General features: G+C 32.0%; 7 protein-coding genes across 9 annotated transcripts; 3 read left to right on the top strand and 4 right to left on the bottom strand.

Moving 5' to 3' along the window:
* The first annotated feature begins 13,992 nt into the window (after positions 1–13,992).
* On the top strand, positions 13,993–17,585 carry LOC129877789 (O-fucosyltransferase 19-like). 2 transcript variants are annotated; one of them, XR_008763612.1, is made up of 9 exons: positions 13,993–14,684; positions 15,359–15,431; positions 15,533–15,603; positions 15,687–15,775; positions 15,850–15,982; positions 16,058–16,290; positions 16,364–16,840; positions 16,944–17,419; positions 17,512–17,585. XR_008763612.1 is itself a non-coding variant. In XM_055953323.1 (8 exons), exons 1-8 carry the CDS (start codon positions 14,088–14,090, stop codon positions 17,197–17,199), a joined length of 1,929 nt encoding a protein of 642 aa, XP_055809298.1. In that variant the 5' UTR covers positions 13,993–14,087; the 3' UTR covers positions 17,200–17,566. The 2 variants fall into 2 exon arrangements, 1 of the variants encoding a protein (XP_055809298.1); XM_055953323.1 differs by having other exon boundaries at positions 16,944–17,566.
* Positions 17,586–18,468: 883 nt separating this feature from the next.
* On the bottom strand, positions 18,469–19,441 carry LOC129876220 (heme-binding-like protein At3g10130, chloroplastic). The gene has a single exon (XM_055951588.1). It carries the CDS (start codon positions 19,197–19,199, stop codon positions 18,600–18,602), a length of 600 nt encoding a protein of 199 aa, XP_055807563.1. The 5' UTR covers positions 19,200–19,441; the 3' UTR covers positions 18,469–18,599.
* A 3,973-nt stretch (positions 19,442–23,414) lies between these two features.
* Positions 23,415–24,421, bottom strand: LOC129876513 (heme-binding-like protein At3g10130, chloroplastic). Its single transcript, XM_055951967.1, has one exon. The coding sequence runs from the start codon at positions 24,222–24,224 to the stop codon at positions 23,625–23,627; it is 600 nt and encodes a 199-aa protein (XP_055807942.1). The 5' UTR covers positions 24,225–24,421; the 3' UTR covers positions 23,415–23,624.
* A 5,380-nt stretch (positions 24,422–29,801) lies between these two features.
* LOC129875534 (tubulin beta-2 chain) lies at positions 29,802–31,710 on the top strand. Its single transcript, XM_055950841.1, has 3 exons — positions 29,802–30,415; positions 30,512–30,781; positions 30,880–31,710. Exons 1-3 carry the CDS (start codon positions 30,022–30,024, stop codon positions 31,554–31,556), a joined length of 1,341 nt encoding a protein of 446 aa, XP_055806816.1. The 5' UTR covers positions 29,802–30,021; the 3' UTR covers positions 31,557–31,710.
* Positions 31,711–36,748: 5,038 nt separating this feature from the next.
* Positions 36,749–38,316, top strand: LOC129875535 (uncharacterized). Its single transcript, XM_055950842.1, has 3 exons — positions 36,749–36,948; positions 37,447–37,773; positions 37,919–38,316. The coding sequence occupies exons 1-3, from the start codon at positions 36,876–36,878 to the stop codon at positions 38,077–38,079; spliced, it is 561 nt and encodes a 186-aa protein (XP_055806817.1). The 5' UTR covers positions 36,749–36,875; the 3' UTR covers positions 38,080–38,316.
* Positions 38,317–42,851: 4,535 nt separating this feature from the next.
* Positions 42,852–48,172, bottom strand: LOC129876971 (serine/threonine-protein kinase BSK5-like). Its single transcript, XM_055952444.1, has 10 exons — positions 47,724–48,172; positions 47,376–47,596; positions 46,937–47,072; positions 46,503–46,636; positions 46,316–46,421; positions 46,005–46,090; positions 45,678–45,866; positions 45,046–45,210; positions 43,640–43,753; positions 42,852–43,301 (listed from the first exon to the last, which is right to left on the bottom strand). The coding sequence occupies exons 1-10, from the start codon at positions 47,803–47,805 to the stop codon at positions 43,053–43,055; spliced, it is 1,482 nt and encodes a 493-aa protein (XP_055808419.1). The 5' UTR covers positions 47,806–48,172; the 3' UTR covers positions 42,852–43,052.
* Positions 48,173–64,865: 16,693 nt separating this feature from the next.
* LOC129877696 (phosphatidylinositol:ceramide inositolphosphotransferase 1-like) lies at positions 64,866–68,591 on the bottom strand. 2 transcript variants are annotated; one of them, XM_055953223.1, is made up of 12 exons: positions 68,035–68,591; positions 67,822–67,911; positions 67,471–67,557; positions 67,309–67,377; positions 66,871–66,951; positions 66,569–66,640; positions 66,412–66,472; positions 66,219–66,321; positions 65,806–65,901; positions 65,673–65,719; positions 65,443–65,552; positions 64,866–65,365 (listed from the first exon to the last, which is right to left on the bottom strand). In XM_055953223.1, exons 1-12 carry the CDS (start codon positions 68,065–68,067, stop codon positions 65,285–65,287), a joined length of 930 nt encoding a protein of 309 aa, XP_055809198.1. In that variant the 5' UTR covers positions 68,068–68,591; the 3' UTR covers positions 64,866–65,284. The 2 variants fall into 2 exon arrangements, with proteins under 2 accessions (XP_055809198.1, XP_055809199.1); XM_055953224.1 differs by lacking the exons at positions 67,309–67,377; positions 67,471–67,557 and having other exon boundaries at positions 68,035–68,590.
* Positions 68,592–72,089: the final 3,498 nt, after the last annotated feature.

Raw genomic sequence — 72,089 nt, 5'->3', positions numbered from 1 at the left:
GATATCCCTCTTATTTTTGTATAGAGGGATCATTACGCTCGACCTCCATTCCTCGGACATCGTTGTCATCTTAAAGATGACATTAAATAACTTAGTCAGCCATTCCAAACCTACCGAGCTCACGCTCTTCCAAAATTTCTCAAGAATCTAGTCAGGTCCGGTCGCTCTCCCCCGGTGCATCCTGTGCACAGCACCCTTAACCTCTTCGACCGTAATACTCCTGCAATGCCCAAAATCGTGAGGCCTCCCTGTATGATCCAAATCTCCCAACACAATCTCTCTGTCCCCTTCTTCATTCAAGAGTTTTTGGAAGTACGACTGTCATCTCTGTTTAATGGGGGTCTCCTCTATCAATATTTTTCCATACTCGTCCTTAATTCACTTCACTTGATTCACATTGCGTGCCCTTCTCTCCCATGCCCTAGCTAGCTTGAATAATTTTATATCCCCGTCTTTCTCTTCTAGTTCAGCATAAAGAAGTTCAAAAGCTGCCGTTTTTGTCTGAAACCGCCGACTTCGCCTCCTTCCTCGCTATCTTATAAAGTTCTCTATTTGTCCATTTCTCCACCTCATCCTTGCTTTCTATCAGGTTCACATACGTTATCTTCTTCTCTTCCACCTTTTCTTGCACTTCTCCAGTCCACCACCAGGCCCCTCGGTGCCGGCCATGGCTACTTGTCGAGACTTCCAACACTTTTCTTGCTACAATCCTAATATAACTAGCTGTCTTATCCCACATAATTTTCGCATCCCCACTACTATTCTAGGCCCCCATATCCTTTAATTTCTCCCCCATCTCCAAGGCGCTAACCGTGGTGAAACTCCCCCATCTGATCCTTGGTCGGTCATCCCCGACCCTCTTCTTCCTCGTCATATTGATCCCTAAATCCATCACTAAGAGCTTATGTCGGGTCGTAAGGTTATCAATCGAAATGACCTTACAGTCTTTGCACAGACCTTTATCATCCTTTCTAAGGAGTAAAAAATCTATCTAAGTCTTAGACACCGCACTCCGGAAGGTTACCAAGTGGTCCTCCTTTTTTGAAAAGCTCGAATTGGCTATCACCAACCCAAAAGCTCTTGCGAAATCCAAAAGTGCAACTCCTCCGCCATTTCTGTCCCCGAAGCCAAAGCTTCCATGCACATCATCATACCCTCCCGAAATAGACCCGATGTGCCCATTGAAATCCCCTCCTATGAAAAGCTTCTCAGTAGACGGTATGCCTCCCACTAACTCGTCCAAATCCTCCAAAACGTCTCTTATCCTCCTCGCTTAAGCCCGCTTGCGGCGCATAAGCACTAATAATGTTCAACGTGATCCCTTCAACGACAACCTTAATCGACATCATCCTATCATTGACTGTCCTAACCTCCACCACCTGATCTCTTAAATTACTGTCTACTAAAATGCCTACCCCATTCCTATACTTCGATCTACCAGAGAACCAAAGCTTATACCCATCTACCTCCTTAGCTTTAGAACCTACCAATTTGGTCTCTTGTACACAAACTATATTAATCTTCCTCTTCTTTAGAATCTTAGCTAGCTCTATGGATTTTTTCGTCAACGTTCCAATGTTCCAAGAACCTACTCTCAGACTAGACACTCCTTTAACCCACTTACCCCTCCTTACCCTCCTCCCCGTCCCCGTCCCTGAGCGAGAACATGACCCTAGTCTACCATCACTATCCAAAGCCACAAAAGAGTTTTTCTTTTAAATTTGAGGAAAATAGAAAAATGTTTAAAGAGTGTTATTCCACGACTTAAAGACAAGGATAATTGTTTTATTGTCTTTTTTTTAATTTAAATTTTGAAATTTAGCTTATATATAATTAACACGTGATGCTTATGACTTTGTATTAAAAAATGATTTGTCATATAGTAAGAGTTGGTCCTACTTAATTATTTGGGAAATGTCGTTTTGTGATGTGTTTCATTTTTTCATGTTTGCCTAATCGTCGTGCTCCCTTGACAGTATTTTTTTTAACAACATTAAAAAAATTGGCACCAAAATTTAAGTAGGGATTTGGCCATATATTATTTCTTTTTGATTTAGAATGTTTTTAATATTTTGAATTTACCCTTTTGCTTTTATCATTCAAATTCATAAGCTTAATGTGGTTATTCATAATCGCGTGAAGCAGGGAAAATAATTATTTAGTATAGAATAAGAATATAGATCAAAGATATAGAGAGTAGAATGTAGAGGTCATCTTATTCAAATGTGTTCAAGTGTATGTCACAATTATAAATAATAACCATATTTATAGCTAATTATAGGTTGAGAAATCACTGCAAAATTCATCATTTTAAATGTTATAATTAATAGATACATTCTTATTCAAAATGATTCATAAAACCTAGGAAATATTATACATGAATATGAGTATTTCATGTATCAAGTAAATGGACAATCCATTGTTCAATGAATTTATAACATTTTTTAATTAATCATAAATTTGTGTTTTTTTAGACAATATTGAAGTTTGTCGAAAAAGGAAAAAAAGAAAAAATGTTTATATATTAAAAAGGAAATAAAGAAAATTGCCTACTTTTATAATAAAATATTTTAAAACTTTAACTAAGCTACTCACATATTCATAATAGTAAATAACTTTTTATGCAAAATATCCAATATATTATCTTGCAAACACATACCAAAAAAGAAAAGAAAGTGCAAACACATGGATAACATCTTATTAACTAGAATTAAACTTTATCAATATAAATAATCGCAATAATATTACTTTCTGCTGTTAATGAGTCACTTGTCTACTCTGTTGATTTTTTTTGTGTATTGCTTTTAGATATTTTAAATAAAATCAATTAACATTTTTTTAATTTTTAACTTCAAAAATATAAATCGAGCATTAAAAAAATTAAGAAGAAACAGATAAATTTAGATCAATTATTAATTGGGTCTCCATTCTATCAAATGGGTATGTAAATTCAGATAAATCTTCAAAGCATATCATATATACTTGAGCAATATTAGTCATGAGATCCTTGAATCTACTGCGGGTTTATTTTACAAAATAGAGTGTATCCATATAAATATGCATAGGTTAAATCCATAAGAGCTTCTTTCAATGCCTTGACATCAAAAGCAAGAATTTATTCTCATAAATAGGTAGCTCTTGATTCATTTGAAACACACCCCACATCACACTCATATTCTAAGTCATTTGCAAAATATATTAGAAGAGTAGAGAATTGATAAAGCAATTCTCTATTTGGGATCTCTCTCCTTTCTTTGTTAATATAAAGACAGTTGTTCTCTGGTGGACGTAGCTTTAGGATCGTTCTGATCTGAACCACGTTAAATATTATTATTCTTTCTTGTTCTTTATATTTTTATATTTCCGCTAACAATTTTCTTTCAACACTCTAATATTTATTAGAGTTTAACTAGTGTGCTCTTTGAATAAATTAGATGTTTAATATTCTTATGCAAAAATACAAAATGAGTTGAAGCTTTAGGAAAGTAAATAGAAAGCTACACGAAAATACACCACTGAAGAATTTATCAAACGATTGTATGATGTATTAATCGCGTAGATCGATGCGAATTAATTCCACCCAAAATTAAGTGTAATAATCTTCCATTTAAAAAATTTCTCTTGAATATTACCTCCTTGCAAATTTGAGTTCTAAAATTAGATTTTTCGTATATCCAAATATTATGATGGGGTTGAAGGAGATTCAAATAGAGTTTAATCATTGCCCCGTAAAATTTGTAAAGGGCAAAAAAAACCTAACTATACAAATTAAGCACCTAAATAACCATTATATAACAATAGTTTTACTTTTCACCAACATAACAATAGATTTTTTACAAAACACAAAAAAATAGAATAAAAAAATGGAAATTTAAAATAAGAAAACTCATGATTCCACATTTAGTTAAATTATAATCCCTTAATTTTCTCCCTTCAGTTATTTACCTTCAGTTATAACCAAAGTCAAACTCTCTACCTCCTCTTTTTTGAAAGTCGTAAAACATTATGTCAATTTTAATTCAGCATGACGAAGGATGGGATGTAACAAGTATATATCATAATATAATGTTCGATTATGATAGTTTTAAAGTATTTTGTTGGTTTTGCTGATTGAAAATTAAAATAGAAAAAGCCACGACTTCACGATATATATACACTATGGAGACGAATCTTAGAAAGAATATGGTATTTTCTAACGAACAAGTCAGGTTGTATGTTTTTGGTTGGATTACGGTCTATATATTGATTTAAATTATGTATTGCTATCACATCGTACAAAGTCATTTTGGTTGAATTACGGTATATCTACGGTCGAAATTTGATATTTTATTATTATTATATTATGATTTATGTGATGGATATTTAGTGTTTGCTTTTTTGTCATGATATATATGATATAGATATTAACCATAAATTTTACAATTTATGTACACCATATATATATACTTAAAAATAATTAAATTTCTAGTTAGTTTTTGGTGTATGTTTTGGATTCATATGTGCTTAAACATTTGATATTATTTTTTTATTATTTTATAATGTATATGATGGATATTTGGTGTTTGGTATTTTAATCGATATTTAAACGACATGTATTAACCATAAAGTTCACAATGCATGTACTCCATACATATATACTTAAAATGGTTAAATTACTGGTTAGTTTGTGGTGTATAAGTTGGTGTAGTTCATATATTGTATACACCATATATATGTGCTTAAATGTTTGATATTTTTTTAATTATATTATGATTTATATATGAATATTTGGTGTTTGGTGTTTTTGTTGATTTATATACAACATATATTAATTATAAAGTTCACAATTCATGTACACCATACATATTTACTTGAAAATAGTTAAATTCCTGTTAATTTTTTGTGTATCTATTGGTATAGTTCATATGTTGTATATATTATTGAATTGTACACCAAAATGTCACAAAAATTTTAGATAATTTTGATACACCAATATGCTTTATGTATATTTGATTATATATTGATTAATATGTCTTTATAATGGTTAAATTGAACTGTGTATATGAATTTTGTGTACTAATTATATTAATAATATAAAAAAAAATAGTTTTGATTTATGATTTACCACTAATTTGTAATGTAACGCAGGAAGGTATGTGGATTTCAAGATTGGAGGAGTGATATTTGATGCAAACATCAAATACAAAGGCGTAATTGATACTATTGCTTCTCAATTAGGTGTGGATACAACCATATTTGAATTGGTACTCAAATATGCTGTGAGTGGTCAATCCCCGTCGATGATGATTCATAATAATAAATCATAATTTGTGTATATATTTTAGTATACTTATTTGATATATTGGTATTGCTTTGTAAAGCAACACCATAGATACAATACTTTGCAATTTAAATTTTTTATGAATGAATTTTTTATCAACACTGGTGATTTTTTCATATATGTTGATCTATTTATTTATTAATTTGATGATAATAATTGGTAGATAGTTGATGACATTATGGTGTAAGACATTATATAGTTGGAACATATAAAAAAATTAGTTTTACAATGCATGATTTTTAATTAGTGTCAAATTTAAATATTTGTTAGTGTAAGTTATCCATTGTATTTTAAAATAACTGTACACCAAACTTAACCCACAATATACACTATTTAATATACTCAACTTTTAAATTAAACTATAAAATAATGTTTTAAGTGCAATGATTTATAGTAGATATACAATTTAATTATATTTTGGTGTAATTTATTCATTATGATTAAAAGCGGACATTAATATTAATTATTTTCTTTTTATAACTAAAATATATAAAATTGAAGAGAGAGAGAGGGGTAAAAAGAAATTTGTTAAAAAAAATGAAACAAAAAAATTCCAAGCAATAAAAAAGATTTTTAAAAAAGGACATAATTAAAGAGAGACAGAGAAAAAAATTCAAACAATAAAAGATCTAAAAAGGACATAATTAAAGAGAGATTTTTTTCTTAAAAAGTAAGAAAGAGAAAAAAGGATGAAATTAAAGAGAGGGAGATATAATTTTTTTTTCAAAAATAAGAGAGAGAAACGTGTAAGATGTGGTTGAGAAGCCAAAAAATAATATAATAATTATTAATCCCACAAAATCAACATATAAACTCTAAAAAAAGGGAAAAAAATACGGATAAGTAAATTATATAATTAAATTTCTAAATTCAATTTATTTGATATTTTGTAATTAAAAATTTAGTTTTGTAAATAAAAGAGAGTCTCTCTCTATATATAAATAGCATATTCTTATAATTTTTTCCATGTAAATGAAAAACGCATGGGAGATGGAAAAAAGTCAAGAAACCAAAGAGATCAGCAACATATAGAAAGGGGAAGATAGAGAAAACGAAAGAGATTTGAGCGGAATACTGTCTGTAAATTTTGAAATAAAAAAATAAATATTAGAATCAACATAACCGGTTATTATCTGTCTATATTAAAAAGAAGAGTATTATGAATAAAGTGTTAAAAATATAATTAAATTATATATATATATATTTTTGGAAGCGGCTCCCCTCCTGATTTGAGACATGTGTCACTTATTAAATGTATGGCTTAGATTCTCATCTTCCAAACAGCCCCATAGAGAATAAAATCAGTACTTCTCTTCATTCACACACTCAGGCAATGACAAGTGTTAAATACTTAAACGAATAATTTAGTCTTAATTAACTTTATATGTTTGCTTGTGTGTTTATTTTTGAAAATCCTGTTTTCTTATAATATTTGAAAGTCAAATTAAAAATCAAACAAATGAAAAAGTTAATTAACAACTGTTAAATTGTTTGAGTATTTTCTATTGCTTCTGTTACACTTAAGAATTTTTAGCCCATTGCACTAAAAAAAAAAAGAGGTATAAATGAATCAAAGTATAAACGAAGGGATATTTTTTAATATTTCACATAATACAAAAGTATTTTTAACCCATTTCACTAATAATAAAGATATAAATAAATCAAAATATAAATATCGAATACTAAACAAAAACGAACCAAAAAAATTTATATCATAATACATATTATAAATTAAAGATATAATTATTCTTAATTCATTGACTGCTATAAAATCCCATGTTGTTTATGGTAGTCCATACACTTTGATACATGTTGACACTACTCCTGAAGGATATATTAATTAATTACTTTAATAATTGGACATTGGACATTTGTCCTTCTAGATCAATTAGTCAAGCATGAAATCCAACCCCCTAAAAATCAGTAGTGGCCAGTACTGAATAAGAATATACATATAGTATTCTTCATATTCCAATAAATACTGAAATAACAAGCGCCATATTTTCGAATGTATTTTCTTGTTTAAATATTATTTAAGTAACTGATCGATGGTCGACCACCACTATGGTCCATAAATAAGACGATCATACAACATTATGGATTGTTGTATTTTTAATTTATCATATTTATATGACTATATGTTTTTCGATTATTTCCCTGATCGTTGATCAAGTTTCTTAAAAATGAGAAAAATAATTTTTATAGTGAAATTAGGAAAAATAAATTAAACAAATGACATTTCTAATTTCACATTAATTGTGTTCTCCCACCCTCCAATCAGGGACGAATGGGACACGTGAATCTGTGATCTCTCCGTAAAACTAGTTGTTTTATGTATATATTTTTTTAAAATTTAGTATGATGTTGTGTTATTTACCTAGAGGACAAAGGACTTTGTTTTAGTGGTGCACCCAAATTTTAGAAATCTTAGGTTCGCCTCTATCTCCAACACACCTCATCTTCACCTCCGCTTCCATCTCCACCACCTCACTCCCCACCCCCACTTCTCATAATTTTGTCTAGATTATATACAAATACTTTTAAAATAATATTTTTTGCTTACTATTAAATACAAAAAAAGAAGTAAGAAATCTATTTTTTTAAAGAAAATATTTTCCATATCTATGAGATTTTTATAAGATATTAAATGGACAATGGAGATTGAGTCTTGTTTATTAGCCCAAAATTATAATATTTTCTATCTTTTTTTTATGTAATACAATGTTTTCTATATAAAACATCCATCAATGGGTCCGCTCTCTTTGAGTGTTGAGCTAAGAAGTAGGCCAAAATGTGAATAACAAAAGTCTCACATTAATTATTATTGAGATGAATGAATTTTTTATAAAATTTGAGCAATGCTTTTGGGGGTGTGCGTTAGACATAAAACCCAATACCTAATTTTACACAAAAAAATTTATGTGGCGTTTATATATATATATATATATATATATATATATATATATATATATATATTGTTATCTGGAGTACTTTTTGTACTTCAAATATCGACATCTTTTCTTTTGCTAATAATAAAAGTCTACTTAAAACTCATTACTTTAAGGTAATAGCAACATAAAAAAAAAAGTGGTTCAAAATTACGATTGAATTCGCGCTATGTTCATGCATTCATTATTTTTTTCTAGGAATAATATATAAACAGACATTTAATCTTGATTTCAATTAGTAAATAAATACTTTAATTTTAAAAATGCATATCTACACATGACCTCAGCTTGATCTTAATGGCAATTAATTAAACTCCAACTCGTCTACATTGTGTCTTGTGAACATTTAATGCTAACGTGACATATTAATTTTGAAAGTGTCTAAATAATCATTTTATAATTTGAAAAGTTCAACTGACATGGTTAAAACGAGTTAAGATGTTTAACTAGAAATGGATCTTGGGTTTTAATATGGGAATACATCATGCTACAAATAACTTTATGGAAGCATTGGCTTTGTTTCACGGATTAAAAATAGCTCTCCAAAGAAATTTATTGCCCCTTGTAATAGGAATTGATTGCAACGAACTGACAAATATGATGTCTAACAACTTTGGCTCGTACTAAAATTTGATTGATGATTGCAGATATCTATTGTATAAAGTAGAAGGAACATCAATCAAGCATATATATTGAGAATCTAATGGAGTTGGGGACCAGTTAGCCGAGAATATATGCGAGCTAGATATTTCTAGAAGCTTGATTTTGTACTCTAATCCCTCCGTATTTAGTATTTATGCTTTTGAAAGAGATAGAATGAGTGCTATGTTGCCTAGACTTGTCTCCATATGTAATAACTCTTTATTATGTTGAATGAAAAATCCTTATTACCAAAAAAAGGGGGGTTGAGGATACTCAAAGTTAGAATATTGAAGGAAAATAATTTTATTTATAAACTCAAAATTTCTTGAATTTTACTATAAGATCTCTCTCTTGATCTTTCTATTTTGTATTTTCTATATTTTGTTGTGTATTAAAAACAACCTAGCAATTTTCTATTTATAATAGTAAGAAATCTAATTAAACTAGGACTAGAAAATCTATTCCTATATGAATTAGGACAAATAAATCCTAACTAGACAATAATTAAATAAATACCAAAAATAACAAATCCTAAACAACTTAAAATTCCGACTCCAACTTTGAATTATTATTCCAACAATTTTACTTGCCAACTATTTATATTTCATGCCTTCCTTCTATGAACCAAAGGAATTCCGTGTCTTAATTATGATACATGCATTATATTATTACTACTTATCATGTGAAACCAAAGTATATGGCATACGTTGCTCTACCTTTACTTTAGACATACACTATAAATTTATTCATAACTTTATTATAATATCCAAAAAACGCAACTGCCAGTGTAGCAATATTCATGTGAATATCCTCATTGCAAGAACTATTTTTTTGTGACACAATTCAAAGTAGCCTCTTAGTGTCTCCAAAAAGAAGCAGCAGAAAATGAGAGGAAGAAAAATTAAAGCCCAAAATTTTGAACTCCAAACCACTTGCTATATTTCTGGGGAAAAAAACTAAAAAAGTAAATTACCACTAACGAACTCAAAAGCTTTTACTGGAACTATATTTAAATATGTATAAATATTAAGTTTAAAATTTAGTTATTACCACTTAAAGTTGTCATTCTAAAATTTTAAAAGTCTATAAAATTAAAATTCTGATTTCATTTTATTGAGTAACATTCTGCCTATAACAACTACGAGTGAGTTGGGGCTGACCAGATTGGACACATAATTGAATATGACACTAATTATATATAGATTTGTTGGTAAACTGTATTGGAAAATATTAAAACAGTAACAAAAAAACTAAAAGTAATAAAACACAGAATCTGAAAATTAATTCAAGAACAAAATCGAGTCCACTGACTGCACAGTGTGTCCTTAAGGAAATTATTCCCCTCAAAGTACCCGAGGTTTTGGAATCTTTCCTCCCAGGATAGAACGATTTACTCACCAAAGTAGAGGTACTGCTAATTTTTGGTGACTGCGAACCACTTGATGGATGTATTTCACACGAGTTTTAGGAAGTGCAGAAAGAAGAAGAAGATGGTATGTTCAGAATTTCGTATGGAACATTCTGAGGATTAACAGATATATATATAGACTGTTTACACCTTTTAAGAAAAAGCACTTGTTGGGAAAAAAGTTTGCCTGTTGAGAAAATGTTTGCAACTTTTCGGACAAGGTTGCAACCTTTCAAAAATCCGTTGGGAAAAAACGAGGGAAATTTTAAATTAATCCGGGAAAGAAACGGATCGCGGGTCGCGGGTCAGGATTTTTTTTTCCCACTTAATTACTTAAATAAATAAATAATATTAATTAATTAAAATTTAAAAAAAATTTGGTCCAAAAAGATTATCAAGCCGAAGCCGGAGCCGAGCGACGACGACGACGGCGCGAGGGGAGACCCTCTTCTTGACCCTTTAGCAACATGAAGGAGTGCTTCTACTTTTAAGTAGGTGACTTTTCATTTCCACCACCTATGTGGGACCAAAACTTATTTAATAAACTAAGAGAGAACATATCATTTCCTCTCCACTTCTTTTTCCCTCAATTTCCCATTCAACCTATCAATTAAACCCAACAAGATTTAGTTAAAAGAAATAAAATTACTCTCTTACTATTTGCGCCTTTGATCATACCAATCTTCTCATAACCATACGTCAGTTTAACCAAAGTTTTGATAGAGAGATGAGGTTCACTTTACAAAAAGTGTGTATTTTCAGACAAAAGCTTTCATCAGAATTTACAACTTTTTTGATGTAATCTTTTGAAAACCGAGACAAACCGTACACACACACACACTGCTTTCTATAAGATAATTAAGCCGTTGCTTGAGGTGACGTCTGGTAATTTAATTCAAAAAAATTATTCATTTTACATTAATTTATGTATTTTACTTTTTTTTTATATATATATTAATCAAGTGTACGTGTTTTACACGTGTTTATCGTGTTAATTAATAATAAATACATAAAAATAAATTATTATGTCTATATTATATTATTAAGTACAAATTTTTACAGACATTTGTTATGAGTATTTCCATCCAGAAGAAATGAAATGTCAATCTTTTCGATGTTGATGAATGAGTAGATCGACGTCTAAGCAAAACTGTAGCCACTGCAACAACTTTAGAAGCACATGTAATATTTGCAACAACAACAATAACATACGTTTATGCAGAACTATCCCTAATTTATTAGTATTTTGTGAAATAGGAGGTTGTTTTCGATAGATAATAATTAAATAAAAGAATAACCTAAAAAATTAGAAATTAGATTTGGTCCACACAAAACGTTTATGCAGAACTATCCATACTTGTTTGAGCTGACAATATACGGCAGAAACAAAACCAATAAATTAGATTTGGTCCACACAAAAACGGAACCCTTGATTATTGTATCATGAAATCAGAGAAAAAAATAATAATTTTACAATTGCGGTTTAAGAGATTTACATGTGATTTTATAAGTAAGTTTGATATGGGTTGAAACTAAATCTAACTCAGTTTTACTATCCTAATCCAGTCAAGTTTTCAAAACAAAGAAGAAGTTGAAGAATTCTAAACCTAAATGACAATTCAAGATGATATAAATATTTATCATGAGATATAAATTATTATTTTTTTACATTTTCTTAATAAAAAGGAAGATTTAAAGGTTAGGACTTTTAATATAGTTTTAAAAGATTTAAAAAGTATAATTTTAATCAACTTTTAAGTACTAAATATTAGGAGTAAATTTTTTTGCCATTTTTAAGGAATTTGTTTTGGCTATATTTGTTTTGAACGTTGTTTTTCTTCTTCTTCTTTTTTTATTATCTTTTGCTGGCCTATTTTTTTGACCCTTTGCTGGAACTTTTTTTAAATTTTTTTTGCCTATTATTTGAAAGACTTTTGACTTTTTTTTTTGAGATCAAGTCTATTTTCATTGAAAAAAGATTCTTCTTGTAGGAATTAAAATGTAAATGCTTTGCACATGTGTATTGCGTTATTTAATAACGAATGTATATTAAAAGAATAAATTATTGTTTGTATGTTATATTATTACATATAATTTTTCTAAGAAATAATATATAATTTTTAAAATAAAACTGTAATTAAAGAGGAACATGATAACTCACCATCATACTAATAAAGTAATAATTAATGAACAAAATTAAATGTAGTGAATAAAGTTTCGTCATTGATATTAAAATTCAAAATTATGTTGACATTGATATATAAAAACACACTCTAAATAATAATATATAAAAAAATAAACTACGTTATATGAATATATAATAATACAATACAAGTACATGTAATAAATTAGCAATAACAAAAAAAAATATGATAGAAGCAAAAAATGACAATATGAAAGTTGTGATAGACAATACAAACTTACAAAATTAAGTGTTAATAATGAAAATCCTTCGAGGAAGCAACCAAATTTGCAGAGCCTATTTCCATGGCCTTGACTTTGATATATGCTTAACTGATATTCAGAAGAAAAAAAATTGTATGAATCAATTGTTAGTAATATAATCTTATTCCTTCGTTTGTCCTAAACCTAAAATGAATTCTAAATCTAAAAAAAGAAAAGACAACATTAGTAATATTAATTGGTATAAGAAAATTCTAATCTAAAAAGAATTCCAAAATTAAATAATAAATTAAAAATAATAATACATGACAATTTTGTCGGAAAGTCTTTTAAGGAAAAATAAAAAATTCAATCATATTTTTAAACTTTTTTGCTTTTAATACGTATTGTACAATATGTCTCACTGATCATTAAAAGAGAAAGATAAAAAGTTCCAATAAGAACTTTTGTGTTTTTAATATAATATAGATAGATGTTTTAATAATAAGTTTTCAATCTTTAACATTTTTGTTGTTCCTTTAATGATACTCCCTCATGGAAATAGAATGTCATGGTATTTATTTAAGATCACAAACTACCACAACTTTAAAAGTACCCTTTTTATGTGTTTATAGTTTTATGTTTTAAACTTTGCGATAAGTCGAGCACCATATATAAATATAACATATAGAAGCAATATTTAAAATTTAAGTTATATATATTAATAATATAAAAAATTAATTTACAGAATTAGTATAATTAAACATTTTTTAGCGGGCCAGTTACCATTTTAATCAGGTCACCAATTAAATCTTATAAGAAAAATTTATTTGTAATTACTTTACCAGTAACCTAATACTAGTATATTTTATAATGTTATTAATAGAACTTATATTTTTTAATTAATTTTCATTTTACCTTTTATAAAATGCTGACATAATTTGTAGTTAAAATTTTCTCTTTGTTTTCTTTTTAACAATCTATACATATTTATGTAGTATATTACATTATGTTTGTGCTATACTCTTTTAATAATTATAATGATACATTCACGTCAAATCAATCATTATTTAAAATAAGATTTTTCAACAGCACATAACAATAATCTAAAATATAATATAATAAATTTTAAATAATAATAAAAATAAATAATATATTTAAACTAGCAGCACAATTAAAAAATTATATATTTTTTTAAAATGATGTTAAAACTAAGTAATTGAGACTCAAAACTTATATTTTGAGGAGTATAAAGTAAATTAATTGAAGAAAAAGAAGAAACAAAAGCGTTAAAACCACCTTCTACAATCCTCAATCGGCAATATCTCTCCCCTCCAGAAAATCTTCATTGACCCATAATTCTCTCTTTGGTTCTGTATTTTGTAATATGTCAACCGGTGGCACCGCCACCAATTCCGCCAGCGGCAGTCCGAGGGTGGAAGGCGGTGGACCCACCATCCACCACCGCCGTCCGGTTACGGACAACGACGCCGAAAAATTATCAGATCATATACAAATCGGATTTGATAATTATCATGGTGATAACAATAATAATAATACAAATATTATTAACTCTGGTGGCGGAAATCTCCATTATCACCACCACCACCATCATCATCCTCGTACAATAATACGATATTTATTAGCGTGTAAATGGGTGTCAGAAAGTTTGATTTTTAGAGTAGAAGAATGGTTATTAAGTATTGGTTCAATTATGGCGTGTTTAGGATCAAGAAAAAATATGGGTCGTACGATTTTGGGGGTATTGTTGGTTTTGGTTGTGATATCTGTATTTCTCAAGTTTTCTATCGTCATGAATGGTGATGTAAATGGGAATCTGATGAACAAAGAAAATAGGCTTTTTGTTGTTCAGAATTTTAAGAATGAATGGGTTAATGCTCAAAAAATTGTTTCTGAAACAGAGTCCTCTGTTTCTTCTTCTTCTGGTGGAGTTGCGCGGAAACGTCAGATGAAGGAGTTACCCGTAAGTTCTCTTTAAATTTTCCATTTTTTCACTTTTTAAAATAGTGATCTTTAGAAATAGTAATTTTCAAGATGAAAGTTAGGTTTAATTTTATTTTCCATGAGGTTTTGCACACTTCGTAATGAGAGCGATTTGAATGAACCCAATAACTTTTGCTTAGACGTTGTATTTGTATTAGGAAATTATTAGGAAATTCATTAAAGATGTTTAAATATTGCGAATGTGGTAACCAAAATGAGCTATGAAGTGAGTAGGAGAGTTAAAAACTCGTTAACTTTAAATCCTGGCTCAGCACTTTTGTCTCTTACTATCATTTTTAGTAGGAAGGATGGAAGTAGTAGGCAGCAACAAAGCTTGAAGGTTGTATGTGGGCAGTGACTTACTAGGTTTGGGAATGTTAATAATTAGGTGTTAATTGTGGTCCTAAGTATCTTGGATATTCGTTTATTTTTTTGGCTATTTAAATGAGATATTGACTTTTCTAATTTAAGTTACTGCTCTCAAAATAGCATCTTTTTTTTATATAGTAAATTTCCTGAGTTCAGAAACTTCATTACTACTCTATTCCAGTTAATTGCTTATCGACAATGTTTTACATTGAGCAGAATATGGTTTTCGCCTTTTTTGAGTTCTTGTGATTTTTTGGCTTGATTGACATGACTAATTTTGGACAGGTACCAGAAATATGGATGAAGCCACCTAGTGATAGTTACTACAAATGCATTGCTCGGCCTAGGAATCGACTAAGTATGTCAAGTTATTAGATTTTGATTCCTTAATATCCACTTCATCCTTTTGGACCAGCTCCATTCCTATTTTATGTATACTTATATTTGGAATTATTTTAGGAACGAGCTCATCGACCAATGGATATATCTTGGTTCATGCCAATGGAGGATTAAACCAGATGAGAACTGGGGTGAGTGGAAGCACTAAGCTGTCTATTTTCCCGCTGATGAGAAGCTGTAGTTTATGATAATCATTGTTGTTGGATTACTGCAGATATGTGATATGGTGGCTATTGCAAAAATTTTGAATGCCACATTGGTTCTTCCTTCTCTTGATCATGAATCCTTTTGGACAGACCCCAGGTACATTTGAAATTTAAGAATGACACCCTGGTAAGCTCTTTGTTTTAGTTCTAATCCGTTTTTGTTTCTTGCAGCGACTTTAAGGATATTTTTGACTGGAGACGCTTCATAGACGTGTTAAAAGATGACATTGAGATTGTTGAATCTTTGCCACCAAAATATGCAGCTGTGACCCCCATTCAGAAGGCACCGGTCTCTTGGTCAAAGGTCTGTAAATTGAACTACTATTAGCAAGCTGTAATTTTTTGCGTGCTGAAACTAAAATTTGTTTCTTTTCTGCAGGCTAGTTACTATAGAGGAGAGGTTCTTCCTTTACTAAAGAAGCACAAGGTGATACAATTTACCCATACAGATTCAAGGCTTGCTAACAATGGCTTGGCATCCTCTATTCAGAGGCTTCGCTGTCGAGCAAATTATGAGGCTCTACGGTACACAGATGAGATCGAGGAGCTTGGAAAGAAGTTGGTGAATAGACTTCGAGACAATGGCGAACCGTACATTGCTCTCCACTTAAGGTGATATCTCTTACATAGCATCCACTGGCCAATTTCTCAATCATTCATTTTTAAGTACTTAGCATGTTTGCAGATATGAAAAAGACATGTTAGCCTTTACTGGCTGCAGCAACAATTTAACTGCTCAAGAGGCTGAAGAACTTCTTTTTATGAGGTATCAAGTGAAGCACTGGAAAGAGAAAGAGATAGACGGCGATGAGAAACGACTGCAAGGGGGATGCCCTATGTCGCCTAGGGAGGCTGCCTTGTTTCTTAAGGCAATGGGATATCCCTCCACGACCAGGATATATATTGTCGCTGGAGAAATTTATGGTAACAACAGCATGGATGCATTTCGGACAGAGTATCCCAATGTTTTCTCTCACTCAACTCTTACAACAAAGGAAGAACTAGACACTTTCAGGCATTATCAAAACCGTCTTGCTGCCTTAGATTATCTCGTAGCTCTTGAAAGTGATGTCTTTGTTTATACATATGATGGCAATATGGCAAAGGCCGTGCAAGGGCATAGAAGGTTTGAAGGATTTGAAAAGACCATAAGCCCCGACAGGTTACTATTATCTTTAGATTTTTGTACCGACTTTGTCATCACTTAATTTATCTAGGATTCAAGCAAAACTCACAATGTTCTTTGGTACTTCTCTTCATTTCAGACTCAATATTGTAAGATTGATTGATTTGTTGGATAAGGGTGCGATCACTTGGGAAGAGTTTACTTCCGAGGTCAAGGGTTTACATTCCAACAGATTAGGAGCTCCTTACTCTAGAGAAGCGGGAGAATCACCAAGATTAGAAGAGAACTTTTATGCAAATCCTTTTCCAGGTTGTATTTGTGACAGATCTTTGATGGAGGTGAGTAAGCAGCAAATTAAAAAGAGACAGAGTTTGAAGGCTGCTGCACAAAGTTAAGGATTTATTTCAACTTGGTAATTGGTTGTAGATTAGACAAATGCCAGTATTTGATCTACAATACTATTCAAAGGGCTGTCAAGATTTTGGCCTTTTAGTATATTAGGCAGCAAGCAGAATCAAAGAGGACTTTCGCCATATGATTTACTTTGATGAACAAATCTTAAGGAAGCAGAGATGGTGGCTTATGAGACAAACAAAAGAGGCAGATACAACACAGGTACTCAAATCATTCTTTACTGTGCAGTATAGAATATTTATTCAATTTCTTATTTATTCTGAGTTGGCTTTTGTAATTGGTTTATTTATTAGGTTTTCCACAGATTCACATGTAACATATCAAGAAAATTATAATACAAGTCTTTATACACAATTGCAAAGTTCTCATCTTCATATTTGTCGTCTTTTCCTTCTCATTCTATTATAGATTGAAAATTTTACATGATGAACTGTTTGCATTATCGCGATTTCTATGATTATGCATAGATAGCGATTCCTATTCCTATATTTTGTATATAATTTCAAACAAATTCCTTATATTATTAACTATTTACGAACCTAAATATGGATGATTAGTTTTATCATATAAGTAGTTTTCTATTTAGCAGTATTGTATTTGAAACTTGTTGCTCATGAAAAATCTAGTTCTTGGGCTCATTTGAGATGAAAGTTTCATGCACGGTTTTGAATGAGAGAAAGAAGCAAAAATATCATGTATAGAAGTGGAGTCGGATATGAGCCTACGGCTACTAGAGTTGTAATACAGAGAAACCTAACCGAGCATCCTGTGATGATTATAACCAAAATGGGATACCAGAATTCAGAGTTCGGATTTCTTTGCTTCCTTTTTAACGTACTCAACATACATAAAGCAGCACTATGCTATTAAATCTCAACAGACGCAATAAATATTAGGTCATTTCTTCCCTCTACTTAGGTTTTGGTGTAGAGAGTTATCCCATATTTGTAAAACTGGTGAGTTCGGATAAACTCACGCCCCCCTTGCCAGGAAAATTACATTGCATACGGAGTAGTTATTATTGAATCTCCTTTAATTTGTTTGAATCTCTTTAATAAAAAATTTGGGCGAAGACTTGATATCTTAAACTGAGACTACTAATATGATGACTGCACATTCATTTGAATTGGTTAAAAATGAGAAGCATAATCCCCTTCTAACTGATCAATGCTAAAAGTAAAAAACATACATGAAGTAGTGCTGCTTTTAAAATTATTTTGAATAAACTGCATAGATTTGAAACTCATAACTCCTTAAAACTTAAATTTGTATAAATAAACTAGAACTCGATATAAAACACCAGATAAAGCAATGCCACGAAATTCTAGTAAAAAAATTCACAAGCTAGCTCTTTTTTCCTTTACATACAGTAGTTTCAGCTTCACTCAACTGGAATCATAACTTCATTGGTCTTAAATGGAGGCAGAGTCCATGGCGGATTATACCTAGCCAACTCAAATTCCCCAATTATCTTATACCCATCTCTCTCCAACCATTTCCTCAAATTTTCCACTTTCTCTTTCACCACTTTATCACTTGGAGTCCCACTAAACTTCACCACCCCATACTTCCTTTCCCCTTCTTCTATAATCACCACTCTCTCATCCAACGGCTTCGGCGCCTCTTCAGATTTCGTATACTTCGCCGGCAAAATAAACTGCATAGTCACCGTATTGTTCTCTCCGTCACCGCTCTTAGTCACCACAGGTGCAGTCATCGCGATTTCCTCGGACGATTTGGTGATTACTGGGGCTGTCATGTCGATTTTTTCAGGTTTGGAGTTTTGGGGATTACCCAATGCGCCGATGTAATTGGCTAGTAGCATGAATCCACCGTCTTTGTTGCCTTTGAACTGGGTCGGATCGTATGTGACTTGAGCTATAACAGCTGCTGGGTAATTGCGAATTTCGTAATCAGCTGTAGATTGAATGGATTCGTATTTGGGTGTTTCAACAGAGATCTTCCCCAAAATCATGCCCATTTTTAGATAATTTTCTGGGATGAAATTAGTTGTTGAAAAATGGAATTTGAGAACGTTGAGAGTAAATGTTTTCTGTGAATTGTTAGCACTTAAATGGAAGGAAAGGAAGCTTCTAGTGGGAAGAGACGGCGAAATCGACTTGGGAAAGGGGTTTTGATTGCTGCAAAACGAATGGCGGAAGATGAGATAGGCTGTGGAGTTTGTTTTGCCACGATTACTCGTTTGCTTGCACCCAAAGAGAAAATGTACTTCCTTTAGGCCTCTTGAAAATAAAAATATAAAAGAAAGAAATTAAAATTTATTATCTCGTAATTGCATCATATAATTATCAATCATTCACAGTTTTTTTTTTTATGAGAATTGAATAGTGTAATTATGGCTAACCAAATATGTCAAACTAGCTAATTATACTCAATTACATCAAATTCAATTCTTAGAATAATTTTTTCCAAACATATCCTAAAAATAAATAAATACCCAACTTACGACTTTTTAGCTTTCAGCCCATCCAAACACCCGTTACATATTAAAAACATCATTCTCTCTCCTAATAAGTGTCATGTCACATTATTATTTTTTTAAAAAGAAATAATAGTTTTTTTAACAATACAATAAAAGCTTGTTTAATACTCCCTCTATTTCATATTAAATAAATTTATGAGGCAATGCACATATATTAAGAAAAACATTCAAGAACATAATTTGAATCATATTTTTTACTATTGTCCTTTATGAAATCATAAATATAACTGCTGATTTATCTCCTAAAAAGTATAAAACTTTAATAAATGAACTGAAAGGACAAATATGAAAAAAGTTTCAAACATTTATTTTGAATTTTGAATAATTTAATTATTTTGAACAATAAAAAATCCCTCAAAAATTGACTTAATATGGAATAAAAGAAGTATCTCTTTAATCAATTTGTTTAACATAATTAATTAAAATATTTGCCATTTTTGAAGATTTCAAAGCTAAAGAGGTGAATATGTTTGCATGGTGTTACACTTTCACTAGTCCGATACATCATTTTATGTACGAGAATTTAATTACTTTAGTTTTATAGCGGGAAATCTTTATCATAAATTCCATTCACGAGTATATGCTTGTACATTCATACAAAAATTTAGTCTTGCTCTTATCGAGGAAAAAATTAAACTAGTTCCTCGAAACTAATTAAGAAGACAAAACAAGTTTAGTAACAAATTTTTATCACTTTCTTACTAAAATTCATGCACAAACAAATTTGATCTTAAAAATAACAATTTTTAGCATTAGTACTTCAAAGAAGCATGTCATAACCTCCTATAGTTTACAGCTAAATAACATGTAGCAGACCATAATATGACCACGGAGATTTTAGCAAAAGAAGACACATAATATGTCTAAATTCTAAAAAGTGCTTAACATAACTAATAAAAGACATTAATACATAATCCTATTTTACTAGAGTTTCTCTTTTTCTGCAAAATAACTACATAATTCTTCACTACTTGTTTAAAATAGCTTCCTCTCTTTGTAATAGAAGATTTATTATTAAAATAAAATTAAAAAATGTGACATGACATTTCATTAAGAGGGTATGTCAGTTATATTTTGACAAAAAGTAGGAATAATTGGGTCATATTATAGTCTTAAAAAAAACAAAGTGATATTACTAAGCAATTTTCAATATTTTTTATAGCCGTTACGAAAGCTCCCGAAGAGAAAGAGGTCTTTGCTGCTTGACTGCGTGAACCAGGTCCAGGTTTGTTCACGTAAAAGCTTCGATTTCATCTGCAGGTATAGACTTCTTTGGATCTTATCCGTTTCAGAGGTTAATCAATAGAAAAATCCGTTTTAGCCTGTCTTGTGAAGATCTCTCGGGTGTCTACGGCAGATCCGATCAGTCTCGTGGTGAAGAGAATTTCTCCTTTTTGTAGCAGATCTCAAAAACGACGATGGTTGATGGGCTTTAGATAAAATATCTTATCCGATTCCTCCTGGTCTACTCATTTTCGGTGCTAATGGCAGTGGGACTCCTGCAAGTAATAAGAAGCACTTCATTTTGAAGGCAAACATGAATGAGCAGACAGCGGACCAATTTACGATGTCTCCATCCCTGACGTTTGTCAAGCAGGCCACAAGCCTTTGATGTCTGCATCATCCAAGTATTCTTTTCTCTTTTCTTCAAGCTTATGATTTTCTTCTATTGGCTATTTATTTCCAGGGAACCGTTCCGTCTTATTGCGACGATCAAGCCTAAGACATGGTCGAGTGGATCAACTGCTTTAGCAGCTGGGCACAGTCAATTGTGAAAAAAGCACATTATCTTGTGTCACGAAACCCACCTAGCACAACATTGCTGAAAAATGAGCCTTGCGACGAAACGTGGATGAATGACTATTTAGAAAACTTACTCCATATAGTATGACGTATTCAAGATCACATGTTTTATTATTTTTTCCTCTTTTAAACTTTGTATTGAATCAAATTTCCTTATATAAATTGCAATAGAGAAATTAATAAAAATTAGACTAAACTTTAAAAATTTAAAAATATTTGAACCGTCATGGTAAAAAAATAAAGTTGTTTGATTGGCCAAATAGTATGTCACATAGTAAAAGATAGCACGATAAATGTACTTTGAGTAAAATTATTATTAATGTCAAAGTTACAAATTGAGGCATACATTAGAACGTCTTATGCAAATAGGCTTTGGTGAATATATTTTCGAACTATTCAATGAGAATTCAATATAATGTTCATTCGTTTTAGAGCTTGTATTTGAGTTTTTCTAAGACTATTTTTGCTAAGAAAAGTTATCCTTTTTCTTTTTAGCTTTCAAACTCCACTTTTTTTATGTTTCAAGAACTCTTAACACCATGTGTCTTTAGTCTTTAGGAAAAGTGTAATTTTTTATAAGAAGAATCCTTTTAAACTTAAATTTTAAAAAGTTGAAAAGCGCATATTCTGACATTTTGAATATTTCACTAGTGTTTGATCATATATTTCAGATCAAATTTTGAAAATTTATGTTTAAAAAAAATTAATCAGTTTTTAAGAGAAATTTCACTTTTCACGCATAAAAGTTCAATTTTTTTTCAAGTAAAATGCAAATTCAAACACAACATCAAGTTTCAAAAATTCAAGTTTTCAAATTTTAAATTTTAATTTTAAAATCTATGAACAAACGACAACGTTGAACTCTTTGTACAAGCAGATTATTGAGAGTGAAACACTATTTATATTTCCTCCATTTGTTTCACTATAAATTGAGTTGGTATAGCATATCATAGACCAAAAAAGAAACATATCATAAGAGGATTATTTTTGCAAAGATTGTGTAGAACAGGGTAAAAAGGTGTTGATTCATATTAATCCTTTATCTTATATGGAACAGGCTGAATAAAAGTTGGATCTTATATGAACGCATAGATATTTCTTCATTAATGCGCTTTCATAATGCAAAAATGGACTTCATCATGTGGCTGGTTGCCTTCAACCAAACAAAAGTTTGCTTTCCAAATTTGTGAAATAAACATTGGACAAAATTTAGTAGGAGAATGAGATAATTTAAAGTCAATTCAAGCCCCTACTCATTTAAAAACCAAATTCAAGCGCTACCCCATTTAAGTCCACGACACGTGGTAAAATTGAATATGGGGAAACGTCTGTAGCGACTCAGAAAAATTGAAAGGAATCATATTCTGTATATTGTAAGAGTTCCGAACATCTATTTTTATAGGACTGACCCATGGCTAAATATTTTAAGGAGGCTTTGTTTGAGGAATATTTTAATCCTCGAAAGCTTAATAATCAAACCTTGAGTTGCACACCAACATGGCGCTCCAATTAGTGTCACGCGAGGCATCAGAACATATGCATATGCTATGAGATAACCTTTTCAGTATCAAGTGTGTCATCGCTTCACATTGAGACGACGATTCAATTTTTGTGGCTTATAAAAGGAGGCTCTACAAAGAACTGAAAACATCAGACAATCTCTAGAGGTTTTACGTTATTATCTCGTTCTTCTCCATTTAGCATTTCCCATTAAAGAAGCCTTGGATCCCAACACTCCCTTGTATTATTCATTTTTCTTTAAACCATATATTTGTATGGAATCACAATAATTTTGGTGTATTATTTGCTTCTAATATTCAAGAACGTAATCAAATAAATCAAAATTTGATATAAAATACTAGATAAAAAGCACATCAATCCTTCCACCTCTTAAAGGAGAACTACCAATTTTCAAATAACATTTTTTACTTTAAAAATAAAAAATAGTTTTTTCAAACTACACAATCAAACATTAGCTTGAAGCCCATTAAAACTTTTACTATGCCACGAAATACCAGTAGAAATTTAAAAAAAAACACAAGCTAGCTACAAGCCACTCACACCACTCTCTTTTTTTCTTTACATGTAGTAGTTTCAGCTTCACTTAACTGGAATCCTAACTTCATTAGTCTTAAAGGGAGGCAATGTCCATGGCGGATTATACCTAGCCAACTCAAATTCCCCAATTATCTTACACCCATCTCTCTCCAACCATTTCTTCAAATTCTCCACTTTCTCTTTCACCACTCTATCACTTGGAGTCCCACTAAACTTCAACACCCCATACTTCATTTCCCCTTCTTCTATAATCACCACTCTCTCATCCAACGGCTTCGGTGATTCTGCAGCTTTCGTATACTTTGCAGGCAAAATAAACTGCATAGTCACTGTATTGTTCTCTCCGTCACCACTCTTAGTCACCACCGGTGTAGTCATCGCGATTTTCTCCGACGATTTGGTGATTACAGGAGTTGTCATGGCGATTTTTTCAGGTTTAGCGTTTTGGGGAGTACCCAGTAGGCCGATGTAATTGACTAGTATCTCAAATCCGGCGTCTTTGTTGCCTTTGAACTGGGTCGGATCATATGTGATTTGAGCTATAACAGCTGCTGGGTATTTTCGGATTTCGTAATCAGCTGTAGATTGAATCAATTCATATTTCGGTGTTTCAACACAGATCTTACCAAAAACCATGCCCATTTTCAGAAAACTTAATTATTGCAAATGAAATTTGAGAATGTTGAGATTAAATGTTGGCTGTGAATTGTTAGTACTTAAATGGAAGAAAAGGAAGTTTCCGCGAAATTTAAAAAAGCCGGCAAAAGGGACTTGGAGGTTCACTTGCGGCAAAATGAATGGTGGTTGATGAGCGGGAAAGTGGAAATAGGCTGTGGAGTTTGTTTTGCCACGATTACTTGTTTGCTTGCACCCCAAAAAAAATGTACTCCTTTGTTTACTTATACAACCTTCCTTTCAAAACGAATAATTTAGTTTAATAGTATTTTTTGGTTTTACATTCAAAATTTTAAATAATTTAGAATTACGGTAAAAATTTCATCATCAAAGGAGATTAAAATTTTGAAACTTTGAAGAAATTTTAAGTGTGTCTTTTAGATTAAGTTGAATTCAAGCTTAAAAGATATTGAGTTTTGATGTCTTGTTCGAAGAGATGCTACTGTTGAAATTTGAGTTGATTTCGTGAAAAATTAAAGAAGTTGAAAATTTGAATTTTTGATGTTCTTCATGTATTCTTGGTGTTATTGGAGAAGAAGAAACAAAAAGATACATTTTATTCAGAACTCCATTAAAAAAGTGTTAAAAGTTGTTTAGGTGGTTTTGCAAAATTGGAGTTAAAAAATAATAACATAAATGAGCAAAACTTTTAACGAATGACATAAATGAGTCTTTTTTCAAAATTCGATTGTTATAACCCGTATTTTGCGCCTAAGGACATGTTAGGGATACTTGTAATAATTCAAGGGTAAGACTATGCTTGGTGTTGTGATATACAAGCTTCTTGTGATTAAGTTGGGAGGCAAAATTATTAGAAAAGGTTAGGGGTAAAAGTGAAATTTTGAAGGTGGAATAGAAAAGCTTAGAGGTAAAATTAGAATTTCACATGTGGAAATACTATAAAAGGGTGAGGACAAAATTGGAATTTGGTGATGGGAATATTGGAAAAGGCTAAGGGTAAAATTGAAATTTTTACAACATGTAGTTTTTATGAAGATGTATGGGCTAGGTGCTTGGGCTTGAAACTTAAAAACTAAAAAATGGGCAAGATAGGCCCAATCATTAAGCCATGACCCAAAACAAAAAAAGATCCAAGCCCATGTAAATTCATCCATGTGATGAATGAAATAAAGAGGGCTCTTAGTCATAAAATCCTAGAAACTTCAAGACAAATTGAGAAGGAGAAAAACAAAAGAAAGAAGAGAAAACAAAAAAGGGAAAATCGGCCCAGAAGACCAAAAATTTACCCCTTCAAATTTCATCCCAAAAATTATAATTTCATAGTATTCCTACTAAGTCAAGGGTGCTCTACAACATGGTGTAGTTGTTTTGGAAGTTTGGAGGCTTGTTTAGTTGATTTGTAGATTTGGAGAAGTGAAGGAAAATGTAAGAATTAATCCAATTTCTTGTGTTATGAAGTTTGTTGATGTTGTAATCTATGGAGGTGTGTGGAATTTATGAAAATATGGAAGTTTGCATGGTAATATGGTGCCATGTATACATGTTCTTATATGAGTAAGATTTATTCAATTTTTGTGTAGTATTTTTGTGTAGTATTTGAATAGTAGTTATGATAGTTATTTGATGTTGAAAATGGAAGTTGGATGAAATTTATTGAAGTTGGAAATATGGGTTAGGTGATGTAATGGAAAAAAAATTAAGTTTGTATAATTTGTTAGTTGTGGTTATTGTTTTGGAGATATAAATGAAGTTTAAATGGTGTAAGTTGGTATTAAAATGGGTTGTAGGAATTATGTAATTTTAGTATGATATTATAAGAATATGGAGGTAAGTTATTAAAAGTATGGATTGTTGTTGTTGATTATGAAGTTGAAAGAAGGAAATGAATTTGATTATGAAGTTGAAAGAAGAAAATGAATTGTAATATTTTTGTTGTATTTATGAAATTTTTGAGTGAAATATGGAATTGATGAAAGTTTGATAGCTTACTTGGAATATTTTTCACCTATGTTGGAATGAGTTAAAATTAATTATGGACATGAAATATTCATATTTTCTTGGAAATGCAAAATTTGGTTGAAAGTTGTTGCACTAGTTGGAAAGAAACCAATTTATGTTATAGTGTGTTTAAATTGATTATTGATGGTATTGGTGTTGTTGTTGGCTTGGTTGTTGATATTGTGGCCGAGTTGTAATCTCGGAATTGTCATATATATAGTGAAGATGCTGTCGAAATTTTTGTAGACAAGTATTGGAAAAATTGAATTTTTAAAGTCTTATGAATAGTAATTGATAAATGTGACCAGTTGTACATTTTGGTGGAAACGGGAATTGAAGTTGGACAACCGTAAAAAGCCAATAAGGTATGTAAAGTTTTACCTTTTTCTTCACTTGGTATGTCCTAGATGTAATAGGAGTGGAACGAGCCTCGGGGATCACTCTATACTTCGAAATCGACGCTCAAAATTTCCCCTTTTCTATTCAGTAGAATTGAATTAGGCATTTATGAATATTTTTGGAAAAATTGTCTAAACTTCTAGATTTAGCACAAATGAATTCTAACTACCTTGAAACTCTTATAAATGACGTTATGAAGTTTAACGCACATAATTTGTATACGCCACCTAATTTGATCGAGGTGGGCCCCACTATTCTGAATTTTTCTTTGTTATTTCGTTTGGCTTATGTTAGGTAGTATTTGAGAGAAATTATTTGCTACTCTTCCGAATATTGTATGACTAATTATTTCGTTAAGTCCCATAATATATTTTAAAATATGAAGACGATTACAGAAAACTATTTTGACATAGACTATCGTGAGGTTGGAAGAATTTGCGCTATTATTATTATTCAAGTTCTTTTTATATATGATTTGTTATCAAAACCATGATATCGAGTCTGTATAAGTATCTTAAATTTTAAATTGCATTTAGTTTCTCACTACTCTACTCGTGTATACTGTAACCACTCTTCTACTGAGCCTGGGCCAGAATATATTTTCGTGCGTATTTCTCTACATTGTTCGCCGTGTCCCGACGTGAGGGGCCAGGTATGACATGTACATGGGGTGGTGTATGTTATGCTATGGAGTTATGCTGTGCCATGTACACCTATGTTTGGGATATGATATGATCCGATATGATATAATCTGATATGATTTGATATGGCCATCTGATATGATATAATTTGTTATGGAGATATTTCCTACTCTGATGTTATGCTGTGCCGTGGCGCCGACGATGGGAGGGCGACCACATTTTGTTCACCAAGTCCCATAATGGGGCCGGATATGGCATATGTTTTTGCATATATGATTTGAGATTATGATAAGCATATTGAAATACTGGACATTTATTTTGTATTCTGTACATACTATTCAGATTATGATTTTATCTAGTACAGTTCATGCTTTACATATTCGGTACATTTTTCGTACTGACCCCCTTTCTTCGGGGGTCTGCGTTACCTGCCCGCAGGTACCGAAGTTTGATTTGCTGATCCGCCGATTTAGGACATCTGCTGTGTTATTGACCGTGCTTCTTGTATTTTGGTACTGACTTTATCTCTGTATAATTGGATATGTTGGTCAGGGGTACGACGGGGCCCTGTCCCGTCTTATGACTATGCTATCATCTGTAGAGGTCTGTAGACAGAGTTATGTTGTGGATTTTGTACATATGTCTTGGATTTTGTTTGTTTCATGACGGTCTATCGGCCCTCGTGCCTATATCTGTTTTTGTGATCTATTTAGTGATCTTTCCTAATTACTACCTATGTTTTCTCGGCTAACATGCTAATTTGGGGTAAGGGTACGTTTGGGTGCTCAAATCGAGCAGCAGTCACGACCTATGGAGTTGGGTCGTGACATCAATGACATATTTAAGCCTTTCCCTTTTATTTTTTAATAAGAAATTTGTATATCTACACATGAGAATAGGAGAAAAATGTTTGACACTTGTTAGAATCAGTGGTAAATGCATTATTTTCATTAAAGGATTTTTTTTTTTTTTTAAAAAAAGAGTAAGCATATTAATAGTGTTAGTTAATGAACGGACCAGATTAAATATAACCAGGTTGAATCATATGGGAGCAAGTTTATATACTCTTTACTATCAAGCAACCAAACAATTCCTTATTTGCTCTCAAACCACCATTTATGTTCATAAGAATTTGTCATTATATCACCATAAAGTTAAGAAATTTCAAATCATGATTACATGTGAAATAAAATTGTAATACAAATAAATTTGATTTGTTTGAACTCTTTTAGGAAAAATGAGGCTATGATTAGAATACAAATTAAATCACATCAAAACCTAAAATATTTTATTCTTAGTGTCTCACGCACCCCTCTTTGAGTTTTGAAAATTTAAACTATTTTTGGTTATCCTTTCTCTTTCTTTTTATATGTCAAACTCCACTTTTTTGATGTTTCAAAAACTCTAAACTCCTCGTGTCATTAGTATTAGGAAAAATCTAACTTTGTAAGAAGATTATGTTTTAAATTGAAATTTTCAAAAATTGGACAGCGCCTATCTTGTCATTTTGAATATTCAAGCACAACTCGTTCAAGCCCACGACACGTGGCTAAATTGAATGCGAAAACTTTTCATTTGTAGCGACTCGGAAAAAATGAAAGAAATCATCTTCCGTATTATGAAGAGTGTTGAACACCTGCCCGAGTAGGAGTGACACATGACTTGACACCCGAAAAAAGAAGATCGCCTTACAACTAGATGCAATTGTGATGACCTGAATAATAAATATCGAGTCATACATAAATCCGCTTCAAACAACATCAAAATATAGACACGTGTTGTGAGAAAACCTTTTTCAGTATCAAGTGTGCTGTGATTTCACATTGAGGTGATGATTATGTTTTAGCAGCATATAAAAAAAGACTATACAAAAAACAGAAGACATCAGAAAATCCCTAAAAGCTTTATGTTATTATTTTTCGTCTCCCTTCAGCATTTTCCATAAAAGAGGTCTTGGATTGCCCCTACCCCCTTGTATTATTCATTTTCTTTTAAATCATATATTTGTATGAAATCCGACGTTTTACCCAACGAAAATGAATTTGTGTGGCTTTAACCCACTTGCCTTTAATCCTTTTCATAAGTTTTACTGTTAATCAAAATGACTATTTCTTTAATAAACAATGTGGGAGCTTGAAATATTTTATCAAAGATATGAGAAATATTAATACTTGGGCAAGTCTTGATCGCATCTTTACTCCTAAAAGTCTGATAATATAATTTCTAATTTATCCCTTACAATACAAGTTCAACACTTTTATAATTTTGCACGAAAATAAATAGATTAAAAGAAAATTATAGAAAATTAGACAAAGGTGCAAATCAAAAAAAAGATGTGGGATGGGAGCAAAATGCAAAGAACTCTCCAAACCTTAGTATGTACGAGCAACATTTCAAAATTAGAGGATACTATCGTATTTTAGTAAACTAAAAGAACCTTTATTGCCAAACAAAAAACTAAAAGGACCTTTTACTATAATCTTTGTCTTATCTAGCTGTACCGCACAAATTTCAAATTTCAAATTCATTTCCACAGAGTCCAAGAGGTCAAATTAAATCTAGCCGTTGATTTAGTAACCGTTACCCGGCGCCCCGGCTCCGCCACCCACATATATCTCAAAAACCCTAAAATTATTTAAATTTCACTATAAATTCAACCCCCCCTTTCTCCGTCCCTACACACAAAATTATCTTCATTTTCCTTTCTTTCAGCTTCTTTTTTTCATTATCTTCTCTGTTCCTTAAATCTCCCAAATTTCAAGAAAATGCGTGAGATTCTTCACATTCAAGGTGGCCAATGCGGCAACCAAATCGGTGCCAAGTTCTGGGAAGTTGTTTGTGCCGAGCACGGCATTGACTCTACCGGAAGATATGATGGAGAGGCCGATCTACAGCTTGAGAGAATCAATGTCTATTATAATGAGGCTAGTTGTGGAAGGTATGTTCCAAGGGCGGTTCTTATGGATCTGGAGCCTGGTACAATGGATAGTATCAGATCTGGTCCTTATGGACAGATCTTTCGTCCTGATAACTTTGTTTTTGGACAATCTGGTGCGGGGAATAACTGGGCTAAAGGTCATTATACTGAAGGTGCTGAATTGATTGATGCTGTTCTTGATGTGGTTCGTAAGGAAGCTGAAAACTGTGATTGTCTTCAAGGTTTGTTTTATCATTTCTATTTGGTTTTGTTGTTATGGATTTGGTATTTTTCTTTGTGGGGTTTTGGTATAATGTGTTTGTTGTTGTGGTTTTCAGGATTTCAAGTGTGTCATTCATTGGGTGGAGGAACAGGGTCTGGTATGGGTACTCTTTTGATTTCTAAGATCAGAGAGGAATACCCAGACCGAATGATGCTTACATTTTCCGTTTTCCCTTCACCTAAGGTTTCCGACACCGTCGTTGAACCTTACAATGCTACTCTCTCTGTTCATCAATTGGTGGAAAATGCAGATGAATGCATGGTTCTCGACAATGAGGCTTTATATGATATTTGCTTTAGAACCTTAAAGCTTACCACCCCAAGCTGTAAGATCCTTTAAGCATTATGATTTGCTCTTATCTGCTTTATAGTTGTCGCTACTGTTGAAGATATTTACATTTTTTCGTATTGTTTGATGGAACAGTTGGAGATCTGAATCATTTGATATCAGCAACAATGTCTGGCGTTACCTGCTGTTTGCGATTCCCCGGTCAGTTGAACTCTGATCTGCGTAAGCTGGCTGTGAATTTGATACCATTCCCAAGGCTCCACTTCTTTATGGTTGGGTTTGCGCCTTTGACTTCCCGTGGTTCCCAGCAATACAGAGCTTTGACTGTCCCCGAGCTTACGCAGCAAATGTGGGATGCCAAAAACATGATGTGCGCAGCTGATCCTCGCCACGGAAGATACTTGACTGCCTCAGCTATGTTCAGGGGTAAAATGAGCACAAAAGAGGTTGATGAGCAAATGCTCAATGTGCAGAACAAGAACTCTTCCTACTTTGTTGAGTGGATCCCTAACAATGTGAAATCAACTGTTTGTGATATCCCACCTACTGGACTTAAGATGGCATCCACCTTCATTGGTAACTCGACGTCAATTCAGGAGATGTTTAGACGTGTAAGTGAACAGTTTACTGCTATGTTCAGGAGAAAGGCTTTCTTGCATTGGTACACTGGTGAGGGAATGGACGAGATGGAGTTCACTGAGGCTGAAAGTAACATGAACGATCTTGTGTCGGAGTATCAACAGTACCAAGATGCCACTGCTGACGAGGAGGAATATTATGAGGAGGATGAAGAGGATGCTCAAGAGGTGTAAATTGAAACGTCATCCGAACTCTGAAATATTGATGAAGCCAAACCACAACTTCCAGTTGATGGTTCTATTTGGCTTTGAGGATGTAATGGTCCTCCTTAATATCTTGTAATATTTCAATTTGCTATGGAAAACTACTTTCAATGTTGTGATGTTATATTGCTATTTAGATTATTTTCATTCCAGAGACGTTGATATTGCACTTTTAAGATTGTCTCAAAACGCCGATGAGGATTGTCCAAAGTAATTCAAATTTGAAACCTCATAATTCTCCTTTGGTGGACTGTATCAGCATCTATAAAAAAATCTTCAATTAAACCCAATTTAATTTCTAATTTCATTCTGTTTTAAGACTCTTTATTTGCTATTGAAGATATTATAAATTTTCTATTTTTTTTTATTTTCTTGAGTTGAAATTTAAATTGTGGTTATAAAATAAATAGCATAATGTTAAAATTATTGAAATTATGGGGGTCAAATTGGCGAATTATGATCCAACTCGATTTTTAGCCCAAAATTTGAACGATCATGATCCAACCTAATTTCTATTTTAACTCATTTTAATATCTTCAATTTAAACTCAATCCGCCTATTTGACACCTCTACTTGAAACTTATTGTTTTGGGCTTCTAATAATCACTTGGGCCATCTACAATGTTCGCTTAGTATCAATTCGTCACTATATGAACTGCTTCTAATGAGCCTCCCAAATAATACTTGGATCACCTGAAAATTACCTATAAAATACACTTGTGTTTATCTATTACAATAAATAAAATCACTCTAAATTTGAAAATTTATCTTACAAAATCATTCTAGCCAGAAAAATGATGTTTCACACCGGAAAATTAAATAAACCCCCCCCAAGGAACAACATGATTTGTGGTTTTCATAGAACACAGTTTCCAGTTTTAATGCTCTTTTTGAAGTGCTATACGGTGATTGGGCCTAACTTTTTTTCAGGCTAATGTAATTTGTGGGATATAACTCGTTAGATTTGAGTGAATTTACTGCTATAAAATAAACAAAACTGACTTATGGTAGATAATTTCCAATACTATACAAGCAATCATTTATTCCTATTTATCCTCATAAATTGATCGATAGGAATGAAAAGAATGTCCAATGTTTGATTGGTTCATGAAGAGGCTTAGTGCAAGACTATTCTTAATAACGGACCGGTTTCTTCAATCCTACAATCAGCTTTTTTGTCGTTTGCCACAAAATATAAAAGATCTTACATGTCTGATTAGATGACACGCCTTTTCTTGATTTGGTTTATACTTTATTTGATCACAATACATACAACAATAATATATTCATTGTAGTCCTATAAAAGTAGGGTCGAAAAAAGGTAGAGTCTACGTAGATCTTACCCCTTATCTCAGAGATATAGACTAGAGAGATTGTTTATGATAGATTCCCGATTTAAGAAAAAAAGTCCAAAGAAGTTTCGACAAAGAAGTAACGGATGTACGTAAACAACAAATAATAACAAGAACATCAGATAGTAACACAACAAAAAACTACAACAAAATAATATGATAATTGAGGTACAAGAAATAACAAATAATAACAGAAATCAAAGTACAAGAAACTATAGGAGCAATACTATGATTACTAATATTAATGGATACCAAAACAACACACTGCTACCTACTAACCTTCACGACTCTCTTATCTAAGGTCATGTCTCGATAAGCTGAAGTCATATCTGGTATAAGCACCCTCCAATACTTGTTCCGCCTACGTCTACCTCTCGTGAAATCATCCATAGCTAACCTCTCACATCTCCACATTGGGACGTATGTGCATCTCCTCTTCACATGCTCGAATCATTTCAACATCGCTTCTTGCATCTTGTCCTCCATCGAAATCACTTCCACCTTGTGTCAGATATTCTCATTTCTAATCCTATCTCTTCTGGTATGCCAACATATCAATCACATTTTCATTTCCGCAACGTTCATCTTTTGAATGTGAGAGTTATTGACTGACCAACACTTCGTCCCATACAACAAAGTTGGTATAACTACCACTCTATAAAACTCGCCTTTAAATTTTGCTCAACCTGAACCCTTTAATTTAGATTCTATGACTTGTCTCCAAACCTCCTACTTTGTGTTAATGTTGTCGTGAGTTTCGTCAATCAAAATTATGTCATTTTCAAATAACATACATCATGATACCTTACCTTAAATTTGTCGCGCAATGTATCCATCACCAATGCAAATAAAATGGCCTAAGGGTTGATCCCTAGTGCAACGTCACCAAAATTTGGAATTGCTTCGAGTCTTTATTTTCACGGTCCTTATCCTAGTCTTGACTCCATCATACATGTTTTGATTGCCTAGTGTATGCCACATGTACATCTCTAATCTTCAAATAACTCCATAAAACCTTCTACAGAATTTGTCATAAGCTTTTTCTAAGTCGATGAATACCATATATATAAATTCGTCCTATCTCTATATTACTCCAATCCACTATTCTTACCAGATTAATACAGCTAAAACATATTGCATTAGGATCAATTAACGTTACGCAAATTATAGAAGGGTAGGTGGATTGCCGAGCTTGAGACACAGTTTGACAAAAGCGCAACGTATACCTCAAAACATTGTAGGTAGAAAATACTAATAATACAGGTTAGTATACAATTGAATATAATATATTACAAAATAATAAGAAAGATGCATGTATCCAAACAAATTTTATAAATGACATTTCAAGCCTTCAACTCCCACCACCTCTTGGCCAAAGAACCCCCATCTTCATATAGTTTCTTCCTATATTAGACCGAGTGCTCCTTTAGACACAATACTATAAAAATAACTTCATCTGCAATAAATGTGCATATTAACAAATAGTATTAAAGTCTTTATTGATATTAATTATTGTTAATTTGTATTACCAAAATACTAAGAACGGAAACTTTGGAAAGTTTCATAAGAAACAATAAGATTTAACTAGTATTTTCAAAATCAGAAAACTCAAAACAAGTAAACGGAAAAAAAATCTAAAAATATTTTTCTCAAGAAAGAAAATCGAGTCATTGAATGTATAGTGTTTTCTTAAGGAAATTATTCCTCTTAAGTACCCGAGGTCAATGAAATATATCCTTTTAGGATAGAACGATCTTACTCACCGATATATCGGTACCTAAAATCACGGTGTCAGTGAACCACTTAATGGAAATAAAGTACATTAGAATTCGTTTGTACAGAAGAAGTTCAGAAAATCCGATATTAAAAAATGAGAGGAAACCCCTCTATTTATATAAAACAAAGGATAGTATAAATATGTGATTATTGTGCCTTATCAGAAAAGTCACAATCCTTTGAAATGTCACAACCCTTCAAAAAAACCACAACCTTTCAAAAAAATCGCAACTCTTTACAAAAGTCACAACTCTTCATTTTTCATTCACACCTTTTAAAACCCAATATTAGTTAATTGTCATTAGATCTAATGTCATTATAGACTTTAGGGGCATTTACAAAGAGTGTTAAAATGTAATTGTCACTAGAATTGCCTTTTAGCAGTAATTAAGCTATTACCGCTAAAATTTATTTTTGATATAGCGACAATATTTAGTTTTACTTATCAAATACCATAAAATAAATAATTTTAAAAAAGTTATATTATTGTTCGTACAAAATAAAATAGTGTGTTAGGAAAGGGGCCAAACCTTACAACAAAGTAACTTATAAGTTGAAAACTATTTATAACTTTTAAAAAAAGTAGGTACAACCCATATTTTTTTGACTTATAAGCTGTTTTCAACTTATAAGCTGCTTAAAATAAGTTCATCTAAATAAATTTAATTATTTATTTAGACTTATTTTAAGCACAAAATGACTTTAAGTTAGTCAGTCAAACACTCAAAAAAGTTTAAAACAGCTGGTAAAAAAGGGCATCCCGGTGCACTAAAGTGTCCGCTATGCGCGAGATCCGGAGAAGGACCTGACCGGAAGGGTCTATTGTACGCAGTTTTACCTTACATTTCTGCCAGAGGCTGTTTCCAAGGCTTTAATCCGTGACCTCCTGATCACATAGTAGCAACTTTACCAGTTACTCCAAGGCTCCCCTTCTAAAAAAAAGAAATAACAACTAAGTAACTTATAAATCAATCCGACTCTAAACCAACTGAACTAACGTGGTTAGGAATTAGAAAGTTGCCTAACATGGGGTAGTATGGCAAAATGTGGTATGGGCGGGCCTAGCTAGTCGTCTTCACCAAACAGAACCTTCTGAACGTTGGCCAAAAATATGGATTTTAATAGAAAATTGCAAGTGTCCTATCGTTTACCGCCCATCGTCAACTACACGGTATGTCATTTTTTTTCCACGTACGTCCAATATTTGTGGCTTTATATTTTCAAATTCCACCACTAATAATATGATAATCAATTAATTAAGCTGCTTATTGTGAATGGAACGTTATTTGCAAGTAGTAAGACTTTTATTCTTAGAGTAAGTAATGGGCAAATAACAAATTGAACAATAAGTCGTATTCATTTTTGGGACTATTGATTTTCGTAGAAACATCTAAAGAGTTTGAAACCTTCAACAAGGCAGACAAAAAAAAGACGTGTGTTTTTAGTCGTCAATTACAAGGCTGACTAAACTTAATTACTACAAATAAAAAGAGAATCAAATAAATATTTTTTCCTTTTTAAATGGCGCTGAATAATACGAGAAAAAAATAATTAATTAAATTAGTTAAGCAAACGTGTGGGCTCCACTATGTTTTCCATGAACCATCCCTTCATACTGCATTATCCTATAATAATTCGTGGCGAAATAAGAATTTTATATAAAAGAATTTTAAAAAGTACTGAAATATTATAATTTGAATTAATGACCTAAAATAACTTTCAAGCCATTTTTACGGTTATGTTAGAATATTTTGGTTTGTCAAGTAAACTCCACTATATATATTGTTTTTGTGCAATTTACATAATATAATTTGCCGACAAAGAATATTAAATTGAACCTCCTTCTATTCACATAGCTCCGCACTTGAATTTGAATTTTCAAAATTCATAAATGAAAACAAAAACAAATATTACATAAATACACCAGTCACCCAAAAAAGAAAAAAAGGAAACGACCAAACAAGTAAAGTACTTAACGTGTGACGCATGTCATCTTTGGTTTCTCATCTATATATATTCAAGAAACCTCTCACATATTAGAAACACAATTCATAAACTTCATTAAATCTTCCAATATTTCTCAATTACAACATAAATCCTTACAAAAATCAACAGGACAAAACACATTCTTAACCACCAAAAGAAGAAAGAAAGAAGAAAAATGGTCTTGTCCATGAAGCACTCTTCCATGATTCTTTTCTTTGTTTGCAACCTTTTCCTTCAAGGCGCTTTAGGTATGTTTATATTCAATTTTATTTCATTCATTTATCTTACTCTCTTGAATTGAATTTATTTTCCTAATTTTGATCATATCATGCTCGTAATTTTGATCATATCAGTTTAATTCAAATGTCAAATGAGCGAGTAAAAATGGGTTGAATTAAGAAAATAGGCAAATCAATAATCCGTTTAAAAGTTACTTGAGCTGAAATGAGTTGGGTCAAATGGTCATAATCTATAACCCACCCAACTATTACCAAGTTTTAATATGTTTGTTTGTTTTCTTATGATTCGATTAATTAATTGGTAAAACCTTTTTTTCCTTAATATGATTATATATAACATTTCAAATTTTAAAAAATACTATATACCCAATTTTTCTTTTAAATAAATTGAATTAGATTAATTAAAATGAATTGAGTTAATGAATTTAGATTTACTTAGCTGATTGGACGGATCATGTTTTCATATGCTAATTTTGTCGATATTCATTTTTTTTTTTTTCATTTTAGGGGAAATCACATGTGAAAACTTGCCAACAAATGTTTGTTCATTTTCAATCGCATCATCTGGAAAGAGATGTTTATTAGAGAACTCAGCAAATGAAGATGGAAAAATGGTGTATCAATGCAAGACATCAGAGGTTATTGTTGGAAACATAGCAGAATATATTGAGACAGATGAATGTATCAATGCATGTGGTGTTGACAGAAACTCTGTTGGAATTTCTTCTGATGCTTTACTTGAACCTCAATTTACTGCAAAACTTTGTTCCCCTGCTTGTTATCGGAATTGTCCCAACGTTGTTGATCTTTACTTCAATTTGGCTGCTGGAGAAGGTAAATAATACGATTGACAAGTAGTGTGAATATCTTATCTAAAAAAATTTTAAAAATTGTGCTCGATAATTGATGACTAGTATTTCTTCTGTTTCATTTTATGTGTCATACTTCTATTTGATTAACGTTCCTTTGAAATTTGCAGGAGTATATTTGCCAGATTTGTGCAACAAACAGAGGAGCAGCCCACACCGCGCCATGATAGAGCTATTGAGCAGTGGAGCTGCTGCTACTGATGCTTCTGCCCCTATTGCTTCTGAAGATATTATTGTTGGTGCTCCTGATATTTCTCCTGTTTCTTTCTAATTTATACCACATTCTAAGTCACTTTCCTTGTGAATTAAGGATAGTAGTATTTGTTACTTATAAATATTAAGATTTGTAATTGTTATTGTAGTATAGTGAGAGAGGGAGAGATGAGATTTTGATCTCATTTTTTATTTATTTTTACATAGGATTACTAGGAAATTGTTGTTATGAGAGAATCTGTTCACCAGTTTATTCTTCGCCTGAAACTTCAATAAAATGTTTTCTTTCTTTACATATACATGTTTCTTGCCCCACCCCTATCTTCATTTGGTTTATTATACTAGTTTGGTAGAGTGTGTTAGAAAAAACATTAATGCATGCATTAATTAAGTGTATTAACAATATCTTGTTTGGTACTCTTTTTCCAATTACCTTTCAAAACCTTTTTACATCTTTTTCATCATAATTATTAAGGATATTTTTATACAATGCATGTTATTTTTTAGTACACTAAACCAAACAATGCATAAAAAATATATATTCTATGTATAATTAATGCAAGTATAACTAATACAAGCATTAAACTCTATTTAGAATTATTTTAATACACTCTACCAAACGATCCCTAAACATTATCAGATATATACATGTCATGAAAACTATGATTTAAGATTCTAAATTATGATTTTTAATTTATTTTTTTAAAATGTGAAATTTGATCCATATGTTTATATTTTTGTAAAAAAAAATGTTATTTTTAAATTTGTAAAAAAAGACTCATGCTCGGCGTGAAGAGATTGTCTGTATCATGTGAAAAAATTATATATTAAAGAATAACTAGTTACTATTATTATTGACAAGTGGATCTTTATAAAATTGTGTATTTCAAAGTTTGAATCGCAAACATTTATGATTTATTTATTAAAGGAACACGAAGATATGTGGGGTTTTCATGTATAAGAATTGCTCATTTGATAAAATTGTTTATGAATTATGATTTGCTCATTTGATAAAATTTAATAGTCATTTACAGCTTGTGGGGTTTTCATGTATATGAGAAAAAATTACAAATTAAGAAATTGAAATTGCATATCCAAATAAAACTTCAACTTCAAATTGATTTGATTTCAAATTATGATTACATATAGAAGGTAAACGGTCCCTTAGTGAGATAGATTGAGCAGGATAAGTTTTCTTCTCCTCTTTTCATATTTAGCTTCCTCTATTTGGAGTAATAAGCCTTCTACATCACCCAATGAGGGACTTCAATGAAGCAATATTTTTGGATTTCAAGTTTTGAACCATTTAAAACATATTGGCTACTGCGCTTTGCATAGAATCTTCACATTGACAATTATAGGGAAGTTAGCCAAGATTAGCATTTGCTTATTTTCCTTTGTTTCTCATATAGAACATGAAAATGAAACTAACTTTTCTCTGAGAAAAGTTGCTGCTATAATACTGCACAGATTACTCCAGCTTCAACAGTTTAAATGTTCACTGGACTCTCAAGTACAGAGAATTATATGGTAGGAGGATTTTTTATGTTTCAATATATGTAAGGGCTTAGTACTTGATTCAAAGTAAGAAAAGCCTCACTCAAGGAATAGCAAGAACTGCTATGGAACTATCTATATATATTGTATCTCTTCATGTGCATTCAGTTTGATTTGTATGAATGTAAATAGTTGTTAAGATGCATACATTTCATAAAGCTAGCTCACGAGGCCTGAACATCTTAAGCGTGAATAATTTAATATGAGAGCTTATAAGTCATTGATGTAGGAATGGTCCTGATCTGATATCATGTAACAGATTAATTTTGGCCCTAATTTAATCTCAAAAATTGACAGAAATCCATCAGCACACACCTAAAGTTTGCACGATTTTTCACTTAAACACCACATCTAAGTCGTATACTTTTTAAATACCCGTAGTAAGTTCCTACTGTGTCATTTTGACACTTTTTTTGATGATATAGTGTAACGACCCATTAGGTCGTTTTGAGTACTAGAACTTTTTATTTCATAAAAAACTCATCTCGTAAAATATTAATTGGTATTTTGGATTATTCAATAACCATGTTATTTAGTTGAGGGGTAACCTTAGATAATTAATTTAGTTAATGGATCAAATTGATAATTTATTATTTCCCCTATACCACTTATCTCTTAAGTATCTAAATAAAGTGAAATAGGATTTAATAATCCTTTTGGTCCACTTCTACGAACTGAAAAGAGAAAGGAAAGCAACGAAAAGAAAATTCACCTGCGGACAAACAGGGAAGAGGAATTGTTAAGAATTTGTGCGGCTTCAGGTGAGAATTCACTCCAATTCCACCATTAAATTATTAGCATGTATATGAGATAAGAATAATAGTATTTTAATATAAGCTATATAGTGAAGGACTGTTGGAAATTAGCATACGTATATTATTATTGTGGAAATTGGGAGAAGTGGGGCAGGGTGTGTGTTCTTTTTTATTATTATTTATTTATTTATTTTTTACCCCCATTTTGGAGGATTTGTAGTGTTTCCATACCTCGTCTCCAATGTGATTCGAACTCAGGACCTACCGGTCGTGGGTGGAGGTGCTTAACCAACTGAGCAACCCTCATTTGTCGGGTGTGTGTTCTTGGGAGTAGTGAATATAGGATTGTGAATTTATATGCAATTGTGGTAGTTGTAGGATATAGTAGGAATATTTTAGTATTACAAGTGGGTAGAAATGAATGGATTTCAACTTAAATTGGCAAATTGATTGCCGCACTACAATCGTTATTTTTACTAATATTATAGTGATGAGATTGAGGACTAATGATTACGAAATTATAGGCTAATGATTGAGAGGAGCATACTTCTATATCAATAATTTGGTGCAACCATGATAACTCTTTGTTTTGGTGAAATTCGTAGCTTTAGGACGTAAGAAAATTCCTTATAACATGTCGAGGTCCTAAATACCATCTGGGTAGTGGCATCTTCTTTTAGGTGTTATAGTTATTTATTCGGAATATAAGGATAACAATATGGGTGTCTATGGACTCGATTGCTTAAGAATATTGTATATTTTTCAGATTGGGAACGTTCTAGGGCATCGAAGAAAGGAAAATCACCGATAAATTAGCTTGCTTGACTTCGGTTCTTCAGTTCAGGTAGGTTATGGTTTATTCTATATCATAAATAGATTCTTAATAGTGATTGATAGTCATTGAGTAATGTTTGAAGTTTACTATGCATTGAATTGTTGTGGTTTGGATGGTTGATATGTTGTTGTGATTGGTCTGAAATCTCAAGACTGTGAAATCTATAATCTTAAACTTTCTCTATCAAAGGTGATGCCTTTGAATAAAATTTTTTGATGAAATATTGTTAACGAAGTGAAATATGATAATAAAGAATGATAAATTAATTATATTGGATCAGGTGTCACGTTCTGACACGGTATTTTGGAATCGGATGTCACGTTTCGACACAGTATATTTGAATCGGGTGTCACATTTCGATACGGTATTATTGAATCGGGTGTTACGTTTCGACACGGTAATATTAAAGGAAAACAAATTAAAATGACTTAATGCTATCAAATCTCCAATAACTCATTTCCCAAAAGAGCGAGATATAGAGGTCTGAATCCTCATGTGTGATCTTGATATTATTGACTAGTTATGTAATTGTTAATTGTGTTGTCACTTGACCTTGATCTTGTTGGTTGTCACATGTTACGTGCCATGGTTGATTTTCCGCTATTACTTTATGCATATTAATTTCTATTTTGGGTTGGTCGATGATATCTACTCAGTACATGTTGTCCTATATTGACCCATACTTGTATTTTTCTGTTTTATTTTATAGAGTGTAGTGAGTGTTCCATCGACTTCGACTCGACCTCAACTCTTGCTAGTGTCCAGTACATCAGGTTTCAGGGTGAGCTATTTCTTCTAGCTCGTGTTGGATTCTTTCGGGCATGGCATGATGTCCTTAGTTTTCGGACACTTAAGTTATTTATTTATTTTGGTGTTTGATATTTTCAGACTTAGTATTTTAGAATTAGATGTCCTTAAAGTGATGACTTTCAGGTTTTGAGAAAACGTATTTAATAGACTTTAGTGGTGTTATTATTTCTTACTCTCATAATTTGAGCTTCAGCATTATTGATATATTTTATAAGTTGAGATTTGTATTGTTGGTTTTTCCACCTAAGAGGTTAAGTGTGGGTGTTACCCACGGCCCATTTTGGATCGTGACATATAGCATAGCGAATGTGATACGATACTCATTAACCGCACGTGAGAAGCTAATTTAGCCAATTTTTTATTTTATTTTTTCCTTCTTTAACTCATTTTCTTATTTTGTTGGCCTATTTCCTCCTCGATATAGTTAGAGAAAAAAGTGACAAAATTTGAAAAGTTGGGAAAGAATAAGAAGTCACAAAGGAGATGAGATAATCTATTTGAAGAGGATTATCCAAAATCATATAAAGAGAAACCATTCAAGAAGATTGTGGCGTGAAGTACTCTTGCACACCTACGTACCTTATCATATTTGTTTGATTATATTATTGTTTTCACTCGAGAAATATGCAGTACATGGGATGTTGGAAACTATCAAAAGGGGGCTTGGTGTCTGAGTTGTGGAATGATGTTTTCGAAAATGGATCTTAATCACTCTAAACAAACAAATTCTTGATTCATGAAAGTTCTGACATTTCGCAACTTGAGAAACCTCGAAAAATTAATAAATACTACACGTACAAGAATATGTTGCATAATTAATTGGCACTTGGGAGAATCCAAAATAATAAAAATGAAAAGTAAGAAAACAGCAAGTCAAGCAAGTTGAGATTCCATTTCCAGTAAACAAATGAAGAACAAAAGGCGCATCAGAGGACAATCTATAAATTCTCCAATGCCTTCACCGGATGTGAGCACAAAATAAAAAGTAATTTAGAAATAAACTATTGACATAGTAACAACTTTATATCACAAGCCCTTTAAATATAAGAAACTTTGAAAAATCAAGAAATGTATCTACACACTACTATTTTTAGTTTTTGCTTCCAACTTTGTGGCTTCTTTAAGTGCTTCTTGTGCATCATTCTCCATCCCAAGGCTAAAAAGTGCAACAGACTGAAGATAAAAGGCAGTAGGCCACTCAGAGGATATAACCTGAGCTTGCATTGCATCTCCTAGAGCTTCTTGTGCCATGTCACTCATCAGATAACACAAGCAGCGTCTGGCGTATATGGTTGGTGACACCATGGTCCCTCCATCATTGAACTGATACAACAAAAATAGCATTTATGTAAGCCCCGTATATTCTTCAAACCAAAATGGCATTGTTAGATCAGCATCACAACAATAATGGAAGAATTAATGAATGCAAAATCGCTAGAATAGTTCGCGATAAGAAATTATTCTGTGTTCTGTTTCCCTTTATTGCTGCTTAGAATAGATACAGAAGCTTATTGCAGTAGTAGAAGATGGCCTTTGTTTATCATAAATACTTAAGAGGGCATTTCATTTACAGCTTTTTTTAGAAAAAAATAGAGTATATTAGTTAATGTTAAAGGTAGACGTGAATCATTACAACGATGAACGATTTTAGATGGTCAAACCTGTGTGTAGCATTCAATGGCTGTTATGAAATCCTTGGCTCGGAAAGCAGCATCTCCTTGCTGCTTAGAATTCAAGGTTTCCTGCATCTGATTTGTCCACATTTGGAAAGAAAGCTGCAAACATATCAATGATCAACTTAAGGTAGAATTGTAGGTAACGAAAAGAGTATTACACAAAGTATCACTCGTACACAGTAAGAAGAAGAGTGACACATCACTCATCTTAGGCTAAAACTAGCATAACAATAAGTTAATTTTCTCCCTAATTAAACAAATTATAGATCATGATCATCATTTTCCTTTGCATTGGGAAGACTTGAGGTTCAAGTAAATGCCAACACATTACATATGCATTTGGGTAGCAAAGTATATTTGACATGCTACGATATCAATTAAGAGAACTATTATTACAGTATTCAAGCAAAGCAGAGCTATTCATTTGGAACATACGAATTAAACATACAAGAGGGAGAGGGGGAACTATGAACCTTATAGCCCAAATTTGTTCACTGTAATGAGAAAAACTATCCTACAGAAGGCAAAGTTTGAGTTAAAATAAGAAAGGGGAGAAATCGAGAATCATTTTTACACCTTACGGTAGATAAAGAGAGCAGACTACTGAATAATTAAATTAAGAGATGCTATCATGTTTTTAACCAATGTAGTGCTGTACTATGAAAAAGTCACTATATAACATCCACATATCTTACTTCTAATTATTCCAGTAGTTAATGTCATAACACTAAAGATCTTATAATGCTTACATATCAACAAGAATAATACAAGGGCATGATAGTGATAACACAGAAGGTCCCACTGGAAATGATATTTGATGGAGATAGTGCATAAAACCTCTCTAAAAGGGAAACCACAGTGAGATCTTCCATAGAAATTATTAGAGTATACATGTGATAACAAACTTGAATCACTTATATTTTCCTTTCTAGTCGTGGCCTCGTGGGGGTGGGAGTCTACCGGAAACAGTCTCTCTATTTCTACGAGGTAGGGGTATGGTTGTGTACACTCTAGTCCCTACCCTCCCCAAACCCCAGTTGTGGGATTACACTGGGTATGTTGTTGTTGTTGTTGGGGAGGAGGCAGGATTGTAATACTGTCTGTATAAACAAAGCTGATGCCAAGGAAATGAAACTATGGAAAAGCAAACTGCAGAAAATGGAATAAGTTGATGGTAACTAAGATATACCAGTAAGAGAAACATGATAAGAAAATGGATGTCATTCATACAAAGTGCTCAAAAGGAGAGGAAATAAGATTTAAGTGTGTGAGATCATGAACAGAATACTTTGGCAAGAAAGCAGCTTCCATAATCTTACTTTTCGAGAAACAAGAGGGACAATGTACATTTGGAAAATCAATCATCATCAATAAATAGTAAAGGGACAAACCTCATTGGCAATTCCTTCATCATCCTTGTACCCAGTCTTTTGCAATATCTCATGAAGGGCTGTTAGATCTCTTCTCAAACATGCTTCACCCGTTGTTGTCAAAAGCAATGGTTGGGGTGGGGTTGCAGCTCCATGTCTAATTCCCAGCAAAACATGTGATGGCACCTGGCATTACATCATTCGGAAGTATTGAGCCTCAAGCATTATTGATACAATAATTATTATTTCGTTTGATATGGCAAACTACACCCCACACTCCCCCACCCTGCACCCCATACACACACAATCATCTGAAGGGTCAAGTGACCTTTCCACTTTTTCCCCCTATGTGACTTGAAACACCAGTTTCATGTGATTATGAATACCAAGAGTCAGAAGATTGTGTTCTGTCACTCCACAACCACCAATGCACTTTCAAGTTCCATGAATAATTAGCGACATAAACTAAGGTCACAGGAGACACTTCTATACTATTGTGAGAACTCAGAAAACCAAATTTCAAGTGTCAGAGTTAAAGGAGGATGTATAATATACGCTCACTTCAATATCATATATGTAAAGAGGTTGCAACTCTTCAAATGTTGGAATGATCTCAAAGCAAGTCGAGGGTAATACAGTAACTTTGGTTATACCTCTGTTTCTTTCTGAATGGTAATAAGAGAATTAACAAGAGATTTTGCATTTGGCCTCTCACGTGCTTCATACTGTAAACAACGAGTGGCTAGCCTCACTAGCTCGGTTCCATCATCATTAGAAAAATCACCCTCCAAACAAGAATCCATCAACATTGACAAATTCTTCACTCGAATTAGATCAAGTGCCTATAGGAAGGTAAAATAAAATCTTATATTTAGGTACTCAGATAATAGAGTCAAATAGCATCCACTATTACATGGATTTCACATTAATAGTTGACATGATTTTCTAGAAAAAGGATCCAACAATATTTCAAAACTTACATGGCTTGGAGGTATATGTTTTCCACTCAAAAGATCTAGCAACATTGTTCCAAAGCTGTAAACAACACTTTCAGATGTCACTCTTCCTGCCAAACATAAAACTCTTGTCTCAGCTTTTGCGTTAGTTGAATAAAGGTAGGAAATCACAATATGGTACTAAAGGAAATTCCTGACTGCAAAAATTCATAAATTAATGAAGCAACACCCTCTCGAAGCTAGTTTTTTGCAGCAAACAACTAAAAGCCACCAGGAGTCCACAATATAGAACACTAACTTGAGTAAATAATAGCTTAGAGAAACAAATATTTGACCTGTTCTCATGTACTCTGGAGGAGTGAAAGCCAAATTTGTACTATAACTTTTTCCATCTCTACTGTTCTTCATCAGGCCAAAGCAAGAGAGCCTAGGATTACCATCCTGTAGAATGCAAAACAAATTACAAAGCCACAAACAGCAACTAATTAAGGTTAACGAACACAAGGGTAAAACTCATTTTACCTGATCAAATAAGATTCTGTAAGCGTTGAGGTCATGATATATTGCTCGACCCTTACTGCTGCAGTATTCCATAGCTTGAGCTAAGTAAAAAGCCACCCTCAACCTCATTGCCCACTTCATAGGTTGGCTGTCCCCTATTGCATTTCAGGGTAAATCAACTATCACCATTTACCCTCAACTCATGAACTGATTCATTAGCCTTGTCAAGGTATACTACAACTAAGGATGCAGCCCCCAAAACAGTACATCACAGTCAATCTACCCTTTGAGAACACAATGCTTTAAGCCCATCATATCCCTTAGACTGCTAAATCATGAAATTCTATAATCTAGACCACATTACCTTCAAGGAGTTTTAAGATAATGTTCTTACACTCCGCACCGCCGTTATAAAGATTCAAATATTGTTAATCAAGACTTTGAGGAGAACTCACAGTGAAATAAATGTTTCGCTAGGGTCTCATTCGGCATAAACTCTGCCACGAGCAACCTTTGTTCCCCTTCACAACAGCATCCAAGTAGATTTGCCAGTCTCTCGCTCCTCAGATTCCCCACTGCCTTAGCCTCATCCTGTGCATTACATAAACAGTGTCCAAAACAAAGCTCAACATAAAAACTGGTAAAAGAAATTCACTAAATATCTATGCATATTAACTGGAGTTTGATGTAGGAACGCAGAAATTCAAATCCTGGATCTGGTCTGATTAGAGCAGGCTGAGGTCTAAGTTAATGTCTCACTGCCACCTATCAACAACAGATCTTTTCGTGTGCTCAACAAAGAATTAGACCCCACTTTAAGTGAATAAATGTGTCCCTTATCTATGACTACACTTAATAATTCAATAGAAGAAATAAAGTTTAATGAAAGCTAACCAAGAATTGGCGAGAATCTGGCCAAGCAGACCTATTGAAGCGTTTGACAGCAACCCAGTGACCATTCTCGAGCAGGCCTTTATAAACCACATTTGGGGCTTTCTCTCCATGCTCAGACACAATGTTATCCGCAGAAAATCCATTAGTTGCAGTCATCAACACGTCTAGACTGAATTCAGTAAAACTGCGCAACGCGTTTTTCCCATTTTCCCCTCCATTCTCTGCACAGATTATACTAATAAACTAAGAAAGCAAATAAGAACAGCAAATGGCATCAACCCATTCACAAAGAATCACATAAAAGCACATAGAAAATAGAGATTTTGTGAAAGAAAGAAAAAAAAATACCCAGATCAGATAAATCGTGAGGAGAGGGTTTAAGGCTGGAATGCCAACAGCAGAAAGAGAATTTGGAAGAACGAACACCCATTTGACAGAAAATTCTATGAGATTTCTTGGAAAAAAATTAGACCTTCTTCAAGCATCTGCAACACAGAAGAGGTGCAAAATGGAGACAGAAAAAAAAAAGCTGTCTTTTTTATACTGTATAGTAGTATATACCAACTCTCTTTCTTAAGGAGAAAGATAATTACTATGTGGGTATCCAAAGAAGAGATATTTTTTTTTAGCTTTGTAAGCTCTGTTTTGTTCTTTGAAGATTATACAGTGATAAAGAAAAGAGAACAATGAGTTATAAAGGAATGGTTGAATGATGAAGAAGCAGTGATTTTCATGTGTTTAACTTTACAGAGAAAGACGTGTTTCTGCTGCAAAGAGAATGACCTTTTCTTTCTTTCATTTCTAGTATATATATAAATTATATAGATATACATAAATGTATCTCTATTTCTCCCTCTCCATGTTTTTTTTTTTTCCCCTCTTTTCTGGTCTAACTTTTCTGCGTTTGAACTTCCTTTTTTGTGCCTACACAGTATCACTTTTTGATTTCTCTTCTAACTTCCTTTCCAAAAAAATAAAAATGTTGATACAATAATTTTGCTTACCTAAATTATGACATTTAGTTTTAAGTAAATTATTAAGTTTGGTAGAGAAAATGATATCAGATTCACAATATCTGACAAAATGACACTATAAAAATCACTTTTTATGTTTTTAATTTGGACACACCTTATAAAAAAATCATTAATTTAGGAACTGATTATTTAGATTTACACAAGTTTGTAATATTATGAATTTTATCAGATTTTGAACTTTTAATTCATGTATTTGATTTGTCCAAATACGGTCCAGATACATGTTATTCAAATATATAATGGGCCAAAATTAGATGTAATTTGTTTTAGATACAGTATCCAAGTAAAGTTGCATGTATCTAACTCTCTCCTATTTTGTTCGTCTCTCTCCCTGTATCTAATGTGATTCGCATGTATTTGGGGATCTTGCTTGCTTGTCTCTTTCCCTTCCTCACCTCCCTTCCTATTTTAACGTATCTGATAGCAAAAATACATATATTTAGGTGAATTTGACTTAAAACCTGATATGAAATTATTAATTTACAACATATAATTATTTCAAATTATAGAGAGAATTAGAAAATATGGTATGAATGTTTGTCAAATTAGATAGTTTTTTAAAAAACTGGATAATTTACAGAAATGGTTTAGTGCATCTTAACATAATGATGTCCTCTTATTCTATTTGTTGACTTATTCTTTTTTAAGTTTTAATCCTACTATATTTTGTCTTTTGATTTCACCTTTATATATGTTCTCTCTAATATAATAAATAGTACTAATGTGTTTTCCCTGAATGCACGGGTACTTTCCCTCTCTTTCCCTTTTTTATATTATACATATTCGTTGTTATAAAAATATTTTTTAGAACCTAGGATTGAGACTCAAGGTGAATAATATCACTTGACTATGATTTAGTAATAAATGTGTATTTAAATAATATATGACTTATATTTATTGATTTGATATAAATATTTTATGTGAATATATTTTCATTGAGTAAACTTGAATGGTTTTAACTAAAACTCAAAAGAATGCTTCTAATATTTGTTAATGACTATTCGACATCTGGTATTTTGCATTTTGCATTCAAATAACAAAAAAATTATCCAAAGACTCAATACTTAGAGATTTCTTATCGATTTGAGTTGGGAAGTTCCAAATTAGGCATTTTATCTCGCAAAGTAAATAATTTTGATGTAAATTTCAATTCATGGGGCTTCAAAATTAGTATTGAACACTAAGGTCCAATTCATGGGGCTTCAAACTTAGTATTGAACACTAAGGTCCCTTTTAACGTAATATAAAATCAGAATATTTTAAAATATCATATTGATAAATTGCATATCTCCATGTTGATTTTAAAGATATACTTGTCAATAATGGTAGTAACTTATAATTCTTTCACATGATATAACCAGTCTCTTCACTCCAAATATGATCATATTTTTATTTTTTTAATAAAATTTAAATGATTGCTCTTTTTTAACAAAATAAAAACCTATAGATCAAGTTTTATATTTTAAAATATTTACAATTTTGATTTGGAATCTCAAATTATATTTTTTTGAAGATTTGAAATTTAAAATCATAATCTCAAATTATATAATCAAATACTGATCTAAAATTTTTATTTCGCATGTCCAAATATCTGACTAAAGTGTTACGACGCAGGGGTAAATCCAATAAAAGTAGTTTTCAAAGGATAAAAGCCAATGGATTTGATTTAGACGCATGAAATGTTCCTTCATGCAATTCGAGGTGAGGTATTATTATGAACTAAGTTTTAATTAGACCCTGTCAAGTCAAGTCATTTTCATTTTTTAATTCAATTTAACTACTGGATAACGTTAATATCTTTCCATTATATATTAAAGAAAAAGATTATTTTTATTTCATTATGAATCTTGAATTCAAAAAGTACCTAATTTTTTTTTAAAAAAATGGTGACTTGACCTAGTCAGTAAATATAGGAGGAAAAAGCTAAGATGGGAGCTGCCAAATCCAATTTATAATATGTGAAATAATTGATTAGAAGGTGTTGCTTCACTGAATCTTGGGCTATTAGTTTTCTTAATTATTGATTTTCGACTCTTTCAAATTCCAAATGCCAGAATTTTGGCATAGTATTTTTTAGAAAAAAGGTTGTGTATGATATATTCTTCAACTTTGTCATTTAGAGTTGATATACTTTTTATAATAAAAATGACTCATATATTGTCACGATCCGAATCCAATTGTGATGACACTCATCTCAACCCACAGAGACAAGTCAACCTATTACCCAATGGAAAGTAAATGCAAAAGAAAATGAAATGAATAAACTTTAACTTAATCAAAAATACATAAAATAAACTCAAAATCCCCCAAGATTGGTTGTCACGTGTACAAGCCACTAATACATTATGGAAGTACAAAAGAAAATGCAGTCACAATGTCTCTGTCTCTAGAATATAACTAAAACATAATAAAAGAGTAAGAGGTGTCCGCTAGATGGATGTAACAACTACCTCAACGCTCGAAATAATAACCCCGGATGTAGTAGGAAACAATAGGTGATCAAGCAGGTCCGGACTCACAACTTACACAAGTGTAGAAGCAAGGGGTGAGTACCAAATAAAACGGTACTCAGCAAGTGGACAACTAAAACTAAGCAAAGCTAAATAGATACAAGTACTCATGTCCTCCCAACCGAACCTCCTCAACTACAACCTCCATAAAAACCAGCCCAACTCTACATTTTTGTACAGTAATAATATGCAGTTCATGAAACTCAATAATAATATCAGCAATTGACTCATATCAAGTCAAATTCAGTAAACACGGAGCAATGAGAGGTGAACACAATTCACAAATATCATAAAGGTGCAATGCAATGTAATGAAATAATGCATGTTTGTCCTATCGGTACACATCCGCTGAATAACAGTCCGAAACCCGTGGGGGACATTCTTGTCCATGTAACCTGCCACGGAGCGTGTGGCCTGTCCCCTCAATATACATATCCTGCTACGAAACGTGTGTCCCGACCCCTTTGTTTCATAATACCTGTCACGTAACATGTGGCTCGTCCCCTCAATATACGTATCCTGCCACGAAGGGTGTGTCCCGACCCCTTTTATTTCATAATACCTGCCACGGAGCTTGTGGCTTGACCCATTTGTTTCATAATACCTGTCACAGAGTGTGTGGTCCGACCCCTTTATTTTATATCATTTTCAATCTCAACACATTATATCAGAACCAATGCAATTAATTCATGTTCATATAATTTACAATAATAGCATGATATCAATAATAATTTTCATATCTCATATCAATATAGTTATTTCACATGTCCAAAATAAGTCAATATTCTCATCACATCGATCACACCAATACACGTTATTTAATTGCCATTTTATACCCCTCATCTCTATTTTTAAGGTCAATCATACAGTCAATAACCCAGTCCAATTCTCATTACTCCCCAAAGCACATAACAAGGAAATATTAGCATCTACAAACTTAAACTAAGGTTTAGAAGTTCTCTTGCCTCAAATAATCAAGCAATCACCCTGGAACTGAAGTCTTCCCTTTTCGTTGGACTTTCAAATCAATGTAATCTAGTCAAATAAATAAACACAATAAGATTTCGAAACTAACTATGTCCATATTAATATATGTCTAGCCTACACCCAAAAACTCACCCAAATCTATAATCAAGTTTTCAAATCTTGATGTCAATTAATAATCTAATCTTATATTTTCTAAATTTCAAGCCTAGGGTTAAGTGTTAATTCCTCCAAGTAACATAAATCTAATGGTATTTATATAATATAATACATTTAGTATTTAATTATCTATCTCAATATATCAAAACTTGAATCATAATACCATAACCATAAAAGAAATTCCCAATCCGAACTAAATTAAGTCGCCAGTAACCTTTGATACTGAAATCAATATGCAGGCTGCCTACATTATACAAAAATATATCACAAACTAACATCCCCAATGATTAACCCCTCATTGGCCATCATTAACTTCTATTCAAAATTGTCATCATTACCTAATTATTAAATACAATTTGTTGCCTACTATTTCAAGCCAGAAACTTATCAAAACAACAATAATTTGTTGGTTAGTCCCCTTTCCTTTAGAAAATATATAATAACAGTAATAATATGACCCTTGGTTCAATCGTTTACCTGATTGATTTGCAACTTTTGTTACTGGTGATGCGGTGGTTTCCTTCACTGTTATGGGTGGAAGTCGCGTTCCTTTCTCCTCTAATTCACGTTCTTCTTTTGTGCTCTCAATTTACACTACTAAAAAACTGTCAAAAAATAACGTAAAAAAGCAATAGACTGCGTCGCTTTTTTGGTCAAACTCGACGGAAAAGCGATGCAGTCACTTTCGTCGCTTTTTTGCTCGACGCTTTTGAAAGAGTGATAGACAGGGCCGTAAAAAGCGACGGACTGCATCGCCTTTAATTTTTTTAATTTAAAAATATATATAAAAAAAATGACGGACTCAGTCTTTTATTTTTTAAAAAAATGTAATTATTTAATAAAAAGATACGGACTATTAGTCTCCATCCATCGCTATGTTCATACTGGTTTTCTTAAAATTTTACAGAAAAGAGACGGATAGAGTTCTTTAATCCGTCGCTTTTCTGGAAAAATATAAAAATAAAAACCAGAAATGCGACGGACTAAAGGACTCTGTCCGCCGCTTTTCTGTAATATTTTTGACAGCAAAAACATGCAGTTTCTGCTGCCCACCTGCAATCAAAATTCAATTCACTTTTATTCAATTCAATCCATTCTAACACAAATAACAACAAATAAAATACGCAAAATACATAATAACAAATATAATTAAACACTTAAAATGAATAAAATCATAATTTAGAACGATTTAAATTATTTCAAAGTTAACAAAAAATTTCAAAAATGTTCATAAACTAACATAGGAAACCCTAAGGACTATTTGCTATATATTCATCATTATCGTCGGAATCATCCGGAGTGGACTCTCTTGAATAATGGGGCGGAGGCTGACGGGCGAGGTTGAGCACTTGTTCTTTAATTTGCTCAATTTGTTCATTCATATTTTTTTGATCCGCGAGCCTTTTTTTCTCTGATTCTGCCAATGCGCGTGTAAGTTCTGCAATTTGCTGAGACATTGCAGTTATCTGAACCCCGTCAATGGCCTTGGCTTGACGCGATGATCAAATACCTTCTAAACCTGATTTGAGTCGTCGTACATTATTTCTAGAGCCCGTTCCATATATTCGGTCCTTGTGGCTGCCTCCAACCACTTTTTCTGTCCAAATTTGAGTGGACTGTTCAGGCGTTATCTGAACCGAATCTCTCATCTCACGTAAGTGCCGCTCATAATCTTGCTGCATATTAGAAAATAAAAGTTATAATCAATATATTTATATAAAATAAAATTTAGAATCAAAATATATTATACATTATATCTTAAATAACTTACATAGGCTCGTTCGGCCCTTTCCTCCACTCACTCATCCGGATCCGACTCATTAGTTTGTTTCTTCACATGAGTCTTTTTAAAGACTTCATGACGATAGGGAGTGCGTCCCAATTCTTTTTTTTATAAATAAAAACACAATTAATGAAATAATATTTTGTCAAATAATGTATTTTAGAAAATGAATGTACACTTAAAATTTAGAAACTTTACCATCTCCCTCTGAATCGTACCACTACCAACACTCTTTGCCCCTCTAGTGTGCAACGAGCCACCCTTTAGGCTGGCTCTTGCTTTTTTTCTTTGATCGAACAAAGTGTTGAATTCTTTGGTATCCCAATACCGGCATAATTCTTTAAATATATGAGGCAACATCCAACTCGAAGGTGCCCGATCATCCCTAGCTTTCTTTAGCCAGCTAGACAGTCTGACACTCGTTTTTCTTTTAAAAGTGGTCGCAATGATCATAATGTACCTTGGCTCCCAAGTACATAAAGTCTGAAAGAAATGAATAACGTTAAATAATTAGTTTAGTAAAGTATAGTAAAAATATTAAACGTAACTTTAAAAAATAGATTTAAATATATATATACCTTGAATTCATTAAACATCGCCTAGCGGATAATATTTGAAATCTCCCGCCAAGAGTGATAGGTCTCAGTATATAGCCTTCTAACACTCTTTTGAAGAGCCCTAGAAGCCTCCTTCGAAGGATGCTACCTGCAAGACACATAATAAACACGTAATTATATCATCAATAATTTATTAATGTAGCAAAAATAAATAAATAAAATATTAAACTTACGAGGATCCATCCGACTCAATCATAACTCTCCCAAGTCTATCCCTCTGCCTAGGAGCTAACCTAGGCACATCATGTACTGCCTCTGGTCTAGCAGCAGAAGAAGGTGTAGTTGATGTTGCAGGAGTGTTAGTCTCAACACTAGAATCTCTAAGTCTCAGAGTAGATATGTGAGGAGACTGAGACCCGGAAGATGAAATTGTGGGAGATGGAGTAGAAAAAGATGATACTCTCGGAGGTCGAGTAATAACCTCTGTGGGTAGCTAGTAGGTCTGATCATATGAAGTATATCTGACTTGTGAAGAAGAAGAAGCATCGCGTGATCGGCGGAACTGACTATGATAAACTAAAGGATCCATAGTCCCAAAAGGCACAACATGAATATGTGTAGGACTAGCTCGGCGGTGCTGCATCTCCGGCGCTGAAGATATATGTCCTGGGATATCCTCAAGATCAACAGGTCTCCTAGACTTCTTTTTACTTCTACCAGAATGGCTAACACCAAGATAATCCCGGGATCTATCACCATCACCAGATGACATCTGCATGTAAAGTAACAATACAATATATAAAAAATCATAAATTAAATAAAATTAGGATTAGGAAAATAAATAACTTACATACTAGTGATAATGTACGACTCTATTCCTCCTCACTTATTTCATTTTCGTCATCTTTTCATTCCTCCTCCTCAGTTGTTTCATATTCATTGTCAATCCATTCCTCCTCCTCTAATGATTCATATTTCTCGTTTACTTATTCCTCAATATTTGGCATTATAAGTTCATCATCAAAAACCTCTTCTACTATGTGGAGTTACTATAAATTTAGGCAATTGAGAAACTCTCTGTCAAATTTGATGTCCTGTCAGTGATTGAGGCGGAGGGTTATTTTCAATCCTGTTTTTTTAATGCATGTTTCATCTTTCTAAACTCATGGTTCATTGGCAAGAACTGACGATGACAATCAAATCATGAATTTTTTTTGTCATGCTTTAAGGTGAATGCCTTACTATGTTTCATGTAATGAGGACAAGCAATCTTTCTAGCAGTCATCCAACCAGACAACATTCCGTATGCAGGAAAATCATTAATAGTCCATATTAAAACAGCACGTATAACAAAATTCTGCTTAGTTGATATATCGTAAGTCAATACTCCTTCAAATCATAATTGTTTAAGTTCATCTATCAATGATTGTAGATAGACATCAATCAAATCTTTAGAATTGCGAGGACCTGGAATAACACAACTTAGAAAAATGTACGGACTTGTCATGCACATTTCAGGAGGAAGGTTGTACGGGGTAAGAAATACAAGCCAGCAAGAATAAGGTGAGGCAGCATTAGAGAATGGTGTGAAGCCATCTGCACACAACCCCAATCGTACATTTCTTGGTTCACTAGCAAAATCAGAATACATGTTATCAAAATGTTTCCATGCTTTTCTGTCAGATGGATGTGACAAGACACCCGACGGCCTTCTATATTCACGGTACCATCTCATATGTGGGGCAGACCTCATCGATGCATACAACCTCTTTAATTTGGAAATAAGAGGTAAATAATGCATCGCCTTAATTGAGACCATCTTTCCAGCAGGAGTCCTCTTATAACGAGCTTGTCCACAAAACTTACAATTTTCTAATTCACTATCAGTCTTGTAGAACAACATGCAGCCATTAACACAACAATGAATTCTATCATATGGCAATCCTAACTTGAATACCAATCTCTTTGCTTGATAGAAGTTCTTAAGTATGTTTAACTCAGGATTAACCAGTTCGCCCAAAAGATCACCCATTGAGTCCATAGCCGCATGAGGAACACTCCAATATGATTTAATATTCATTAACCTAACTGCAACTGACAAAGCAGAATGCGGACTCCCTTCACATAGTGGACGACTAGCCTCTTCTAAATGTTGATAGAAGTGTCTTGCTTCTTCATTAGGAGTTTCATCAAAATACTGTTCGGGTTTCATCCCATCTTGAACCTCGAACGCATCATTAATCATTTCATGAACTCTATCATGTAGAACCCTATCATGTTCAACCCTAATTTGACCATGTGGTGCAAACATATTATATTCATCCACGGGCAGCAAATTATAAAATATATTATTCAATCTATCTATTTCTCCATGATCAACCTATACAAAAATATCTAGGCTTAAATCCATTACCATACAAATGAACCATAACTATATCTGGATTAAAAAATTTCAAGCACCTACATTCACGACAAGGACAGTTAACTAATCCATTTCGCTTAAAAACATCAAGTGTCATGACATGATCGATAAAACTTCTTACATCGCCAATAAATTCAGGTTTCAAACCACCACCAACTTCATAATGCATGTTATACATCCACAAACGATGATTCATCTACAAAATTACATATATTCAAGTTTAATTAATTAGTTCATAATGACTACAATTCATCGAGACTACAAACTCTAATTAATTCAAGTTATAATTAATTAATTTATACAATAATTAAGTTCAAGTTATAATTAATTCAACATATAATTAAGTTCAAATTCTAATTAATTCAAGTTATAATAATTAAGTTCAAGTTACGATTAATTCAAGTTATAATTTAATTAATCCATATAATAACTAAGTTCAAGTTATAATTAATTCAACTTATAATTAAATTCAAATTCTAATTAATTTAAGTTATAATCAATTAATTCATATAATAATTAAGTTCAAGTTATGATTAGTTTAAGTTATAATTAATTAATTCATATAATAATTAAATTCAACTTATAGTTAAGTTCAAATTATAAATAATTCAAGTTCTAATTAATTCAAGTCTGATGTTCTAAGTTAAATAAGAACAAATTTACAAGTTTCAAGTATATACAAATTAAAGTTCTAAAATACGAGTATTCAAGTATCTAATTAAAGTTCAATTTCATGACAACATAAAGTTCTAATTAATTAGTTTTAAAGTCTAAAAGTTCAAAAATTATCCAAACCAAAATAATTTATAAAGTTCTGAGTTCCTAAAATTCAAGTATCTAAAGTTCAAGTAATAACCACATGAACTTCTAAGTTCTAGTTACTTCTAAAGTTTAAAGAGTTCAAACATATACAAACCTAAAAATTTCAAAGTTCAACTTCAAAATTCCTAGAGTTTAAGTTCATGACTTTGAATATTGTTTAACTCTAATTAATTAGCTTAATTAGTTCATAAGCACTACAATTCAACAAGATTTCTAAAGTTAACAAAATTTCAAGTTCTAAGTTCTAAGTTCAAACTCACAATTCAAGTTCTATATTATATTCACAATTTAATTCAAAAAACAATCCAAATCAAAGCAAAGAACTAAATTAATCTAATTAAGTTTTAAAGTTTGCGTATTCTTGGCTAGAAGTATGATGACCAGATTGTGAAAGATTTCTAAATTTGGACCAAGTATTTATCATGAATTAGTGAAATTAATTAAGAAACATGGCCAAATTATGAAGAGTGAACTTAAATTCATACATTATATTGCATCTTACATTTGACGAAGACATTGGGTTGCTATGAATCTCTGGAAATTGAATAGGTGGCATTGCTAGATCAAACATTTCATTAGCTTGCCTAAATAACTCATGAGTTGCAATAGAAAAATCTTGTGCAGTTTTAGTAACCTTCCAACAAGTGAGATACTGATGAGTAATCCTAAAGCTAATGTTAATAATGATTTTAATTTCATCCTTATTTTTTTGGAAATGTTTCAGAGGTTAATGATTTTAATAAACATGACCAAATTATGAAAATGACCAGCAGTGCAAGAGAAAAATGAGTAACTCGAACAACAAGAGTAATTACTTAAATAAAAAAAACAACAAATCCAATTTAGAGAATGAAAAAAATATCAACTCACCAAGAGTCATACAATAGAGATTCAAGTAAATAGAAAACAGAGATTCAGTTTGACAAGAAGGCAATCATATATGGTGCAACTATTAGAACGTATCTTCTTGAAAGATACATTAAACAAATTAAATGAACAAATTAATATTTTTTTTAAAATTAAAACCCTAAACTAACTAACCTTATTATTCACAATACGAAGAAGCTGACGGTTGGAGAGGCGACGGCAACGACAGCGACGGGGAGGGCGTGGCGACAGCAAACAGCGGTGACGCGGTGAAGGGGGTGGGTTATTGATTATATGATTTACCTTAAAAATAGAGATGACGGGTATAGAATGGTGATCTAATGACATGTATTGGTGGAATTGATATGTTGTGATAATGGGTTTATTTTGGGGCGAAACCCATCGGTGGCCCTTAAAGTTGACACCAACTTTCACTTAGACACCTAAATCAGGAGATGTTCATTTTAGACACCTAATATAAGGGTCTAATGTGTCATTTTGACACTTTTTAAATAATCTGAAGTTGAAGTCTAAAGCGTGTATTACACTTTCGTTTACATAGATTAGTTGACTAATTATATTCTGCCAACACTACCAACTTTACACGTCATATTGGCTCCTAATTTAAAGGGTCAAAAGTTGATCTTCAACTCCATTTTCTCTTCTTCAGTTCACCGATCAAAATCCTAGGTAAGAATATGAAAGTTCAATCTTTCTTGATTTTCATTCAATTCTTAGTTAGTACTAACTGTTACGTTAGTTTATGTTGCCAATTTCCAGGTTTAAAGGTAGAAATCAAGTGTTGAAGATTGCATTTTTGTTCTCTCTGTCACCACTCTTAATCACCACCGGTGTAGCCATCGCGATTTTCTCCAACTATTTGGTGATTACAGGGGTTTTCATGGCGATTTTTTCAGGTTTAGCGTTTTGGGGAGTACCCAATAGGCCGATGTAATTGACTAGTATCTCGAATCCGGCGTCTTTGTTGCTTTTGAACTGGGTCGGATCATTTGTGATTTGAGCTATAATAGTTGTTGGGTATTTTTGGATTTCGTAATCAGCTGTAGATTGAATCAATTCATATTTGGGTGTTTCAACACAGATCTTACCAAAAATCATGCTCATTTTCAGAAAGCTTAATTATTGCAAATGGAATTTGAGAATGTTGAGAGTAAATATTGGTTGTTAATTGTTAGTACTTAAATGGAAGAAAAGGAAGTTTCCGCGAAACTTAGAAGAGCCGGCAAAAGGGACTTGGAGTTTCGCTTGCTGCAAAATGAATGGTCTTATTTTACAAAGACATAATTTTTTCTTCTTTACTTTTAAAAATTCAATTACTAATTAACAATGAAAGAAAAACAAAAACTAGATCTAGGCAATGACAATGAGATTACAAAATCAAGGTCCAAAGTTACGGAGGAAAATGTCTAGAAAATGGAGAAGAAGAAATGTCTAGAAAATGGAGAAGAAGAACAAGAACAAGAAGAAAAAATTTAAGAAAAATATTTTTTTTTAAAAAAGCTCTTCACGCGCTCAAAATGGGTGCAGCATACGCAATATGCCAAGTCAGCACAAAGTGTCAAAATGACACATCAGAACCTTACTTGAGCTGTCTACAATGAACATCTCCTGATTTAGGTGTCTAAGTGAAAATTGGTACCAACTTTAGGGGGTCACCGATGGGTTTTGCCTTATTTTGGACATGTGAAATGGCTATGTTGATGTGACATAGAAAAAATTATTGTTGTTGTCATGTTATTATCGTGAATCATATGAACATGAATTTATTGCATTTGTTCTAACATATTGTGCCGAGATTGAAAATGATATGAAACAAAGAGGTTGGGCCCCACGCTCCATGGCAGGATATATATATATTGAGGGACGGGCCACACGCTCCGTGGCAGGTTACATGGACAGAAATGTCCCCCATGGATTCCAGACTATAATTCAGCGGATGTGTACCGATAGGATAGACATGCATCATTTCATTGCATTGCATCGCATTTTGTTGATATTGTGAATTCGTGTTTACCACATATTGCTCTGTATATGTTGAATTTGACTTGATATGATTCACTTGATAAGACTATCGATGAATATTCGTGGACTGTATTGTTATTATTGTGTAGAGTGTAGAGTTGAGCTGGTTTTATGCAGGTTGTAGTTGAGGAGGTTCGGTTGGGATGACAGGAATACTTATATCCATCGAGCTTTGCTTAGTTTTAGTTATCCACTTGCTGAGTACCGTGTTGTTTGGTACTCACCCTTTGCTTCTACACTTGTGTAGGTTGTGAATCCGGACCTGCTTGATCTCCTCGCATTTTCTACCACATCCGAGGCTATCATTTCGAATGTTGAGGTAGCTATTACATCCATCTAGCGGACACATCTTAATCTTTTATTATGTTTTAGTCCTATTCTAGAGACAAAGACATTGTGATTGTATTCTCTTTCTTACTTCGGTAATGTATTAGTGGCTTGTACACGTGACAACCAGTCTTGGGGGATTTTGAGATTTTCTATTTGTTTTTTTGTCTAAGTTAAACCTTGCTTTATCTCAATTACTTCCGCATTTACTTTCTGTTGAGTTTTAGGTTGACTTGTCTCGGTGGGTTGAGATGAGTGTCATCACACCCGGATTCGGATCGTGACATGAGTTTAAATCACAAATTATAACTATTGTCCATAATTATAATTCATACTATAGCTATTTATGAAAATTCGTGGTGATTAATTCCTCAATATGGACCTAATAAAGTTGGACCAAATGAATGATGATGAACATCACTATTGAAACAAGTAGGGCCATTATGTTTATAATGTGTAGCACCACAAAGGTGTCAAGAGGACCCCTTTAATAACAGTATATAGACTCAATAAGAGTAACAACAGCGATCGTTAGACAGACAAACATACCCTAATTATGACAATATCCATTCTGAAATCTCACTCACAAACATGTTGGTTGTCAAATGTATCAACAAGAACAAGCTGTTGACAGGCTATTGCAATTGTCTATTATATTGCAGTTTCACCCATTGAGAAATATGTACCCCCAACCCCAACCCAAATAAAAATAAAGTTCTATTTCATCTGTTTCAATTGGTTTGGTTTATTTTATTTTGATATAATGTTTTAATAAGTTTTTTTTAAAAAAAAACTTTTGAATTTTATGGTCTTAAAATTAAAGATACGTAAAATGTATCAAAATGTCATTTATTTTGTGATATTAAATATGTTATGTAGAAAATTGAAATTAAAAAATGCTAAAATTAAAAGAAAAAAGACATTCTTCTTAAAACAAACTATGAAAAAAAATAGGACAAAAAAAACTTTTAAAACGGAAGAGTATATTTAAATTATGTACCAATTGAACAACTAGATCTTACCAATTGAACAACTAGGCCACTCAAGATCTATATCAATTCTCCAATTCAAACACCAAATTTTATATTAAATTTGACACTAATATCAAATTTTGTGTAAATCAATTCCAACCCACGGCATCAAATTTTATACTAAAAAAGAATCTTTTTCTCTTTTTTCATTATTATATCATTATTTCTTATTTCATAAAATAAAATTCTTTCTAAAAAACATTCATTATATATAATTTTCATATTGTTTCAAATTATAGTTGTTTAATATAAAATTATTTTATATCATAACTTTTTAAATAATATAAATTGCTAGCAAATATTACATATTATACATAATAATGGATAACACAAATAAAAGTGAAATCATTAACAAAATATAATTAAATAAATATTACACAATTAAAAATTTTATTTTAAGTTCTACATGAATATTCAACTTTCAAGATCACTGCGGTGCTCTCATAAATGCTCTATTAATACATTACGTAGTTCAAAATGAGCTTCTTTGTCCTTGATTTTTTTTTGTCGAGCAAGTTTGTTACTAGTTTGTTGAATTTTAAAGTACATTGTATTATTTATCCACCGATTTACATTTTTGCATATTTAATTTTTGTCAAGGTTAATTGTACTTATATTCAATTCAAATTTATTGTAGAATTAACATAAATTTAATTTTAAAAAATTCAAGTAAAATATTTATAAAAAAACAAATTTTTAACCTAAAATTAATATTATAAATATATTGCGTAAAAATAATAAAATATTTTAATTAAAACATATAATTTATATAGTGTTTAATTAAAAGTATTATATAGTAAAATAATAATAAAATATTTAAAAAATACATTTGATGTGATGAATAATGTAACACTAAATTTGATGTAAAATTTCGAATAGATTAAAATAACTTTAATTTAAATTTTACATCAAATATTATATTTGATGTAAAATTTGAAATGGATTGGATATGACTTTAGATATTTGTCATTGGCACGATGCATTGTGTGTCCTACACTGATTTTGACTTATTTTGTCAATGTTCAATAGAAACAACTTTATGCCATATGAAGTGTTTAATAAGTTGTACTCTACTCTTTAAAAACGAATGACCTTGATGACTCCTTTTTTTTTAAAAAAAATAATTAATTTTAATATTTTATGTGATATATTTAAAATTGTAAGATTAAAAAATATTTTGATATATATAATATAATTTTAATTTAAGATTATAAGATAAAAAATTTTATTTTGTTTTTTAACTCTGTATTAAGTCAAATCAGACCATTCTTTTTGAAATGGAAGAAGTATTAATTTTACAACAGATGTCAAAATGAAAGTGTGCACAAATTTAGGGACCGTCTAGATATTTGGCAAAAACAGAAATAAGATTGGGAAAAATAATAATCAGCAATCAATAATAAAAAGGGAAAATAACACATACTCCAAAAAAGGAAAGTATTTATCATTAAATGCTTCATTATTTTTGTATCATTTTTTTATTTTAAAATAACATAAATTTATTCTAAAATTCATTCGTTGACGTCATCGCTCAACCCTACATGATACTGATAGGGTACCAATATACCAACGGAGTATTAGAAAGGATTAAGCTCAATCTTATATAATATCGATATGGTATCAATATACCAACGGAGTATCACAAAGAATATATTTTCTACTAATTTAGAGTTTATGACACGAATTAACAAATATATACTAGTTAATTAATATACATTGCTATAGTTTAAGTTAATTCTCACAAGCGACAAATCTTAAAATGTATAAATACAGAATTTGTATATGTATATATATATATATATATACCCTGTTTGCATATTGCCAGCGAATTATACAAATGAATTTGTATATTCGTACCAAATTATATGAACGGGTATGCGAATTATACAAACAGCTGTTATAGCTATAGTTACAGAATGTAATTATCTAAACCGTAGCTATTTTGGCCTATTAATATTTTTATAATAGCTATTTGTGAAATTTTCTCTTTAAAAAATAAGATTGTGATTTTAATAATTTTCTTGTAATTGTTTATACCGATAGAATATCACAGAGGATTATTTATAGCAGTGATGCTGACATCAACATGACGTCATGCACAAAATTAAAAGGAGAAAGTGAAGGTAAGAGGGTAAATAGTTAGTGTCATGAGTCTATTAAGGATAAATAGTTTGGATTGGATCCAATTTAGATAAATATTTTCACAATTGAGTCTATTTTGTATAATTTTCCCAACAGGGACACTAAATAAATAGTTCTAGTTTGATTGGAATTAGAATTCTCCCAAATTATTATCAGTTGTAAAGCCAATTATATACACAAATCCTAGACTCATTAGTCAAAAGATGAATTACCAGAATTGTCATTATAATGAACCATATAGAACATCAGGTTCTACTATATAGAACATCATAGACAAATCTGTGATAAAAATTTGGTACTATCTTATTCATTCTTTGAATTATTAATTTTGTAGGATTAGTAATATTAGTATTGGAATAAGTTATTCCTGCACGATTGTAGAATAATAGTACCGAAAGTAGTTATCCCAAGATAAAATAATGAAAATGACAAAAATATCATCCGGTCCCTAAAACCGTTTTTCAACCAAAGAAGGTGGGAGGATACTTTTATAAAACAAAAGTTTTTGCTAGAAATTATGCAATGCCTGTGTGAAAACATAACTTGTCTTCAGAGCAAACGACCCGATACTGTATAGGACCAATGGTACATTGGGCTAATCTGGGATTATTCTTTATCAACGAAAGAAGTGAGAACAATTAGATAAGTAACACTTTGTCGTGGGAGAAAGGCAATGCCTATGTGCAACAAGTGAAGGACGGGGCTGCAGGCATGTGCTATTTAGGTGCTATCTCTATCTCCATCTGCAGCAAACAGGTAAAATGGGGCCATACATAAAGAACTTTACAATTGACAAAAGAAATACATAGTGATTCTTGCAGCCAACGTAAAACTTGTAAGTGTAACTAAACAACAATAACCACGCCTCGGTCCCAAAGTACCAGCATAAAACTTGTTAATTCATCATGAATGCTCTTAACAACAGACCTCTCTACATATTTCACATTTCTCTTCAACCCTTTGAAGAAAAGAACACGTGTATTACAACTTTGGTGAGCACAACTATAAAATAATTGCATTATCGGAAGAAAAATCGAATTGAAAGTTAAGCATAGGAACCATAGAGGCATTCAAAGCATATCATCTAGAATTCGTATCCTACACTACAGACCAAAACTATTGGACTTGGAAGAACACCACGAATGAGCTGTGGAACGCTAACTTTAGTGACATTGAACAGCAGTGCCTCAACCAGGTTCAGTTAGTTGCACTCTATGCATTTTACTGTCTACACACCATTCATCGCTGCTTCAACATGGACCGCGTTACCATCTTCCATGATCATCCCGTTGATTTGGGTTCTGGGCCTCTATAAACAATGAAGAAACCAATTTCATTAGCTACAGATGATGTCTAACTGGAAAAGAAATGAGTAAATCTCCATACCCAATCTTCAGGATCTGCGTTCCCGTTCAGAAGTTTGTGATTCTCTTCTTTAGTCTTGCTATCCTTGCTTACTGGTAGCAACGAGGCTGTACCAGTGCGGTCAGGCAGTTCTGCAAGAAACAGCTCATGCTTCAGCTCTTCTTTACCGTTCTCTTTTGAGTGTTAATAAAAGGAAGATAAAACAGATCAAAGAATTCATTCGAAGGGAAGTTTAAAACTGAATTCCTAACCTGGTAATTTTTTGTCAATGAAGAACACTACTAAATTAACAGTGTACCTGTAGGAAAACAGTATGGGTCAATTAAGTTAGTCATTTGTGAAAAATATGCAAGTTAGAACCTCAAGCCGAAAAATTGGACTCACCATGCCACAACAACGTCAACAGTGTAATGTTTACGTGATGCAACAATTAAAAAGCTCTGAGCAATAACAGCTATCCAAGCACATTGCTTTATAAACCTGCAGAATCAAATTAAACATTCAGTGACAAGTTCAGACTGAGCTGGAAAAACAAAATATTCATTCTCTTCTTTTATATCAGATTTAATTAAAAAGACCAGTGATATTATGTGTAGGAGTTAGGACTGATCTGTTGATGCCGTACCCGTGTCGAATCCTCCAAAAATGCACACTAATCTTGGAGGATCCGACACGCACCAGTCAATAGAGTCCGAGTAACATAGTCAAGTACAACTGAAATCAAGCTCTATCCCCAACATCATCAGTCCTAACTCCTACACATAAAACAGCATAGTAATATCAAAGCAATTAATTACCTTCGTGTGCCATACTTGTGATACGTCCTCACAAAGACAAGGGAGAATATCATATGCGATGAAAATATCAAATCACCACAACCATAAAGTAAGCCCCGAGGAACTGCCATAAAGATCATTTAAGCACCAAAGGTAAACAATGTTATAACCAAAGACCCAAAATGCTATGTGTGTAAACCTGAATGCAACTTACAATTAAGTAGTAGAACTTCCAAAACACTATCAGGCCGAGGAAGTGTGGCAAGCTTTGAACCCTGGAAATTGCAGAATAAACTGTAAGGTGATGCACAACGCATAGACACCACTGACCAAACGCAAACGAATAAATCATCAATTGAACCAGTTTCTACCTCACGGCAGTGATAATTTGGACCAGGAAGCTGTGTAGAATAGAATGTTATCATCCGAAGAAATTGACAAGCCTGTACCAAACAATTATTTAACAAATTATAAGATAGAATATATCGGTTGAGGTTCTCTCTAAATGTCAGAAGCAAAGAATAAACACAGGTATTTTATATAAAGGAAGAGAGCAGAAACTCTTGTTTGCCCAACTTTAACCATATATAATAATGATGAAAGAAACTACGCTAATTGAAAATTGACTTATGAAACAAAAGGAAGGTGAAATATAAGAAAAAAGGGCACTTACAACCAAGAATGCCAGGACCCTGCACCATATCAGAACCGTATAGATCTTTTTGGTCTTGAAAATGAAAGGATGGAATGTCCACTGCAGCAAAAGATGAGCAACAATTAGATCAATAACATACAAAAATTTCACTTCATAGGTAAATAAAGACATTAAGGCAAGATAATAGCCAGGTGAGGATTATGCGCAGTCATTGTGGCACCACATTATAATTTCTAGAGTCTAATGTCCAGGTTTTCACTATTTTTAAAACCTAAAGTTAGCTTGGCCTCACAGTTTGCCTTGAACATATTCTCAAGTATGCTTGTGATTATGAACGCCTAGACGGTCTTCGTTTACCTACAAGTTATAATGAATGAGAGAAACAGAATGCACCATATCCCCAAAGAGACTCAGCATTAGCTGGTGATGGAAAGATTTAAGTGAAAACCAACTCACCAAGACAAAAGATAGAAAAATGGCAGTGAATACAGTTTCACTTATGTAAGCATTGTCTGACCCAAGCTCCTGGAAATTTACAAGGAAAGAAAAAAGAAAAAATAAGAACACCCCTCTTCCAAGATAGTGAACAGATATGGAAAAACAATCAATAAAACCAACCGGAAGAAGAAAGAAGCCAGCGTCCTGAAGAGTTGGTCCAGGTCGATGTAAGTAATGAACCCCACGAGCACCAAGTCCATGGATGTACTGAAATAAAGGAGACAGATAAACTGCCTAACTCAAGTATCTAAATTAACTATGATCAGGAGTAAAAACTCAATTTTTGAGCATATTTTTTTCCTGCAATGTGTGATACCCAGGCAAACATGCCCTGAAGCTACTCTCCATAACAACAAACATACACCCAATTACTAAAAAAACTTGTCAAATTTGGCAAGCATTGAAGAACAAAAAAGGGCTAATAACCAAAAAAAAAAAAAAAGTTGATGAAAAGGAAGAAGAAATAAAAACCTGGAATATCAGACCACCAAGAATATATTTCCAATTTTCTGCAAGAAGATTGATCTCTGTTATTGTCTCTGCACAAATTCTCTTCCACAGCTGCTCTCCATAACAACGACCAGCATCATAATTAAATAAACAAAAGCACAAAAAAGACAAGACTTTATTTTCTTATCTCCAAAAAAACAAATACTCTAAAGAAATTTCATGAAAAAGACCAACCTTTGGAGCCTCGTGACCAATGTAAAACGACATTTTTTTTTTGTATTTAACCACCACTTTCGTATTACATCATAAAGAACAAACTTTGAATGTCAAAATCCTTCATCCTAAAAACTCAAATTAAACCCACAATTGAATTCAAATGTTAAACTCAAGCGATTTTTGAAAACAACCCAATTCGCCAAACTGGGTTTGAAGATGGGGGAATCAAATTGGAGGAGAAAAAAAAAAAAAAATTCTTCCAATAGGCAATGAGTGCTGTGGAAAAGTTGAAGGAAAATCAGTCTAGCAGGAAGATTTTATTTTTTCTCTAAAAAATTTCCTGCAGATTGATTTTCCTTTTCTCTGTGTATTGGTAATGCTACTTTGAAATTATGTCTGATTTTTTTTTCTCTCTCCTTTTGTTGTGTGTGGTATGTCTGCCAAGGAGTTGAACACGGAGCGACAGTTCAGAAAAACGGTGGAAACACTGCTTTTGAGAGAAAGAGGCTAATATCGAATCGCCCCAACACTCTACTAAAACAGGACGAAATTAGAGATTCCTGAATTTGCCATCCACCGTAGTTTGTGGTGCACTGATCAAACTATTTTACTCTTAATGAATTTTAAATTTAAATTTTAGGTATAAATATTTTTTGATGGAAGTGTCATCCCTAAATAGGTTCTACAGTATGCAATTTATATTTAGTCGGGATATAAACTTCGAGCATTAAATGAAAAATTAAAAAAAAAATGACATCCAAATTAATTCATGCACTATTTTAAGTATGCACAAAATATTACTCCGTATCTATATTAAGTGAATTGTAGGGATATAAAATATTTAAAAACAAAAAGTAAAAGTTATTTTCCGCTATTATCTTTTTTATTATTTTCAAACTATTCTCCTAAAAAACCTATAGTAGTTAAGAACATCATTAAATAGAGAGTATATATATAAAAAATATTAAAAAAGCCACAACAATTCTCTTAAAATTTGAAATAATTTACTTATTTTGGACTATGAAAACCATTCAATAATTCACTTAATATGGAATAATGTCCAATTAAATGACATTGCATAAAATGGAGGAGTAATTAAGTTGACTATTTCGACAAGTCCTTAAACTTATTAGTAAATTTTATTTAGATACTCTAATTATAACTTGTTTTGATTGAGAACCTAAAGACATGATAAAGTGCCTTTAGTAGACATTTCCGACTCAAATTTACAAAAAAATAATACATATTTCACGTGTTCATTACATAAATAAGTTTATCACTCATATCATATCATCTTTCTTGATTATCTACTTTAGTCTTACTAAGTCACAAATTTCAAGTCTGATCTAATTGAGTTTAAAATCTAAATTAGAAGTATTTAATAGGAATATTTTATTATATGTTTAGTATTTAATTAAAAATTTGAAATAAAGTATAACTTAAGTATTTAAATAAAATTTATCAATAAATTTAAGTATCATCACCGAGTAATAAATAACACTACAACAGAGAATAAAAAAAAGCAAATGATGATAAAGAAGATCTAATTAAGCAAAACTTGAGATAACTGATTCGTTGTTGGCTCTAATCAACTACGTAATCCTTATGTAGAAAATAAATTAATAATATTTGAAAAGCCAAATAAAAGAATGTACATTTAAACCAACATGCAATATTATTTCCTCCGTCCATCTTTATTTATTCACTATATTAAAAATAGATATTCAATAATACTTGCCCAATTTATGAAATTAAGAGAAAATTTTAACTTAGTTCCCAATTTACTCTTATTATTAATTAATAATCATTTTTCTATTACATTTTTTAAGATATTATATTTACTATATTTAAAGAGTGATATGGTAAAATTATTCTTCTGTTTGTAATTTATTAAGAATTGTATAAAACTCATAGTTGACAAATATTATTGGACGGGAGAATATTTAAAATTAGGCTCACAGAAAGTTTTCACTTCTTTTACAAAAATTTTTATTATGGAGAACTTTTTTAGCATAAAGGGCATTCCGGTGCATTTAAGCTCCCGCTATACGCAAGGTTCGGAGAAGGGCCCGACCACAAATAGATTTTGAGAAGGATAGAGTGTAATTTTATCACTATCTCAAAAAAGTAGAAATGATTTTTTCGAAATACCCTCGATTGAAGTACAAAAAATTCATACAAAGAAAAAAAAACAGTTCAGAAAGTGAAACTATAGCAATTAATAAGGAAAGCGCGCAATGCAGAACTTACAAAGAGATAACAGTAACAATAAATAATGTGAACAATATATAATGATATATATCAAAAACAAGAATTATAAGAATGCGACTAGTATTACAACAGACATCAACAAGCCTAAATCTTAAAAAAGCAAGACAACACTATACTATCTACTGTTCTTTTATCCTAATACGCGAAAAAACTCCAAAAAATATTTGCACTCACAATAATTTTAAAACAACTCCATTTTATATTTTATAGTCACATACAACTTTAATTTTCAAATACTATTTTTAACTTGAAAACAAATATAGAGTACTACATTTTTTTTTCCAATTTTTATTCTCAAACACCCATTTAGTATATATTATTCTTTCCGGAATAGATTATTGAAAGAACCATTTTTAACCAATGGACAAAGGGGTTAAAGGCTTAATTGTGGTCCACTCCAATGGAAATATGCCCATAATCTTTCAGCTGTTTGGTATATTTGTCTCTGAATATAGTAGATTGTCCTCAATTATTTATCATACTTTTGGGGGTACGATTGGTGTAAGTTGTAACCATCCCACTACTAAGCAAAAGGCAAAATTTGGTAATATTGCAAAATTATTAAGTAAGGTAGTTGACATATCCAACTGCTTTTGCTCATTAAAAGGTAAATATTTTATGTGATATCTCATTTGGACACTGTTATTTAATTTATACTTATTTTCTAAAAAAAAAGCCCACGTATTTATCTACTTTCAAACATATTCAGATGTGCTGTGTTTGAAATTAGGTTTGAAGTTTAGTATAATTGACGTTTAGAATTTTTTTAAGAAAAATTAAAGTTCAGGTAAAAATAATTGATTCAACTATATATGACTAAAGTTTAGATAAAAATTATTGAACTTTAACTAAATGCGTCTGATGTTTAGACATAAGTAATTGAATTTCAACCATAATTAACTCCAGATACATCTTTGAAATTGTTTCGAAATAAATAGACTTGTAAAGTTTTACACACTACAAATGTGACTTAAATAATGGTGCCAAAATCGAATATCTATGATCCATCATAAAGTGGTATTGATTTTGGATGAATGCATAATTTTTAAATATTTTAGTTATAAATATATAGTTCAAAAAAAAGTAGAAAAGAGTAGTTCAATAAAATTAGTGAAAAAGTACAGTAATATTTTTAGTTATACTTTAATATATTTATTTAAATTTTAAATAGAGGGAATCCATGATTTAGAATTAGGGGATTGCAAAATCCACTGCACGATGGACTGATCAATTTTTATAATCAATCATATACTTTTTGTGACGATCGAGGGCAAGATTCTAGAGAAAGGGTGCACACCAGAGGCAAAGTAAGGTAGGGTTTTATTAAAACTCCTTTCGGTGAAAACTTATATTGTGTATACATGATTAAAAGTATATGTGGTTCCGCCACTGACCCCAACCCCTTCGTGGGCTTTGCCCTAAGCAGAATATAATTGGCGCTAGCGTTACCAATAGTATCATTTTTTAATGTACCTGTAGAATATTACCTTGGCCATATTTGTTTGACTTGCTATAGGAAAAAAATTCCTTATTTCTCTATTATTGTGCGTTATGGACCCATTAGGAGTCTGCAATTTGCCAGAAAAAAAGTACTTCAGTTGTCACGTAATAGTAAGGAGAAAAAGTACTTTTTTTGTGTGGGTAAAGAGTAGTTTAATGGAAATAAGATTGCTGGGTTCTTTCAAAAGCATATGTTGTACCAAACGGAAGCAATTCATTCACATATTAAACATCAAATTCTGAGGGAAAACTGCAATCATAATGCACTTATTGAGTCTTTATTGTATTTCCCTCTTTTCTTT

The sequence above is a fragment of the Solanum dulcamara genome, chromosome 12, assembly GCF_947179165.1.
Source record: "Solanum dulcamara chromosome 12, daSolDulc1.2, whole genome shotgun sequence".
NCBI classification, from domain to species: domain Eukaryota; kingdom Viridiplantae; phylum Streptophyta; class Magnoliopsida; order Solanales; family Solanaceae; genus Solanum; species Solanum dulcamara.
Note: the sequence above shows the minus strand (reverse complement) of the source record. Positions and strands in the feature narration are given on the sequence as shown.

Coding starts and splice junctions, on each gene's coding strand:
- LOC129876971 (XM_055952444.1), bottom strand. CDS start 47,805: ATGGGTGTTCGTTCTTCCAAATTCTCTTTCTGCTGTTGGCATTCCAGC. Junction 47,597..47,723: donor TCACGATTTATCTGATCTGG/GTATTTTTTTTT, acceptor TAATCTGTGCAG/AGAATGGAGGGGAAAATGGG. Junction 46,091..46,315: donor TCCAGAGTACATGAGAACAG/GTCAAATATTTG, acceptor TATGTTTGGCAG/GAAGAGTGACATCTGAAAGT.
- LOC129876513 (XM_055951967.1), bottom strand. CDS start 24,224: ATGGGCATGGTTTTTGGTAAGATCTGTGTTGAAACACCGAAATATGAA.
- LOC129877696 (XM_055953223.1), bottom strand. CDS start 68,067: ATGTCGTTTTACATTGGTCACGAGGCTCCAAAG. Junction 66,641..66,870: donor GGGTCCTGGCATTCTTGGTT/GTAAGTGCCCTT, acceptor TGTTTGGTACAG/GCTTGTCAATTTCTTCGGAT. Junction 66,322..66,411: donor GGAAGTTCTACTACTTAATT/GTAAGTTGCATT, acceptor TCTTTATGGCAG/TTCCTCGGGGCTTACTTTAT.
- LOC129876220 (XM_055951588.1), bottom strand. CDS start 19,199: ATGGGCATGATTTTGGGGAAGATCTCTGTTGAAACACCCAAATACGAA.
- LOC129875534 (XM_055950841.1), top strand. CDS start 30,022: ATGCGTGAGATTCTTCACATTCAAGGTGGCCAATGCGGCAACCAAATC. Junction 30,416..30,511: donor AAACTGTGATTGTCTTCAAG/GTTTGTTTTATC, acceptor TGTGGTTTTCAG/GATTTCAAGTGTGTCATTCA. Junction 30,782..30,879: donor AAAGCTTACCACCCCAAGCT/GTAAGATCCTTT, acceptor TTGATGGAACAG/TTGGAGATCTGAATCATTTG.
- LOC129877789 (XM_055953323.1), top strand. CDS start 14,088: ATGTCAACCGGTGGCACCGCCACCAATTCCGCCAGCGGCAGTCCGAGG. Junction 14,685..15,358: donor GTCAGATGAAGGAGTTACCC/GTAAGTTCTCTT, acceptor AATTTTGGACAG/GTACCAGAAATATGGATGAA. Junction 15,432..15,532: donor TCGGCCTAGGAATCGACTAA/GTATGTCAAGTT, acceptor GAATTATTTTAG/GAACGAGCTCATCGACCAAT.
- LOC129875535 (XM_055950842.1), top strand. CDS start 36,876: ATGGTCTTGTCCATGAAGCACTCTTCCATGATTCTTTTCTTTGTTTGC. Junction 36,949..37,446: donor TTTCCTTCAAGGCGCTTTAG/GTATGTTTATAT, acceptor TTTTCATTTTAG/GGGAAATCACATGTGAAAAC. Junction 37,774..37,918: donor CAATTTGGCTGCTGGAGAAG/GTAAATAATACG, acceptor TGAAATTTGCAG/GAGTATATTTGCCAGATTTG.